Below are 72,089 nucleotides of genomic sequence, written 5' to 3' on the forward strand. Positions count from 1 at the left end.
TCTATCCAATATAGCTCTAGGCACTTTTGCTATATTGGTGAGCAAATAGACAAGACTCCTCACCTCTACCAAGTTTACATTCTCCCAGGAGAGGCAATCAATAAGTAAATAAATAAGTAAATACATATAATATGTCAGATGGTAAGTGGTAGAGAAAAATAAAACAGAAAAGAGAATAAGGGAGTGCTGGGGGAGGGCATTGAAATATTAAATAAGATGGTCAGAATGACCTCCCTGAGAATGTGCTATTTGTGTACGCATGAGGTCATCTGGAGAAGAACATTCTAGGCAGAGGGGACACCGGCTAAGCTACTGGCCACGGTTCAGGACTTAGTCGATGCATCCCACCCTTGAACTCTGCTTTTCCAAAAGCACAATATTAAAAATGCTGGTTAGACACAGTTGAAATCATATTTTTAAGGATTAGTTTCTATATTCAATTTCACTGTGGGCTAAGTACCCTATTGTGGGCTGTCCAGAATGCCAAACCACCATGAATAATGTTTCCATGGGAAAATGTTTTCTGGGTTTCAACCCACTGACTTACAAATGAACTTAGGAATGGAGCTGGTTAGTAAGTTGAGAGCTGGCTGTGTTAATTAAGGGGCAATTCTCCTGCCACATCTCCCTCTTTTGGCTAGGAGAGAATGCTATTGACTGAGACTCTGCCACTCTGACATTCCTTTTCTGTCCTTATCCTTTCTCTAGTCTTTTTGGTTCCAACCTGTATTTTCCATTTCCCCCGCAGGGCTTCTCTTTTTGCCCTTAGATCTTTGAATAATCCTTCGAGAAGCCATATTGAAAGCCCTTGATTCCCCTTATTCTTTGCCTTCAGAAGAGCTGCCGTCTATCTCACCTTAATTGTAGTGTCTCGGAGATTTCCCAGGGCTTTTTTCCATGCACATAGATTTATTTGTATTATTTCACTGTCTGCTTCTGGCAATCTCAGTGCATTTAATGCTAGTAATGAGCATTGCACCTGGAAAATTCCAAGCACCTCACAAATAGATTAATGAATATACGTTGTATGTTTTTATGAAATTAATGACTACCTGCTTTCCAGTAAATGGTGAATTCTTCAAATTTCTTTTCTCTGTAAGGAACCCTCAAATGTCTGTCTGAAATTGACTGTGCGTGTTCATAAAAATAATCGGCTAGGCTTTCTTTTTTTCTTTCAACTGTGCCTCCCATTTCTTGAAGGTGGGATGGATGGATACGCAGTTTCGCATCTACAGAGAGGCACGACGGGGCATCAGAAATCTGTAGAATCAGAGTAACAAGTGAAAGGGATGTGGGGTTTGGGATACTTGTATACTGGGGAGACTATTTTGGATTATACTGTGAATTTGCCTTTGGGGTTTGCCTGGGTCTGCATGGAAATATGAAATATACATATATATATATTTATATATATCTCCCCAAATTAGTGGGCAGTATTTTCTGTATTCTCATTTTATTTATACAGGGAACCAGTGGGGTCAGATACACTAGTGGGCTGGCCAGAAAACAAAACCTAGAAAATAATCATGGTGAGCAGGTTGTGAGCACCTGCTATATTCTAGGTGCTGTGGTTCATATGAATTTTCTTTTATTTCACTACACCCTAGGAGAGCCCCAGAGACATAGAGGTTAGGTAGCTTGCCCAAAACCATTGAACTAGTAAAGCTAAGATTTGACCCAAGGCAGTCTGATTGTAAAACACAAACTTTTCACCATCACACACCACTAGTGCCTGTAGAAGGTAAAGGAGAGCAGAGATTTTCCTTTCTTTCTTTCTTTTCTTTTTTTTTTTTCCTTTTCTTTTCTCCCTTTATGACTCTTAGTGGAGACTCAAACCCAGAATTACTTTGATAGCTCACAGATCCTGGTTCTGATACTGGCCCTGACTTTCTCTCTCTCTCTTTTTTTTTTTTTTTTAAGATTTTATTTATTTATTTGACATAGAGATAGAGAGCACAAGTAGGCAGAGCGGCAGACAGAGGGAGAAGGAGAAGTGGGCTCTCTGCTGAGCAGGGAGTCCGATGTGGGACTCCATCCCAGGACCCTGGGATCATGACCTGAGCCAAAGGCAGAAACCCAACCAACTGAGCCACCCAGGAGCCTTGGCCCTGACTTTCTAACTGGTATGCCTCAGAATTACATGGCGGACCTGGAAACTCAGAGTACAGAGCCACTCTACCAATTTCCAAGCTGATGCTGATGCTCCTGCACTGGGACATACACTTTGAGAACTGCTCCCCTCCACCCCCATTAGATCCTCCCTATAGACCCTCCTAGATGAGTAGCATTCGTTATGATAACTTAGCCTTTTACAGCATCTTGATGCTTTCAGAGCCTTGTGTCCACATCATCTTGGTCCTTAAAACAGTACAGGGCTTTATCTTGGCTAAAGGTCAGTTCCATTGCATAGGTGAGAAAATCAAGCCTCTGTGACAGTAACTGGGTAGTAAGTGCCCCATTGCTTAGCAAGTCAGTGGCAGAGCAAGAACTTAGATATTCCATTTTTCATTGTACCCTATTGATGCTCTAATGAGCCCAACAATTGTCCATCCCCAGCATACATCTCACACACTGGTTCGGTTTACTTTTCTTTTCAACTGAAGCTTGTTATAGGAATGAGTGAGCTCCAGGGAAATCATCTCTTGCTCAAAAGGAGAAACTGTGTCCCTAGAGGCGGTATCTGAGCACAAAGGAGGGTGGGCCTGTTTGTTTCTGAAAACACGATCTCCACACTTGCATCCAAATTAAAGGTCTCTGAACTTGAGTTGGGCTGGCTAATATTTCTTTTCCCTTCCAGGTTTGCTGAGCTTATAAATATCAATTATAAGGCTGAGTAAATTACAGGGATGTTGAACTTTGAATTATTGTAGCACTTTAAAGTATCTATATAGGGATAATAAGGAGATTGTGAAAATCTGCTGAAGGAAATCTCACACATATTTATAGATAATTAATACACTGAGCGGAAACTGGAAATCAGCACTGAATTTTTTAAAGCAGTAATTTAAAAATGCATTATGGCAACACATTAGGTTAGCAGTTATTCAACAAGGAAATGTGAAGATTATTAAGCTAATTAAAGGTAATAAAAACAAGTTAAGGTATTTGGCATATAACTTCGAAATTAAAAAGAAAAAAAAAGTCCTTGCTCCTTCTAGGCAAGTCACAGATGGCAATTAATATATTGATAAGTTACTGGGCTTGTATGTAATAAGAAAAGATTGCTGTATAAAGACATATTCCCTGGAGAAGCACAAAAAAGGTACAAGGAGATGGTTCTGTGTAACTCGAGACCCTTTAGCAGGTCCCGGTGGGGGCACGTGGGCTTTCTCTTTCTCACCACGAGATGAATGATGGCCATTTCGGGAACTCAATCTTGGAAAACTTTCTCCAATATATCTGATCCCACTTGGCTTTCAGATCCTGTGGCCTCTTTCCTGATCTTGGGGCTCTCTTCCACTTCGAGTTATGTGACAGCGATCAGGGTGGGGGATGGTACCCTATTCTTCTCTGCATTTTTAGATTGTGTCCTCTGCGTGCAATGTCTATGGATGCAAAAGGGAGCGGTGCCCACTGGCCATGTCGGAAATAGACTCCTCTTTGTGGCAGAGGCTTTCGCTAAGTGTGTTCAGCTCCGCAGTATTTAGATGTTTCTTTGGGGAAGGATAAAAAGAAGGGGAAGAAAAGGCAGAAAGCAATAATTAGAGAATGAAAAAAATAAATGTGCCCACGAAACAGAATGATACATTTGTGTCCACATATTTTTGTGTGTTTGTTAGTTTGTATACCAGTTATCGAGGAGGAAGGGGTTGGTAACAGGAGGCAATGGCCAGACCCCGAATAAACCGTAGTTGTGTCTGCCGGCACTGCGAAACAGATTATTAAATGCCTCTGGAAGAAATCTTGGGGGTGTTTATGGCAGCTTGGGACTTTGCAATTTCAAATTAAGGCTGGCTCGTGATTTTTAATTCTGGTAGAGGACCCTTGTAAAATTTACCACTGAGCAAATTGGGGTGTGCACAGTTAACTGGGGTCAAAGGGCAAAAGTTATCACAGGGAGAATTATTCAGCTTATCAGAAAAATGGGGCTCCAGTAGGATAAAAACTAATAAATAGTCTCAAAAAGGAAGTTCCAATTTGTCTGCAATCTTACACAATTATAGAGAATAGATCAGAGGTGTATAGGCAAGCATTCGGTTCTACAGCCTGAAATTGTTTGACTATTTTAGTTCATGAGGTTTTATAAAACTCTTTACAAACTCAGCCTTTCCTAAAGACATGGGGAAAAATCATCTTAAAGAGAACTTTGATCCAACACTTAAATTAAAAGAAGGTTTTAATGTTGCAAGTTATTTGGTCCATGATTATGCAAATTGTAACCAAGATTTCTGTAACCTTTGTTCTAAGATGCTAAATAAGGGAGACTTTCTTTGGAAAGCTAGCACACTTTTATCAGCAAGGTCACACTAGAAATTTCAGGAGGACAAGTAAAAAATGACTTCCCCAAGCAAAAGGGATCCTTTTAGGTCATCAGAATGAATTGTTTGAAAGCTTCAAAGCAGCCTTGGTTCTCATTACTGGAGCCTGCCTTTACAAGAAATGCCTTTTTTCAATTATTTTCACTTTTCATTAGAAGTCTTTGCAGTTGTTGCTCACCTCATTAAATCCACTAAGATGCTACGTGTTTAATTTCCATGTTATAATTTGTAGCAAATTGTTTGACATGAAACCTAGCTTTTTGAGCCTGTGATTTCTAAGGTTTTCCCTTCCCTCCACCCGACTCAGCAGTTACCTTTTGGAGGATGGAACAAATTAATGCAATTAACGTAATTTGTAATGTAACTGGTCTACATTATTGGAATTTTGTTCGGATAGGTTGTCTGGGACACGGTGCCTTCCGAGCTCCGAGGCCGTCATTACCCGATGCCTTGTGGAAACCTGTCCCTTCCGCTTGTAAAATGTCCCTCCTGCTCCAGCCTCCACTTCCCTTCCTCAGTGACCAGCGGGCTAATTGAACACTTTCTCTCAGAAGAGTTTTCAAGTTCTCAGCCACAGCTTCCCTCCGCTAATTGATATCAAGGAATGTTTGCCTTATTTGGCAGACGCCCATTTCGGGTATTTGTAGCTTTTATCATTTTGCCCCTCAGCTATCGCGCCGTCAGATTTCTTGATTTGACTCCTTTCATCTTTTCTCATCAGTCAATCACTTCCAATCCCCCCCCCCCCCCGCTCCTTTAATCATCTCCTTTGAACTCAGTCCAAGGCGGTGGGCACTCAGGTACCCAAGATGCTGGGCCGCGCTGAGCTCAGGGCGTGGTCTCGCTGCAATCGCCGGGGACTGATGGGGGAGGGGCGAGAGCCAAAGAACCGTGGCCCGCATCGCAAACGCGTTCTGATGACCATTTCAAAAATAGTTCTACTTTCCACTCTCTAGTCGTGCGCCCCTCTCCTTTCCTTCTTCCCAGGCTTTCCTGATGGGCTGAGATGGACCGGGTTTCCAGTCACCTCCTGTCACGTCCTAGACAGATCATTTGCCCCTTACGGGATGGGTAGCATCTTGGAACCTCACGAGAGGCAGACATTCTGGAAAGTTGCTACCCACACGTATATACCACGAGCATATTCGGATTCTGAGTTTTCCAGATAAATTGTGCTTTATTTTTTCCATCTGCCCATCAGCCTACAGAGCCTGGAAAGACACATGGGCTGGGCGGATCCCCAGCTTTCTGGCAAACACCAAAATGCTGTTGAACATTGTTGTCAGGTCATGGGTTTTTTTTTTTTTTTTTTTCTTTTTTCTTTTTTCTGAAATGCATTAGCAAACATGCCAAATACAATTTCAGTCTCGGATTGAAGTAAATAAGCCCTGGGGTTTTCGGCAGAGCGAAGCAGCCCAGATGTGGAAGGAGCTACAGGCATTGCTGTGGGGGCGGGAATGGGGTGGGGGTGGTTAGACTCTCTCATATCACCTTTGGTCCTCACATTGCGGTGGCCCTGAGTTATACATAAGGTTAGGGGAAATTAAAAAAAAAAAAAAAGTCATTTCAGCAAAAGACAAGGCTTCATATGATTGTCATTTCGGTTCGAGCATGAGAACCTCGCTGCTCACCAGAACTGAAAATTGGACTTGTACTATTCTGTAAGGATAGGAGAAGATCCCTCTGTTGTATACTGTGGGATTCTATTAAATCCACGGCACCTTCCCAGCAAAAGAATACTGTAGCTCTAGACCTTTCATTCACTGAGCGGCTGAGTTTTTCATTTTCCCAGTTCAGCCTCTTTCTCAGTAATAAATTGCCCTGAATTGGAGTCCTGTCCTAACAGTGTCTGTACTTTCCTTTCGTATCCCCTCATCTCTCCTGCTACGAATGTGTAGAGCCATGACAGGAGATTAATATTGAAAGAGAACTTTTCCCCCGGTTACATTTTACCTGTCCACTTCTGCCTTTTATTTCCTTCTCCAAGACTTCTTTTTCACGGGGCAGAATCCTCCAGGTTAATTTAACAAAGGATTCCTCTCGGAGCTTACCAGAGTTTCCTGTCCATGGGTGACCTGTTATTCAACCAACTGATATTTGTCACTGAGTGATTCTGAATGTTGATCTTGCTTCTTTGAGTTAAGAGGGAACAGTGTGCCTTCAGGTCAGTATCCCTCTTAACCACAACAGAATGTAAGCCTCATTCTCAGACAGAAAGCAATGCATTTGTTCAAAGATGAAGAAAACATAAAAGGGATGAGGCTAAGGATGGAGACAGTTTCTGGGCGTTCACAGGTAAGCTGATACTTGGAGATTCTCGGAGATTAGTGTTCTATCAAACGGCAGAACATCTTTGGCAAGAAGAAACCTAAGGGATTAATGGTGGGGCGGTGGGGAGGGGGGAGCTCACTGTGAGAGTATGGGGGACAGATGTGTACAGAGAGTGTAAAAGTCATTCTCAGAGCTGGGAAAAGTTTAGACATTCTGGGGATTGAGCCAGCTAACTTTTATTTTAAGCCTTCCAAATCACAAGATTACAACAAGCACGGGCAAGTTTAATTATAGTAGAGGGAAGGTTAAAAAGCACACATGTTTTTACACTGAGTGTGCACACACATACACACAGGCACAGAAACTCTGTTTTTTGTTTTGTTTTTCTGTAGCAGAATTCACCGGCACATGCTGTAAATAATTTGAACATAATCAAAAGGGAAGGTAACCTTGACACTAACCTGACACCTGGAAGAGAGCAAATGAGAGAGGAAAAGCAGCACTGGAGCCTACAGATGGCTCCTGGCCAATTCTAAACATCACACGTGCGTGTGAGTGTGTGTTAAGAAATCAGTCATGAGGCACACAAATAAAAGAAGCTCCAACAAAATGCACTGGAGATAATACAACAGATTGGTCTTAAGCACAAGGCAAAAACAGCCACCAAAATGTAAATGGCAAAGTTGAAATAGAGCGGTGTTTTGTTGTTGTTGTTGTTGTTGTTTGTTTTTGTTTTGTTTTCTGTTCTCTCTTATAGGGTAACAGACCATGCCACAACTTTCTGATTTATTCCCCACAATTCTCTGTGTTGACTGGATTCCAGCGGGCAACTCTGCTGCAACTCATGTCATTAGCTGAGGTCACTGGCTTGGCTGTGTTTAGCTGGGAGCACATGTGGGGCTGGGAAGTTCAAGTGGCCTCCCTGGAAGGCCTGGGGCTCTGGTGGAGACAACTGGAAGGAAACAGTGGAACTCTCCTCTTGGTGGTCTCTTTGGGAGGTCACCGTGCCCCTGTACATGGTGGCCCCCAGGTGACAGTAAAAGCAGAAGCTACCAGGCCTCCTACAGGCCAGGCTGGGTCTGGCACTATGTTACTTCTTCCTTATTTTATTGATGAAGGCAAGTCACAAAGCTGGCCCAGGTTGGAGGGTGAGGGGAATAGAGACCGTTGCTAGAGGGGAGGAGGGGCTAGCAGGGACAGACTCTGTCGGAGTTGGTGTCGGCCATTTTGTAGACAGTTTACTTCAGTCTGTTAAACATACTGGGTCAAAAGGGAGGGTAAAAATTTGAACTCTGCTCCAGTTTCTAAATAGTGTCTTCATGTGTGAGATAGAGTTGCACTTTCAGTTTAACTCATGGACAGTCATAAAGTTCTTCATTTCAGGTTTGAGCTGATAAGTGAAATTAGGTGTCTTTACAGTTAGCACTTAAATGCAACTGGAATGTTTCCTCAAATTTCAGAAAGTCAGTGGACTGGGTTCACGGATGAAACCATGTTGACATTTGATTTATTCACTTCTTTAGTCTTTATCGTATTTCTTATATTCTTGTATCTTAAGTTGAATATATGAACTCAATAATACTGCATGATTTTATGAGAAAATTATTAGGTCTTTGCTTTGGCTGTGTGTTCTGCTCAAGTTTAATTTATAATGCTTTGGGGAAATGTGTCATCCATTCAATCAATGCCTATTTATTGAGTGTCTACCATGTGCTCCATAGTGTATTTTTTTCAGTAAGTGTCTATCAAGAAGGTGTATCATCTAGGCAGGTCGTTTTGAGACCAATCCATGTAGGATCATGAGTTCTGAAGAGACAGAAACATAAATATATAATAAATATAAATTCATAAAATAGACTGAAAATAAATATGTTGAAAACTTAAAGTAGTTGCTAAAACATGGATCAACAAAAGTAATATACTCTATGGCAAATACACATGTTGTCTTTGTGTCTTCTCAGAAGTTAAACCAGAATTTCCTTCCGTGGGAGGCTGTAGGTATTTTCTTTTTCCTTTTCTTTTTTTTCATAGGTTTTCTTAAAGACTAAAGAAATACAGAAAATAAGGTAACATCAAGGGACAGGTTAAACATAACCAAATTATTTATAAAGTATAATGCCAGAGAAGCAAATACTTGCAGACTTGGATCTTTGGATACATTATTTTAATGTGAAATATTTAATGGCAAGTTATTATTGAAAGGGGAAACAAACACAAATTTTAAAAATATATATAGAGGCTCCTGGGTGGCTCAGTCAGTTAAGCATCTGCTTTTGGATTGGGTCATGATCCCAGGGTCCTGGGATCAAGCCCCACATCAGGCTCCCTGCTCAGTAGGGAGACTGCTATTCCCCTGCTTGTGTTCTCTCTCTGTCAGGTAAATAAGTAAAAATCTTTAAAAAAAAGTATATATATATACACATATATATGCATATATATCTTAAAAAAGTATATATAAATATATATATATATATATATATATATATAAAACAATCAACATTATTATACTCCAATCCAGATCATAAAAAAATGAGTTTTAAGGGAAATGAAAGAATGAACATAGAGGATAAAAATAGTTGTTTTTATTTACTTATTAGCTTTTAAGAAAAGAATAAAATAATTATAATAAAACAATCTTATCTATAGTCATTTTTTTAAAAAATTCTAAAATCTTTATTACAGTTCTAAGTAGCTTTCTCTAATAAGAAAACATACCTTGACAGGTGGATTCTTTCCTCTACATCAGAGTCAGCAAACTGGATCAAGTCCTTCCCGCCATGCCCATCCATTTGGATGTTGTCTACACCACTTTCATGCAAAAACTGGTGTGAAAAAATTGAGGTTGTATACCTGAAGAGCTGAAAATGTGTATTATCTGACCCTTTACAAAAAATGGTTCCTGGGACACCTGTGTTGCTCAGTGGATTAAGCCTCTGCCTTCAGCTCAGGTCATGATCTCAGGGTCCTGGGATTGAGTCCCACATCGGGCTCTCTGCTCCACAAGGAGCCTGCTTCCCCCCCTCTCTCTCTGCCTGCCACTCTGCCTACATGTGATCTCTGTCAAACACATAGATAAATCTTAAAAAAAAAAAAAGTTTCCTAACTTCTGATCTAGAATGTACAACAGTTTTAAACGAGTTATAGTAAGGAAGACCTTGAGTCTAAACGATGATGATCTGACTGATTCCTCTGCTATATTAAAATAGACTTCTATTTGACACCATTCTATCCTATTCCATAGCACAAGGTTTTCAAGAAGAATTGCTAACATTAGATCTCTCCCCATTCCCCTTCAAATAAATCTTACCTGGAAACTCTGTACATAAGATAAAGATAGAGGTAGGGATATTAGGGAAAATGTGGTGTTTTAGATGAAGATGGGGACCTTGTACTCTTGACAGTGAAATTGTTTTATCAACCCTCCTTTTTTCAGTGAAGTCCATAAAGTTTCCTGAAGAAGCTTCTGGACTCCCAATAATTCTGGGCTAAATGGATAAAATTAATGGGATGTCAGGGCCAAAAGGGATTGTAGAAATTGTCTTTTCTTTACAGATGAAGAAATCAGAGCCCAGAGCATTTAAATGCTTTATACCAGGGCCTACAACAGTGACTGGCAGAACCAACAGCCAAGACCAGAGCCAAGTGACCTGATTTGCAACCCATACTGCCTCTAATCCTTTCCTGCAGAGAATGATGCAGGAACTCGGCTCCCTTGGTGGCATGGGAACCCCAAGACCAGCAATATCTTCTTAGGACACACTCCAGCAGGTTCCTAAATAGATTTCTAAGTGATAGGAGGAGAGAGACAAGAACAAAGAGAGAGGAGAATAAATAGCTACATCTCAAAACAGAACAAAGATAAAAGATGGGTCTCTGGAAGTGATTTTTATTTTTTATTTTTAAATTATTATTATTTTTAAAGATCTTATTTATTTATTTGACAGAGATCACAAGTAGGCAGAGAGCAAGGCACAGAGGGCAGGGGGAAGCAGGCTCTCTGCTGAGCAGAGAGCCCAATGTGGGACTCCATCCCAGGACCCTGAGATCATGATCTATTTGAGCTGAAGGCAGAAGCTTAACCCACTGAGCCTCCCAGGCACCCCTGGAAGTGATTTTTAAAAGAAAGCTTTATCTTTTTTTTTTTCAAAGATAATAAATTTATTTATTTATTTGAGAGATAGAAAGTACATGAGAGAGGTCAGTGGGAGAAGCAGACTCCCTGCCGAACAGGGAGCCTGGTGTGGGACTTGATCTCAGGACTCTAGGATCACGACCTGAGCCGAAGGCAGTCGCTTAACCAACTGAGCCACCCAGGCACCCTAAAAGGAAGTTGTTTTTTTTTTTTAAAGATTTTATTTATTTATTTGACAGACAGAGATCACAAGTAGGCAGAGAAGCAGGCAGAGAGAGAGAGAGAGAGAGAGAGAGAGAAGCAGGCTCCCCGCGGAGCAGAGAGCCCGATGCGGGGCTCGATCCCGGGGCCCTGAGATCATGACCTGAGCTGAAGGCAGCGACTTAACCCACTGAGCCACCCAGGCGCCCCAAGAAAGTTTTAAAATAAACTGATGATATTAACTATTAAGTGTTTCTCTCCCACAAATGATATTGAAGGATTTCATATAGCCAGGGCTGTATTTGACTGTATGCATTTCTGTTTATAAATTATTTTTTTCTAATTTCAAAATAAGGGAGCTGGTACAGAGCAGCAATCATTAACTCTGAGAGACAGAAAGAGAAAGAGAGAGAGAGAGGAAAAGAAAGAGCTAATGGAATGAAATACAAGGCTATAAAATTAATTTAGAAGAGGAAGTGGAGAATCATTCACTTACTTTAAATTATACGGAGGTTTAGGTAGGGAGAATTGAATTACTAAAGCAGGAATTTGGCAGGGCACTGAGGTTAACAGCTTGAGCCTTATGACAAAGGTTATAGGATCTCAAATGAGGACAAGTGACCATGAGCATCTAATTAATATCCTTTTCAATTTATGGAAGAGGTTAGAAAATCTATTTTGGCCTGAGATTTCCCCAGCCTTGCAAAATAGATTTCTGTTTATTACACTTCTAATAATATTATCACTGTTCATTGATAAAAGTTAGAAGCAAATGAGAGCATTAGCCTTTACTACCTGTTATATCTTTCAAGAGGAAGATGTTTTTCAAGTACCATCAAAGATCTAATAGTAATTACTGAACACTTGATGCCTGTGTCTTCTTACCTTAATGGCACTATCAATTTTATAGATGAAAATTTGAATGAAAACTTTAGGAAACTTTAGTTGTGGGCATCCAGCCAAAGTGAAATTACCATGCTTAGGAAAGTCAAAGAAAATAATTGATAGGAACTCATACAGATCTCTTTTTCTTGAGATACTCATTTGTATTTGTGTTCTATATTGATCTGTCCTTTATTATTTTTTAATTTAAATTCATTTTAGTTAATGTAGAGTATATTATTAGTTTCAGAGGTAGAATTTAGTGATGCATCAGTTGCGCATAACACCCGGTGCTCATCACATCATATACCCTCCTTAATGCTCATCACCCAGTTACCCCATCCCTCACCTATATCCCCTCCAGCAACCCTCAATTAAGAGTCTCTTAGGGTTTGCCTCCCTCCTTGTTTTTATCTTACTTTCCCTTTCCTTCCCCTATGCTCCTCTATTTTGTTTCTTAAATTCCGCATATGAGTGAAATCCTATGGTATCTGTCTTTCTCTGACTGACTTATTTCTGGGTTAGCATAATACCCTCTAGTTCCAGCCACATTGTTGCAAAGGGCAGAATTTGCATCTAAGGGGACACACATGGGCGAAATTTTGCAACCATATCCAAATATATTGGAATGGGGGTAGTAACAGCCTGTTGAGAGAAAAGCACATTAGACTGGAAAACTAAATTCCTGGATATGAGTTCTGATTTGGCCATTCATTTGCTTTGTGACCTTGGGACAAAATGCTGTATCTCTCTAGAAGTGTCTCTACTTACCTATATAAGATAGGGGTTTAAGAAGTGAGAATCTGCACAGATCTTGTCTAATGATTATAAAATAGGACATTCTGTGATAGCTTCTATTTTATTCAGGCAGCCCCAAAAGAACTTTCTTTTTCTTTTTTTTAGTGCAGAACTTTGCCATTTCTATTATTTTTTTGCTATCCCTTAGAAGTTTCTGAATCGTATAGATTTTCGGTTGGAGAAGACCTGAGATTATCTTGCTCAGTGGTTATCAGATTTAAGCATATATTAGAATGAACTGGGATCATTGTTAAAATAGTGAGTTCTGCATCCCCCTCCCCCACAGTTTCTGATCCAATAGGTCTCGAAGAGGATCCCAAATTTGCATCTGTAATCAGTTCCTAGATAAAGTTAACTCACTGGTCCTGGGACCAAACTTTGAGAACCACTGGTCTCAATCTCTGTTTTCACCAGATTTTGGAGGCCTTGCAAAGTTAATTGAATTATCCGTGCTTACTCATCAAGTTAGTGACTGAACCAAGACCAGCAAAACCCTGGTCTCCCAGATGCTGAGGTCAGAGACTTTTCTAGGACACCACAATTCCTCACTTTGAATTTGGGTTACATGATACAGACCAAACAATCCAAATGAATTTATTCCAATCCACATTGCTGTTCAGATTAGAATAAAAGAAAAGCAAGAAGTCTTTACTCTTCTGTAGACAGAAATTTTAACAACAGAGGTATGTAGTCAGCAGAAATTATTCCAAATACCCAGTATTTTTTTCCCCCCTAATTTGTGGCCTACACCTGGGCCAGGATTGCACGACAGAGAATTAAGGCTGAAATGGGGGAAAGAAGCAAGACTCATTGTGAGTGAAAGGTATATGTCATAATGAAGACAGACGAAGAAAACAACCCTGCTGGTTTCTACTAATGCATTTTTAATATTTTGGTGCTTGAATTTTAGTTTTTTTTAAAATTTTTAACAAAAACTGAGAAGATTTTTGTTTCACAAAATATTTTGGTAGCCTTGGACAGTTATGTATTAAAAACAATTTCCTCTAGCTCTTCATCTTGCAGAAATGAGATTTTATTCTTGAGTCCCTAGAAATAGACACACACACACACACTCTGCTTGTGAACACAATGGAGAACTCTAAAAGACAAATAGGTTTCCCTGAATTTACTGAACTCTGGGATTTCCTAGTATTTTCTTCCTTCTCTGGAGTCTTCCTTCATCTCTCCTCTCCTCCCTGTTTGTCCAGCTATGCATGGTTAGGGTCTGAGCTTAGATGCTATTCCCTGACCTTCCGAATCTGAGTAGGGGACTTGTGGTGGGCATCTTCCAAGAAGGTTCTCCATCATTGGCATCATTGGCTGCCTGGGTAGCTCAGTCAGTTAAGCATCTGCCTTAGGCTCAAGTCATGGTACCGGGGTCCTGGGATCGAGCTCCCTATCGGGCTTCCTGCTCAGCGGGGAATCTGCTTCTTTCTCTCCCTCTGCCCTTCCCCTGCTTGTGCTCTCTCTATCAAATACAAAAATAAAATCTCTAAGAAAGAAAGAAACTTCTCCATCTTGCCACATTATGGTATTCTTGCCCTTGTGGAGTCTTGCTGCTTGAGTGTGACCTAGTGATTTGCTTCCAGTGACTCCAATGTGGCAAAGTGGTGAGATGACATTTCTTTCTTTCTTTCTTTCTTTCTTTCTTTCTTTCTTTCTTTCTTTCTTTAAGATTTTATTTATTTATTTGGCAGACAGAGATCACAAGCAGGCAGAGAGGCAGACAGAGAAAGGAGGAAGCAGGCTCCCTGCTGAGCAGAGATCCCAGGACCCTGAGATCATGACCTGAGCCGAAGGCAGAGGCTTTAACCCACTGAGGCACTAAGACGCCCCTAGGATGACATTTCTAACGTTAGGTTACACAAAGACTCTGGTTTATAGCTTGCTCCCTGTCTCTTATTTGCTCATAGTGCCATGCTGTGAACTACCTTATAGAGTGGATTTTATGGCCAAAAAAAAAAAAAATTAAGGGCTCTGACCAACAGCCAAGAAGGAACCGAGGTGCTCAGTCCCACAACTCATATTGAATCCTCCAAAAACCATGTGAATGCGCTTAGAAGCTGGTCCTCTTTCTGCTAAGCACATGGGTGAGACAGCAAATCAACAGTTTTCTGAATGACCCAGAGGCGGGAACACCTAGGTGAGCTGAGCCCAGATTCTTGCCCCAGAGAAAGTATTTACTGTTTTGAGCTGAAAATTTGGGAGGAATTCGGCACACAGCAGTAGAAAGAGCCCATTACAGAACCCACGACACTTACTGACACTCCCTGTAGGACAGTGGATCACAAGCTTTAGATAGCAAGCTTTTAAAAATAGAGATACCCAAGGTCTGCCTTCGGGTAGTCGGATTCAATAGGTCTAGAATAAGGCTCAGAAATCCGTGTTTTTAAACAAGCATTGTAGGTAATTTCTAAGCTTATAGTGTCAGGACTATACTTCTGAAAACACTCTAGTTAGGAAGCCACAAACAACCATATATGTCTTATTCATGGCTAAATGCCCTTGTCTGAAATATAGATTCAGAAGAAATGTAATTGAATTAGTGAATGCATACCGTTTTACAATATAGAGAAATATTGGATGGCTTTACAAAATTTAGTTGTAAGTATAGTATGAATAAGGAAATTAACTTCTATGTCCTCAGAACTCTTATGTGGTTATCATAACTTTCCTTAACTGTTTATGAATTTGCATATGCAAATTCCCCTTCTCTGTAAGAACAAAACTGTGTATTACCCTTTTTATCCACCCACTGTGACCTCCAGGACACCTAACAGTGTCTTGGCATACATTCAATTCTCAACTGTATTTGTTTATTTCTCTCTTTTGCTCATTGTAAAATAACTCTTTAATGATGTAGATGTTTAAAGATCAGATAACTCTATCTTATCACAAGCCCATCAACGTGACAATCTAGCGTCATGGAAAGAATAGAATTTTCAAATTATACATGCATGGCTTCAAATCCCAGTTCCCACTTTTAATAACTGAAGGTCCTTCGGCAAATCATTTAAGTTCTTTGAGTCTTTGTTTTCTTCTTTTTGAGTGGTGGCTGGTGTTCTTAAGAAATTTTAAGAAGCTAATATGCAAGAAGCTTTATATCTGGCAGATGCTTAAGCCCATGTCATTTCCACCTGTTTTTAATAAACTTTTTATTTTTTATTTTTTGCTCATGCTATGAATTGAATTGTGTCCCCTCAAAATTTTTATGATGAAACCCTAACCCCTGGTACCTCAGAATGTGATTATATTTAGATAAACCATTTAAAGAGGTAATTACTTTAAAATGAGGCTACTAGGGCGGTTTTAATCCAATCTGGCTGGTATCATCATGAGATGAGGGAATTTGTACATACAAAGACACACCAGGGATGCATGTGCACAGAAAGAAGACTGTGTGATGACACAGCAAGAGGGTAGCCAGCCGCAATCAGAGAGAAGCCTTAAGAGACACCGTACTTGCTGACAACTTGATCTTGGACATCTAGTTTCCAGAACTGTGAGAAAATACATTTCTACTGTTCGAACCCCGCCTCCGCCCCCGCCATCTATGCTATTTTGTTCCGGAAGCCCTAGCAAATAAATACACTTTATATCGTAGTATGTTTTTATGCTGCTCTACACTCACAGTCATGGTTTTGAGTGACGACATTGTGTTGTTGTAGTTTGCACAGCAATCCCATTGGATATTTAATGTTTTGTTACTTTGTAAATAGAGCCAGTTCTTTCAGGTCTGGCTTGTTTTCCAAACTGGCTCTCCCCTCCCTTTTCCTATGGTAGTGAAGACATTCATACTAACAAGCTTACCCTTTCCTTCAGTTTAAGCACCAACGCTGGCCTGAAGCAAGAGACAATATTTAAGAGACGGTATTTAGGCACAGAGCTAAATTTACCTTGGCTATGGCCTGCTTCTTTCTGCTCTCAGGACACCTTGAGAGACCTGTCTCAGTGTTCTTGGTCCTCTGTCCCTATTGTTGGGATCCTGACTCGGCCCTGGAAACCGACACTTTGCTAGCTGATCATCATTTAGATAGGTGGTCAGAGACAAAATTGTCAACAATTTTCTTCCACTTTCACTCATCTTTGTTTCCTAAACCAAGAATTGGGGAGTTTTTCATTCTACTATGTTTGGGGAAGAAAACATAGGCATGACTACAAAAAGACCGAGGAAGAAAGTGAGCATGCTTCTCTGTGTGTTGCAGGGAAAGAGGATGACAGGGGTAGGGAGGGAGGCTGGAGGTACCAGGGTTGTGCCTTCTGCCCCTCTAATGGTTTCTCTGTTTTAGAGACTGGGGTTCCAAGCCATGAAAAACAAGGCCGGAAAATATTCCATTTCCTCAAAAAGTTAAAAAAATCACTCGCTCTACTAGACCTAGCTCAAGTTTCAACTGCAACCAGAGGGCTTTTGATTACAAATAAGGAAAAATATTCTGAAAAGAAGGGTGGTCAAACATCATAATATGTTCCTAGAGGGGGTTGTTGAATTACTGTAATAGTTGGTCTTTAAAATACAGAATGTCTCCTTTATTTAGGGTCATTTAAGTATAGTTGATTCAAGCCTGAAGTGGAGAAAAAAACAGGAGGACTTCTTACAAGCACATTTGCCCCTGTAATTCCACGGTCTTCATGCATCAGCAGCCCTTTCTCAGTGGGTTTACCAATTTTTAATAGTTGATATTATTTTAGGCTTACCAGTAGCTGATTCTTAAACATGCTCCAGGCTCCAAGGCTGTGCATACCAAGATTTCTGGTAACAGCTGGAAATCCATAATTATAGTTCACGGGTACAGTGCTCATCTGGCACAATCTGTAAATAAGGCTTAAAAAAGCAAATAGACCATTTATATAAACAGTTTCTGAATACTCGTAGATCTATTGCCAAGGGAATGGAAAATCAGCCTTTTCTCAATTATTTCTTTTCTTATATCAGAGGGTAACAGTTTAATACTTGATGTTAAAAGAAATGCTTTTAAAAAATAGTTAAAGATGTGAATGTAAAAAGTGAAATGTACCTAAAATGTTGTTCTTTCTTGCCTTCATATAGCTTGAAAAACTGGTCAATTTTACCCTATTGAATCATCATCAGAAAGAAAATTATTGCTTGAAAGCAATTTCCTACTGGAATCTATCCCTTACAGATTCATTTTAAGGAAACTTCTGGATTAGCTTCCAAAGAGGTCTTTCGTTTTAACTTCTTTTTAAAAAATTATTTGAAGTGCTGTAAACCAGCATGAATAAAATGGTATGCGATCAAGAAACAATTTTGTGTTCATAAATGAAAAACAATGCAATGTATGAGCTGCATTCGAAATAAGCATGATTTATAATTAAGGGTATAAGACAATGAAAGTTTGCCTTTTTAAATGACACACTTAAAAAACCCCTCGCTACTTTTCGTTTTTCTTCCAAGTATGTTTTTGAAACTAAATTTTTTTTTTTTTAAGATTTTATTTATTCATTTGACAGAGAGAGAGATCACAAGTAGGCAGAGAGGCAGGCAGAGAGGGAGGGAAGCAGGCTCCCTGCTGAGCAGACAGCCAGATGCGAGGCCCGATCCCAGGACCCTGAGATCATGACCTGAGCCGGAGGCAGAGGCTTTAACACACTGAGCCACCCAGGCGCCCCGAAACTAAATTTTGATGGAAAGTATTTTAAACTGAATGAGCTCTTAAGCAATTAGTGATTACAATTCTAGTAGAAGTGACATGATATAACCCCACAAATACACCACAAGAGACCTGCCAACGACTGCTTAGTATTTGTGGTGGCGGAGGAATGGGAGTGTGGTTCTTGTTCCTTCCAGAACAAGCAATTATAATGGTCAATCATGCTAAATTGCACGCAGTACACCACTGGTTTAAGAATAAAAGCAAACACGTTTTCTCTTTTCTTTTGCGATATTTTTACTTTTGTTTGGCTTTGAGCAGGTTTATACTAATTATTTAAGCACTTAACACAATTTAAACAAAATAAATGAACCAGAAAAACTGCCATTTGCCTAGATTGGTCACACATGAAGTTGACTGGCATCAGTCACTGTCTGAATGTCCCTGGGCACAAGCAGATGTAAAATCTGATTTTAAAAATCTCCCAAACTAGATGATTGCATATTTTAACATATATAAGATCTGATAATTGTGAATTGCTTCTTTTGCAGATTAATTGACATTAGTATGCAAGCGATCCTGAGTGTATCTTTATGCTCTTTTCTCTCTTTCTGTGTCTTTGGAGTCTCTGAACTGTTAATACTTCACTTACTTGTCGCCACTATGACATGTAAAGCTCTATGTGCATCTTAGTTGAAAATCAAGACAAAAAGAATCTAAGGGGCGCCTGAATGGCTCAGCCCATAAGTGTCCAACTCTTGATTTGGGCTCAGGTCATGATCTCAGGGTCATGAGTTTGAGTCCTGCGTTGGGATCTACACTGGGTATGGAGCCTTCCTAAGGTTCTCTCTCTCCTTTCTCCCCCCTTCCCTTCTAAAACAAACAAACAAACAAACAAATAAATAAATAAATAAAACAAACCTAAGAATCAATAAAAGAAGCAAGTTTTTTCTTCCTTTTTTAAACATTGAAGTACAATAAAATGGAAAACTGAACTCATCTCAGGTGGTAAATGTTTGCACGTATGTAATGTATGCACGTATGTAATCACCATTCACATCAACTGTCATAACCAGCAATCCACAAGGTTCCTTATGCCCTTTCCCAATTAATATACCTCTCCTTCCCCAGGAAGTGGCCACTATCCTTTTATTGCCATCAGGTGGTCTGGTGTGTTCTTGAAATCTCTGTCAATGGAATTATATATGTTCTCTTTTGTGTCTGGATTCATACATAAAATTAATATTTTAAACTCCAATCTAGTACCAGCTATGAAAAGTAGTTTGTCCTTGTTTCAATTTAGTTAAACTGTTTAAGTGGGCACTTGGGTGGCTCAGTGGTTAAGCATTTGCCTTTGGGCTCAGGTCATGACCCCAGGGTCCTGGGATCCAGCCCTGCATCTGGCTCCCTGCTCAGCAGGAGGTCTGCTTCTCCCTTTCCCACTCCCCCAGCTTGTGCTCCCTCTCTCTCTGTGACTTTCTCTGTCAATTAAATAAATAAAATCTTTTAAAAAATCTGGTAAGTATTTAATTTTTTAAAAAGGTTTTATTTTAAATAAATCATCTTTGTTTATTACAAAGAGCCACAGAGGTGTTAGAAGTTCAAAAATAATACATGTCTTTTATTGCTCTAAAATTGCATTGTTTTATCAGAGGAAGATAAAATTAGCCGAACTGAAGGTCTATAAGTAAGTATGTGAGTTGCTTTTAGAGGAAATATTTGGGGCAGTTGTTCTGTATGCCCAGGGAGGAATAAAAGGGAAATAAATTAATTATAGTGGAAAAGATTTAAATTTGGACCAAAAAAAAAAAAAAAAGTCTGATATCCCAAGATATCAGACTATTCTGATATCCTAACATGTACTCAAGTTTTAGTCCGAGGTCTGTTACTATCTGTACCTTGAATGGCAAACGACTGTACTCAGTGTACTCAGATGTGGTCTCAGTTTCCACATCTGTAAGAAAAAGGGTTTGACCTAGATCAGGATTGCAGGTGCAAATCATTAGGGAGGCCAGGCAGATAATACCAACATGTAGAAGTCCTGTAAGTGAGTGTGGCCAACAAGACAGGAGCTGTCAGATTAATCATGGAATGCCCAATGGAAATATAGGCAAGTATTGCCCAAACCTCCCAGTTTTCAAGAACATGGAAAATTTAGAAATCTGGAATTGTTCATATGAAGTATCTTAGTCTAAAGTTTTTATCTACAAAACTAAGCAAAATTAATTCTCCCAAATAAACAAATAACACGTTGCAGTGCATTAAGCCATAAGGTCAAGATCTTTGATTTAGATATTTTCTATCCAATATGCTAACCATTAGCTACATGCAGCTATTGGGTATATGGAATATGGCTAGTCCAAATTAAGAAATGCTATAAGTGTAGAATATATTTCATACAAAAAACAATTTATTATCTTGTTAATAATTTTCACATAGGTTTCATGTTGAGATTATAGTGTTTTTAATATGTTCAGTTTAATACCTGCAAGGTATAAAATCCCATATATCCTTCTTTTCTTTCTCTTCCACAAGAAAAGAGAAAAAGAAAGGATAACGTGTACTTTGGTCAGATAACTTTTGAATATATTAAATTAAATGACAGTAGGCAGCCCTTTATAGACGCACATTAATTCTCTGCAAAGGGGAATGTGGAATTCGTATCTCCTATACTTACCTGACCATAAACAGAATTGTTTTGGTTGTAGACATTCTCACAGCACGTTATTCTGAAAAACACATGAAACAGTGAGACTGTATTCTTTTCCTGCCACTCAGTTTCAAGAAACCAGACACATGTCTCTGAAGAAACTACAATAGCTCTAGAGGACAAAAATAAATGGATACTAACACTTGGTGACCTTGTAAGGAAACAACCAGGACCCCTTATACTTGAAAACCCTCATGTTCTCAGAGTTTGTACTTAGCTTTTCAGTGCCCTAACTGATACTTGAGAGAAGCCTCCAACACAAAAGGCAGAGATCAAAACAGACAAAAGGATCACAGAGGTATCAGAGTCAATGCAAGAATCAAAAGGAAACTTCCAATGACAAGCACCCCAACTATATTTACCATTGTTAGAAAGTTAATAGAAGGTACTGTGTGAATAAAATAAGGAAAAGATGCTATTGTAAGGGAATATCTAAAGAGGAAGAGCTCTTAGAAACTAGAAAGTGACAGCAGGCAATTAAAAACATTGTAAGAGACTTGGAAGACAAACTTAAATCTCTCAAAGAAAGTAGAAGAAAACACTTTAAGAAAAAAAAATAGAAAAAAGAAGAAAATTAGAATTTTTATTGAGGGCTCCAATACCCAAATAAGGGCAATTTTAGAGAAAATAAGTAAAATGGGAGTGGAGTGGGAGAAATTATTTTAAAAATAATACAAGACAATTCACAAAAATCAAAAGTTACAAGTTTCTGTGTTAAGAGTCCACTGAGAGCCCAGGACAATAAAAGACCTGTAACAAAGTACATCATTGTATGCTTTTAGAACAGCAATCATAAGAATCACTAGACTTCTAGGTTGAGGGATGGATAGGGAAGATTACATAAAAAAGCTTTGACTCTCAATAATAGCTGTGCTAGAAGCTAGAAGTAGAATATTGCTTATATGTCCTGAATGATATTTGACTTAGAAATCTATCTATGTTCAACAAAAATATCAATATAATGAATCATTATAATAAAGTTATATAAGATACTCAAGGCCTTAAAAAAATACACATTGATTTTGGAAAGTGACCAAAGAATATTCATTCATTCATTTATATACACACACACATACACACACACATATGTGTTTGTGTATATATATATATATATATATATATATATGAGAATGAGAATGAGGAACATAGCAATAGGACTGAAGACAGAAGAGACAGTAAGTGAAATACAGATTAATAGTTTTGCATAAACCTTAACAGGAATCATTCCAAATCAGGGAAGGACATCAGAGAATTAATTTCAGAAAGAAAATCTCCAGAAATAAAACAAAACCAGACAAAACTTATGTAATCCTGGATGTGTTTGGCTGTGTGGAAAATAATATTAAGGGAGGTTTTTAATTCAATTACAAAGTTTAGGAAAACTTAGTAATAGATACATTAAAATGAAAGAAATTAAGTACTTAAAAAACATTTATTTATTTATTTGAGAGAGACGGTGCAAGCGGGGGGGCAGCAGAGGGAGAGGGAGAGAAAGAATCTCAAGCAGATTCCCCACTGAGCACAGAACCCAACATGGGGCTTCATCTCACAACCCTGAGATCATGATCTGAGCCGAAATCAAGACTCAGACACTTAACTGACTGAGCCACCCAGGCACCCCTTAAATAATTTTTTTAAAGGGAGATAATTTTGCTGCTGCTCTTGCTTTTAAGTGTACAATTAAGTGGTTTTTAGTATATTCAGAGAGTTGCACCACCATCCTCAGTATCTAATCGCAGAACATTTTTATCACTCCAAGAGGAAACCTTATCCATTAGCAGCCACTCCTCATCCTCCTTTCCCTCTGTTTCTGACAACTGCTAATCTAGTTTCTGTCACCATGGATTTGCCTGTTCTGGACATTTCACAGAAATGGAATCATATAATGTGGGGCATAAAAGCCTTTTATGTCAGACTTCTTTCATTTAGCATAATGTTTTCAAAGTTCATCCATATTATAGCAGGTGTCAGCGCTTCTTTCCTTTTCATTGACAAATAGTACTCCTTTGTATAGCTATACCACATATATTCATCTATTCATCAGTGAGGGACATTTGTTTCTTTTACACATCTGGTTGTTATTAACAATGTTACTATGAATATTCAGATGCAACTTTTTATGCAAGCATATGTTTTAATTCTTTGAGCTATATACCTAGGAGTAGAATTGTTGGGGCATATGGTAACCCCATGTTTAACTCTTTGAGAAACTGCCAAATTGTTTTCCAAAGTAGCTGAACCATTTTATATTTCCATCAGCAGCATGTGAGAAGTCCAACTTCTTCATATCCTTGCCAATACTGGATGATTGTAACAATCTCAACAGCGTTCTTTTGCATGTAGGTATGCAGCTGTTATTGTACATTTAAAAAAATTATAATCTGGCTGCAACAACTTCTTGCTAAATGTGTGTCCAAAGGCAAAGGAAATAAAAACAAAAATGAGCTATTGGGACTTCATCAAGATAAAAAGCTTTTGCACAGCAAAGGAAACCATCGACAAAACCAAAAGACAACCTATAGAATGGGAGAAGATTTTTACAAATGTCTTATTAGATAAAAAGGCTAGTATCCAAGATCTATAAAGAATTTATTCAACTCAACACCCCAAAAACAAATAATCCAGTCAAGAAATGGACAGAAGACACGAACAGACATTTTTCCAAAGAAGACATACTAATAGCTAGCAGACACATGAAAAAACACTGAACATCACTCAGTATCAGGGAAATACAAATCAAAACCACAATGATCTACTATCTCACACCAGTCAGAATGATTAAAATCAACAAGTCAGGAAACAATAGATGTTGGTGAGGGTACAGAAAAAGGGGAACCCTCTTACATTGCTGGTGGGAATGCAAGCTGATGCAGCCACTCTGGAAAATAGTATGGAGGTTCCTTAACAAAACAAAAAATAGAGCTACCCGACAACCAGCAAATGCACTACTAGGTATTTACCTAAAGAATACAAACATAGTGATCTGAAGGGAAACCTGTACCCCAGTGTTTATAGCAGTAGTGTCCACAATAGCCAAACTATGGAAAGAGCCCAGATGTCCTTCATCAGATGAATGGATAAAGAAGATGTGGTATATATACATACTACTCAGTCATCAAAAAGAATGAAATCTTAGGATTTGAAATGAAGTGAATAGATCTAGAGGATATTATGTTAAGCAAAATAAGTCACTCAGAGAAAGATAATTATCAGATGATCTCACTCATATGTGTAATTTAAGAAACAAAACAGAGGAGCATAGGGGAAGGGAAGGAAAAACAAAAGAAGACAAAATCAGAGAGGGAGACAAACCATAAGAGACTCTTAACTGTAGGAAACAAACTGAGGGCTGCTGGAGAGGAGGGGGGTGGGGGGATGGGTAACTGGGTGATGGGCATTAAGTAGGGCACGGGGGGCACGTGATCTAATGAGCACTGGGTGTTATATGCAACTGATGAATCACTCAATGCTACCTCTGAAACTAATAATACACTACATATTAATTAACTGAATTTAAATAAAATAAAATACAAATAAATAAAAATTATAACCATTTCAGTAGGTGTGAAGTGCTATTTCAGTGTGGTTTTGATTTGCATTTCCCCAAAGATTAATGATGTTGAGCTGTTGAGCACATTCGTGCACTTTTTGGCCACTTGTACATATTCTTTGGAGAAATGTCTTACTTTCTTTCAAATCTTTCAATCTTTCAAATCACTTACCCAGTTTTTTTTTTTAATTGGGTTATTTGTCTTCTTATTGTTGAGTTATAAGGCTTTTTAAATATATCTTGAACAATTCATTTATCAGAAATATGATTTGCAAATTTACTCTCCCATTTCTTTGTCTTCACTTTCTTGGTGATGCCCTTTGAAGCACAAAAGTTTCTAATTCTTATGTTCACTTGATCAATTTTTCCTCTTGTTGCTCATGCTTTTGCTGTAATAGCTAAGAAAGCATTACCTAATGCAAAGTCATGAAGATTGAAGTCTATGTTTGCCTCTTACAGTTTTTGAGTTAAGAAACTTTTTTTTTCCTCCAAATTTTTATTTATAGACGAACATTTATTTAGGAAAATTATATAAGTAAAATGGCTTGACTGTGATCTTAGGAAGTCATGATCTGCACGAAGAATCAAATATCTTAAAGAAAATCTCTAACATATATTATGTTGAGAGTGAAAGGAAAGTTCATACACAACACGGATCAGTAGGATACAAATAAATTGATGGGCTGAATGAATAATTAAATATTGTGAGAAAAACTGGGGATATTTTTGAGAAGGACTAGCTCTATAAATTTAATTTCGATTGAATAAAAGTATAAAAATGGTGCAAAGTAGGGAGATGGAAGGTGAAAATTGGGGTAAATAGTAGGACTGAGAACTTAATGGCTCGAAAGTTTATTTAGCCATAAAATATAGGATGCATAAAAAATGAGGATTTTTCCTATTTAGAAACATTCATTTGAAAACATTTCAATGTGAATAGTTTCTAATAGGTTTTCTGTAAATGTTTTCCATGATGAAATACCTATAGATCTATATAACATTGTAGTATGGACGTTCTCTCAAATAATTTACTTAAAAAGAAAAAACACACAGGTTCTGCTACCTGTAGCATAGCTCAGACAAGATGGGAAGAAATCAGTAATTTTGTCCTATACATAACTGTAAAAGATAAAAGGTTATTTATAATTTTTTTCTGGATTATGAAATCTATATATAGATTCCTTAGAAAATGAGAAAAAGACAAAAAAATCATTTGTAACCTCATTACCCGGAGATGACAGCCTAATTAGCATACTAGGTACCATGTGGTAGGAACAAAGTCTGCCTTTTCACTTTATATTTTCAGTACCTAGCCCAATGTTTGTAACAAAACAGGCATTTGGTATCTATTTGTTCATTGATTAATTTTTACCTCTTTTTGGTGCATTTTCCCAGTGTTCTTTTATGCATAATATTTGCATTAGTGGATAGAGTTTATGTTTTGTCTCTAATACCAGAGCATATCACAAAGTATTCTAAGAAAACATGATCGGTAGTGGATATATAATGATCTACCGCTATGTATATATCATAGTTTAGAAAAGTGTGCTTTACAAATATTCTGTAATCTTTTTAATTTAGCTTGAAATCGAAAGCATTTCATTTGATGGTAAGAGATCAACAAAATGTCTATGACTCTTATTTTTGTAGCACAAATTTAAATTATGAGGTTTCCTGTAACTTCACTTCTGAGACAGAATGGTGGTGTGGCAAGAACTGGACAGATGGGTTTCATAATCTGTTCTAACACTAGCCGCATGGCCTTGTGCAAGTTATGAACTTCCAGTAGTCGTTTCCTCTCCTGTGATAATGGATGATTAGTATTAGTTTCCCTATAGAGTTGTTGTAATGATTAACAATGTTTAATAATTAGTTTGTAATTACAGTATGTCATACTAAAGGCCATATATGGCAAATTGTGCCTGGCACATAGTAAGATCTCACCAACGTGAGCTCACGTTCACTCTTTTTCATCTTTAAACCCAAGGACTGTTTTCTGTCAATGGAAATACTACTCTTAATTGCAAGCTAAAAGTTTTACCACATATTTTTAAAGTGTGGAAGAGGAGGAAGGGACAGGACAAAGATAAGATCTTATTACCAAGTCTGGCAGGGAGAGACCAGGCATCATGTTCTAGAAATGTATCTTACGGATCTCCTGACCATGACCCATGGTCTGAATATAACTACAAAAGTCAATTTCTTTGGAAGTAGACACTGACTCTTCTGGGATTCTACATAACTGGATAGTTTATGAAGATTCTCAGCTGAAAATTACAGAGAAGGTTTCTCTGTGAGTATGGTTTTATGATCTGCACATTCATGTTTATAAGCAATGTGGCTGAATGAGACCCTGAAACTCATTTAATCCAAGATTTCTATTTTAGAGATGAGGAAATGAAGACTTCAAGAGGTCAAGTCATTTGGCCAAGGTCAAAGAGATTAAGTGGCAAAGTTAGCATCAGCCTAATGTATTGCCATTGTGTCATACAACAGCTTGTTATACAAGATGATATTTAAATATCAATGCTCACCGTTAAGCTCATGCATATTTTTTGTTTGTTCTTTATATTTCATGTGCATATTCATGGTTACTGCAAACCCAAACATGACAATTTTGTTGAAGATTTTGATAATTAGATAATCAGTTCTGGGTATGAATATGGGTGGCCTTGAGCCATCTGGTCTTGATTTTAAATTAATCTTAAAAGGGTGAAGATAAATAGGATTCCAGATGAACCGAGATTAGAAGAAGGTCACCATCTTCCAGTGTAAAAAAATAAAATAAAATATTCATTCAGTTGGTTATACAGCAATTTTGTGCATATTTATATTCTTTGCATTTGGAGAATTTTATCTCCCATTAACATCATAGAATATTAGACATCACAGAGTCTAGTTGCTTTATTTTCCTGATAAGAAAATTGAGACTTATTGAAGTTAAGTGACTTTTTCATCGTTATTTTACCAGTTAGTGGAAGGACGGGGCAATTATCAAGTAGTGGATACTTTTAAAAATATTTTGCTCAGTATTTTCATATATATCTTTTATTTTCATTATCTTTAATATGAGTATTATTTTCCACATTTAACCTTTGAACATAAAGTTCTTCAGAAAAATTCTAGTTGTTGAGTTTCAAAAATATATCTGCTGATTCTAAGATGAAATTCTTTCACCACCACATACACTTGAGAAGAGGTAGAGGTTAGGTTCAAATTCATGTCTTTCGATACTCAATTTTTTGATGTTATTTTAAAGGTGGACATTGCCTTAACACCACTTACTTTTCAGATAAAGCCACCGATGTGATATACCTCTAAAGAGGCAATGAGGCAAATTGCATATAGATATGTGGCATATTATTACCTCTGTGTTATTGGTAGAGTTAAGCACCAAGTTTGATCTAATGCCTTCAAAAGTTCTGGTCAAACAAGAGATAACTTTTTCTATATCAGCAGATTATATTTAAAATTAAAGATCTGAGATCCACTTTTTAAAATTAGTAATTAAAGTATCATGTCTTTATAAATAGCCTTTAAATCTGGGGCAAAATTGTCACTTATATTCTGGTAATATTTACTACAGGAACTTTTTCTTTTTGAGTACATAATATATCCTACTATATATCTAGATCCATGTAATAACTATGTGACATGGGCTGCTATATTATCAATTACTTTAGAATAGACCACACGTATATTTTGTCTGCTTTGCCAACTTATGTTCAGTCAACATAAAATAAGTTGAACTCCATGACCTTGCAATGAACCATATCATTTAGTTACACATATTAGTTTCAAAAGGATTTACTTTTCCAAAGTCATTCTCTGTGTGTAATACTAGATAGGTAGGGGAATTTTAATGGACATTAAACACTTGGAGAAAGGCATTATACGTCATATTTAAAATAAAATATGTTGATTATATATATTTTTCAATCACGTGCACAGCTCTTTCACAGAGGAAAATGATTTTTTCAGCAGCAATGAATGGAACTCAGTGGCTATGTACAACTCAGTGGGTATTAGCTAAATCTCATCTATTTCTGTATACAGAAGAATGCTCTAGACATGAAAAATTTGTGTTAAAAATGTGTTTCCTATGTGATCTGAAAAATCTCTAATTAAATAACAAAAATATTTTATTTTTAGAAAAACACAAACATGTATATCAAGGATTGGATTGATTGGAAAAAATATTGTATAAGAAGAAGGTCTTGAGGCGCCTGGGTGGCTCAGTGGTTTATAGCCTCTGCCTTTGGCTCACGTCATGATCCCAGGGTCCTGGGATGGAGCCCCGTATAGGGCTCTCTGCTCAGCAGGGAGCCTGCTTCCTCCTCTCTCTCTGTCTACTTCTCTCCCTACTTGTGATCTCTATCAAATAAATAAATAAAATCTTAAAAAAAAAAAAAAAAGAAGGTCTTACAGTCCTTACAGTGTGGGGAAATATCCTAACCTGCCAGATTTTTTTGTGTAGTGACCTCAAGTCAAAATGAATTGCAATTATAAGCTCTCAATAAACAAATGTCATTAATTTGTTCCAAGACATGGATACATCAGAATAAAAATCAAAATTTCAAGCACTCTCCCATCATAATTAGATAGAGCGTTGCCATATATATTCAGCCAAGGAATAAAGGGAGCTTTAAAATATCTTCATAGAGGGGTTCCTGGGTGGCTCAGTCAGGTAAGTGTTGGACTTTTGATTCTGGCTCAGGTCATTATCTCAGAGTCGTGGGACTGAGCCCCCAGCTGGGTGCTGGACATGGAACCTCCTTTGATTCTCTCTCCTTCTCCCTCTGACCCTCTCTCTTTCCTGCACTTGTGTGTTCTCTCTCTCTCAATAAATAAAATAAAATAAAATAAAATAAAATAAAGTCTTCATGGATGGGAGTATGAGAGTTTCCTCTCAGGTATGGTTTACCTGCCACTGGCTTTTTTTTTTTTTTTTTTTTAAATCACTAAAAGGTAAGGTTGGGTTTGAATCTGTTTCACCAGATAGTGAAATGGTTCCTACTCCCTGTGCCTTTAGTGATATCCTGAGAAGTCAGGGAGTGGGGCCAAGAAGGAGAAAATTATATTAAAGTTAATAATAAAATATTCTAACTAATATTTCCTGGCAACTTCCTATGTACTGGGTACGCTGCTTCTAGTGTGTCTTCAGGAGCTTAGACATGCCATCTATAGGAAGGAGAGGAAACTTCACAGAGCATGATTTCCAATGTTTTCAGGTATGAAGAGCCTTTTTCTAAAAGAAAAAAAAAAGTTAAAGATTTCTTTAATGTGATAGTATTCATATTGTATTATCAGTGGAATCATAAAATAGCACAGGAAAAACCTATGAATTTATGTTGTATAATTATAATAGCATCTGCCCAAATTTTAAAAATATATATGTATATTTATATATGACAGAAAGAGCTGTATATATGATATAGACACATATGGTACATATACATACATTTATGGTACATATAGATATTTATGTAACAATATACATATATTTATATGAGGTAATATGTATAACATACACAAATAGTGCATAATCATAGATTTATATGAAATATTACTTATCTAGCCATTCTACATGTAATCTTAAGATGTATATCAATGTCCCTTGAAATAAACTTGAGGCTATCTAAGGCTTTGAAGCAGAGCCCCAAACCACTCAATTTCAAAACCCTGAGATCAGGACCTGAGCTGAAACCAAGAGTTGAACTCTTAACCAACCGAGCCAGCCAGGGGTCCCTGAAGATGACTTTTGACTGTCACTTGGTGCCATGTAACTTAGCCATTCATGTACAACCATATCTGAGGTGTAAAATATGCTAATTTTCATATCCATTTAATTGAATTTTGTGTTATTAGTCTTTGGAAGTGTAGGTGCCACTCATTAAAGATTTCCATTCTCACATAAGAAACAGACTTTCTTTTATATTAATTCCATTTCCACTACATTTTAAGATCTTTATTTCTTGTTTTTAAAAATTTTATTTTTGGGGTGCCTGGGTGGCTTAGTGGTTAAATGTTTGCCTTTGGCTTGGGTCGTGATCTCACTGTGTCTCTGTCAAATAAATAAATAGAATCTTTAAAAAAAATTAAAAATTATAGTTTCTTATTAATCAATACACTGCCAAAATCATGATTTCTCAAGCTTTTTCAGGATTTCTATTTGTTTTTTAGCCTCTGCTGTTTACCCAATGAAGGTTTTCTCTGCCTCTGACTCTATGTGTGACTATATGTGTACAAAAGCATTGCATTTGTACAGTCAATATAGTTTTTGCAAAGGGTATCTTTCTTGACTTTCTTCTCCTTTTCTCTTTGGGCAGTCTGGTTTCTTAAAGCTATTGAAATGGGCTTTCTTAAAATTATTTGTCCTATGTTTTTCCCACATTTTCTAAAAAATCCTTAGCCCTATCTATTTATGGGTACTTTTGTGTGTGTGTGTGTGTGTGTGTGTGTATGTGTGTGTGTGTGTGTGTGTGTGTGTGTGTATGTCTCCTACCTAAAGTTTAAATACTGAATGTCAGTGTATTCTGATTTTCCCTGAAGGGAAGGCCATACTTTTTCCCCCCCCCCCCCCCCCCATCTCAGCAAAGGACATAGACTTTTAAATAAATAAGTAATCAATATATATAGGTAAATGTTGTTCTATGGAGACCTTTTAAAGTAAAGAGGATTCTCATATGCCTAGAGAGACTTAATTATCACCTGGTTTGAAAGCAAAGGACTTCATCAGTTAAAGTCCCAGAATCCCAGAAATAGTCTCAGGATCACAGAAATGGAAATAACATTGAAAGTTAACTTAGTAACAGAATTTAGTTTATCACTCTAAGAATCACAAGGAACAAATCTGTTTTCTTTCTTCCATGGCAGTGCTACAAGAATTTAAACCCCATAAACATTTCTCTCCTTCAGTCTTAACATCTATTATTACATGACATGGCTGCTAATTGCTCCCATGATGTTTAGTTAATTGCTGTGGATTGAATGAAACAAACCTATTAGGAGTGGTTGGAGAGTAATAGCGTAGATAAGAACCATCACCTCCCTTATCTAGAAACTAGACCACCATTAATGCAACCCAAGAAAGCATTAAGTTCTGAGGCAGACATATCACATAATTCCTAATTATGATCTTGTTAACTTCCTACCTTTTTACTCTGTACTTGTGGGATCCCCCTCTCCCCAAGCCCTTGCCCCATAAAGCCTTTGGATTTTTTGTTACTAAGAAAAGAGCTACGTGCTTTATTGTCATCTGGGAGTTCTGAGAACGGGAAAGGTAATTGTCTAGACCACAAGAGGAAGGATTTCAATTCAATTCTTTGAACTTGAAACCCAGATGACAGGATAAGAATGAGAATTACAGACACTTTGTCTGGTCATTCCTTCAGCCCACTACCTATCTGAATCAATATGTCTTGGACTCTGTCTGAATTAGAACTCTGGAAAAGATAATACATTCAGACCTGTGTTTAGATTTTATTTCATGCATCCATGAGAAATGATGGTTGTATATTATCCCGAGAATCTAAGCCGTTCTCCTGGTCAGTCCTGATGATTTAGCACATTCACCCTGCAAAACTCAAATAAATAAAATCCCTATGCCTGAATGATTTGATTTGACATCATGAGTAAGCAAAATGTCTTCATAATTAATTGTACTCTTCCCAGGCCACTCTATTTCTGCACCATATTGGCACAAACACAGATATTTATTCGTGCAAAAAACTTCTCTAGTGTAAATGTGTACATGAACTTATAAATAAATTTGTATAATGGAAAAACTGTGCTTTAGCTGTTTCCCCTAATTGTATATTCAATATTTTCCTTGGCCACTTACAGTTGAATACCTTCTATATTCATGAAAATTCTATGAAGCATATTTGAAAAAGCATTTACTTGCAAGCACATTGAAATGTATCTCGCTATTCTCATATTTGTGTCATCCATTGCACGATGCTTTTATTGCCACCTGGAGTTACTTAATAATCAAAAAAAGGAATGAAGGAAACATGATATCTAATTATTCCACTACTAAAGAATGTTTGAATCAAGCAAGTATAAATGATTCTCATCACAAGAAGATGTATTTAACGTGAAGAGAGAGAGGGACCTAAATTGAGAGAGAGAGAGTGAGAGAGAGGGAAGCAGGGGGAGTACATACACTGGGCTGAGACTGAAATTTATTAACACTTGTGAAAACCCCATTAAAATCCTTCAATTTATAGCAGTTAAGCAAGTTTACATGCCAGAATCACTTGAGATTTCACATCTAAGGCAGATCATTTGATGTTTTATGAATTATCAGAGGTCTAAGAGACAGATACTTACAGCATAGTATCACATTTTATGGAGGACTCGATTTTCATATTCATTTGAGATCTTATTTTACTTACTGCTTTTAACAAGAGTGAGTCCAGGGAAATACTCACTTATTTATAGCATTACAAGGAAGAAATAATGGAACAGGAAACTAGAAAGAAATTCACCTGTCCTTCCTGGCAGTAATGTGAAGAAGTTGACATTTATAAGATTAAGTAATCCAAACAAGACATATGGAACTTAACATTAAATAAAAAGAAAAAAAAAAAAAAAAAAGCAAGGGTGGGTGATTTGGGAATAGAGATACCATTTTCTTATATTTTTTTCCCTTTTTGTTCAGCAGCAAATTAGAATATATGATAATCCACGACTTGCATTAGGAAATTTCCAAACCACAAGCCAGGCAGTTAGATTTCCCAGAAAATAGGTAAAGTAAAAGTCCATCCAGAAAACCGATCATGTATCTTTGCTTTAATAAACCTGCTTCTTTAGAATCTGCTTCTATTTACAACATGTAAATACTTGGATGGAAATTGATATTGTTTATGTCTTCCATAGCCAGAGATTTTTTTTTTTTTGTAACCTGTAGGTAATAATATAAACTGCTGGAACATATTATATCATTGCCTAGCCATCTTGGAGATTGAGGCAGAAGAGAGACGTTAATAATACTGGTCTTTCTTTCTTTAAAATGTTGATATTCCATTTATTATAGATTTCTGGCATTGATCTCGATTTTTTAAGATACTGCATTAAAATTATTAAATAATTAAATCAGGATAATTAAAATTATCCTGATTGATGAGATTTTGATGCGCCCTTCCCTTTATCCCCTAAGGCGAGTGTCTTATTTGCCGAACCCCAGAATGTTCACATATCCACACGTCGGAAATGGTTATTTATCCTTCACTCTTTCCCTTTACAGTTGAGGCCCCTTCCCCTCCCACCTCTACATTTTCCGTGTGTTTAAAGAACATATAATTACATTACATTTTCCTCCTATTTTAAGGTTAAATCTTCCTCTAGGCTCCGTTGTAGGTTGATTAACCTCAGAAGCTTTCACTTTTTCATTTTTTAACTCTCATTTTTATGGTTTCAAGATCAATTTTCTGCAGATATCCCCAACAGGTTGGTACTGGAGGAAAGATCTGCTCTCAGAGCTTCTATTTTTTTCATCTTGATATCGTTCTTGACCTAAAAAAAAAAAAAAAAAGAAAAACAGAAAAGAAAAAATGGACTAGTTTTTCTTTGTTCCATCCTCTCGTTGTCGTTCAGGGGAGAGACATTCCCCAAGACTTCCTCGAGGAGCAGCTACTGTGGGCGGATTTTGAGGGCTGAGCGACGGCGGCGTGAGTGTGCGCATGCGTGCTCATGCGTGCACATGCGTGCCCGTGTGCGCCTGGAGCCCAGCAAGTAAACCATCTGGGGATATTGCACATGCGCACATCGGGCTTTCCGAGGAAGACTAATCGACCTTCCGCGAGATCAGGCTCCTTGTTTTTAGATACGTAACAGCATTAGAGTTTACAACATAAAAAGCCACCCCATATTAGGCCCATCATACTCCTCTGCCTCCTCTTTCCAGAGAGTCAAGAGACACAAACTCACTGCTTTTAAAAATTTTGAGGAAGGATGAAACAAGAGCTTTGTGACCAAAGACTGAGACTCTGTGACGAAAATTACTAATAATTGACCGCCAGACTCAGATGTCCTTAACTTTTCCTTGTCTTTATTGGACAAATGTGTTCTACACTACCCCACAGTTATCCCCATTGAACTTTATTTATTTCAGTGGTTGTTTTGACAATTTACTCCGTTGTTTTGGATTTCATTGCCCCTTTTCCAGGAATCTGGCCTAACCCCCTTCCCCCTTCAGAATTTAACAAGAACCTTTTCTCTGTTAAATCCTTCAGGTCACTGATAGAAATGTTAAATGACCACAGGTTCTGAGCTGACCCTGGAGGAACCGTGGCACCATTTGTTGTGTGTCCCTAGGTTGACACTGATCCATTGATAACCTCTCTCTGGGTCTGACTTTCCAGCTGCTTTTCCACTCACTTCATAACTGAGTAGTTCAGACCTTGTTTTTCCACTTAATTGATGTGTGTGTTGTGTGAGGCAAAATCAAAGCCCCTGCTAAAACTTAAGATTGATTGTATCTCTGGCTTCCTTTGGTTGACCAGAACTCCCACAAGGATATTAGCCTGGGCAGACTAGATATGTTCTTGTCAGTGCCATGCTGGGATTCTTATCAAAGTGTTTACTTTTTCATATTATTTAATGGCTTCTCCAATATATATATTTTTTCTTAGTGTCAAAATCCTGCTGAAATTACAATACAGAGCTTCAGTTGTAACCTCAGTTCAAAACCCAGGATAGCTTTTAACTTTTAAGGAAGAAAAGAACCATTAGCCATTTTTTAGTGCGTTAAACCAAAATCCATAGAGTTTAGGGAAGAGGGTTTCTGGGAATGAAATACATTTTTTTTAAAAAAATTAAAGCTTTCAAAAGAGCTTTCTGGACTATGTATATGCCACTGCTTTCTTTGTTTCCTTCTTTTCTTCTCCTGGACTTGGCATACAATCTGACAGTTATTCAGGTAAGAAATCACCCCATTTTGAGAGCTATAACTTCATCTTGTTCATTAATGTCTCTGCTTTAAGGTAAAAAGAACAGGTACATCAATGTCTACCTGCAGGTATAATAAAAATAGATGTATCACACGGAGATGGATCATTTGTCTAGTTTATAGGGAATTCCTTTCCGTGCCCAGGGAATTTAAGTATTCACTTGAAAGGAGAGGCCGTGGCAGTGAGGCTTCTGCTGTTCTTCATTCACCACAAAGCAGTAATTCAATTAATTTATTACTTTGAAAGACTTTGACGCAACAGTGGTGTACATGACCTACTCATGTTGGGAACAGATGAAAATGCTGTGCTGGCAAAAGGCTTCCATCTTCTTAATGAGATGTGATACTGTTTAGGGCATTCTAAGGCAGAAGAATATGTTGAAAATTCAGGCTGTAAGGAAGGGAACATAAAAAAAATGGGATAGATGAGAAGCATAACAATTTCCATGTATTTGTCAAGATTTCCAACTGTGAAATAATGAAACTTTCCTTTTAGAGGGGAAAATTTTATGCTTTCCTATTTTAAGGGGGAAACTCCGGGCTAACTTTCTGGATTTTTTCCATGGATGTATGTTCTTTCAAATAAAACTTGTCACAGGAATATAAGTGAGAACACAGAATGCAAGATAGACACAAACTTTCTAGGAATATTTTGGTTGTGGGGGCAAGACTACCAAGCTGATGACTCCTCCACACCTATTGTATGCTGAGGGCTCTGCTAGCCAAGTGAGGGCAGAAGAAGAAGCCTTTGCATCTGACACTAAGGGATTCCAGTCTAATCCTGGAATTGGACAGACATTCAAGATAATCATCAATCACGCTGCTGGTCACAAATTGAAAGTGAAGCTTGGGTCATCTCTGCACATGTAGCTCCACTCATTCTTGTCCTAACAGACCCTTACTTTCACCTAGAATAAACTTGCTTTCCTCATTGGGTGGGAAATCCCTCAAGGTATAGTGTTGTGATATGATCTCAATCAAGTATTACAACTAAAAGAAATGAAAGCACATAGAATTACACATACGCAGTTCAAAAGCAACCATATAACAGTTAAAGCACAATCCAGTGTGCAGGGCTGGCATGCATGGTTGAGCAGTTTGTGTACTGCACAAGGACTCTAGATCAAGTGAGGCCAGCCAGGGTTTTGCTCACCAAATCTTGTGCCTGCCTGGCTAATAGCTTTTGCCTATCCTGCCAGAATGTGTACGGTGGGATATTGCCCTTAAGATGTGAAGTTTATATTCTTGATTAGCAGAAAGTCAAATAATTATATGCAATTTGTTTTAAAATCTCAAATTCTAGAATCCCAAAGCTGGTGGTTTAGGACACAAAAAACATCAAGGGCCACACAAAAGAAGAGAATGTAAGTAGGACTAACAACACATCATTTGCTTTAACTGTTACCACTAAAGGCCCAAGTAATTCTGTAGGGAAGAGAAATGAGAAGTAGGTATCTGAAAGATATTCCTTCCTTTCATTGGTAATTTCTTTGATAGACACTGATGACTGTGCTTCCAGTAATTACTTAGTAAACTGGTTGCAGTTCTCATCCGCGGTGTGGATTCTTATTCTCTATGATGCCCATTGTTGTCTTTATGACCAAAACGAAGAATATCTGCAAGAATTATTATAGAACATACTTGAAACAAAAGGACTCCCCATGGTAATTGCAATCATGATTCAGGTGTCAGGGTGGGGACACCAGGGAAGCAAATTTATATGGAATGCCTCATGTGGATTCTCCTATTAAGTAAGCCAATACTCCTGCCACTTATTCTTTACACTGCCATGGACAGGAGACTGTCCTGAGTGTTGTGCTAGGTGCTGGTGGAAATGATCAGGGAGGTATTCCTGGAAGTTGGAGATTTGGGGGAAAAAGAAGAAAAAAATTAGAAGACAAGGAAGTCACGTTGAGAAAAAAAGGAAGAAGGCATTTCAGGTAGAGGCTCCTGCTGGAGTCCTACTGGTAAATTTGGTGACTCTGTGTATTTGATTTTGCCTGCAGAAAGTTTATGTAACTAGGAAGATATTAACTAGCTTAGCACCTAATACCTTACCCAGGAGATTTATTCATTTGTGCATCCTGCCAGACCTCTAAGAACAGATAAACCTTTAAATCTCATGAGCATCTTTCTTTGGAAGTCAAAATGAAGAAAAGCACAATTACATCGAGAGAGTATGGATAGGAATGATCTTGAAGCATATATTGCCACATTTAATCATGACATAATCAGCAACTGGGAAGTTTTTGCAAAATATTTGAGGTTAGTTACCCTTCCTGGGTACCACATCATTAAACTGACCCCATACTCTTTCCAGGATGCATAATTCGTGTTTTATGAGTACAGAGCAAATATTATAACCTGCCTCTGTACCTCATATGAACACAACAGATGGAATCATGTCCTTGGTCATGCCTCAGAAGAGTTCAAACTCTTCTAAGATACTGAATTTAATAAGGAAAAAAATCTTTAATATTTTTAACCCAGTAACACACAAAAGAGAAAAAAAAACCTGAAAACAAACAAATAAACAAAAAAATGCTAATTCTGTAACCATATATTTCAAAATGTTTGAAGTTAGTGGATCTTACCAGTCATAGCATCATAAAACTGTTTCTGGGATGTATAATTTGTGTTCTATTATGTGGGTATTGAGTAAATATTATAACCTGCAGACATATCTCATTGAATTCGAACCCATAATAGTTTGAAACTGTTTCACAAGATCACTTTTTTTTTTTTTTTTTTTTTTTGAGCTGGAGGTTTAGGGAAGAAATTTAAGAACTAAGAAGTTTTAGAGGTTACAGATAAAAGAACGTAATACGCATTTCAACTATGCAGCATCTTGGTGATGCTGATCATACTCCTGTTAGTACCTGGGAGACTGAAAATACAACAGCAGATGCTGTTCTGAAAGAGGATTCAGAACAGTCAGCAATACTTCATGAATCTTTCTGTTGCAGCAGAACAAGAAGTCCATATGTGCTCCAAAGGCAGAGTCCATCCAAGGTGACTACAGCCACAGAGATTTCCTTCAAACTCCTGTGATTGAAAATTAGGAAATTTTATATTTCATCCTATGGTATTATTTTTATGCAAGTTTTTGCATGAAATGTACCCTAAATTTCTTACTGTTGAGCAAAACAGATGCTCCAGGAAGGATCGCTGCGTTGGTCCCGTTGACCTCAGCACCCGTTCACTCTGTGTGTGGATGGGAGAGAGGAAGGCATGTGAATAACCAGTTCGAGAAGCATGGTGAGTAGGGCGGACCCATGCTGATCAGAGATTGAAACTTTTGCACTGGGACAACTCACTCCTAATGAGGGATAGGCCAAGGAGCGTGCCCAGAGGAGGGCTCCGTTTACATGGCTACTCCATGCCTGGCTTCCATCCCAGGCACAAAACACAAGAGACACTGGAGGCAGGCATGGGAACATTCGACACCTGTGCAGGAGAAGGGGATCCGACATTCACTGAGTGGATGAGAACAATGTCCTATGAAGTTTCAGGTACCCACAGGTTGTCCCTAAAATTTTGCTCAGTATGGAATGATCATACAGCAGCCCCATAAGCATTCAGCTTTCACTTTAAGCTGACATTTTTTGCAAAGCTGTTTTCACTTTCTGCCTAAATCTTCTTGCAAAGTGCTATGGTTAACTATCCACACATCACAGATGATGGGCTTTGACAGACATGAAGAAGAATTAAAGTGAAATGCATGCACTGTTTAAAATAAAATCATGTATGTCATGAATAAGAAAAACAAAACAGATGGAATTGTGTCTTTAGTCATGCCTCAGAAGAGTTTCAAACTCTTCTAAACCACTTAATTTAATAAAGAAAAAAAAAAACTTTCAATATCCCAAATGCAATAAAGAAAAAAAAAAGACAACCTAATTCTATAATCACATTGGAATTTGGTATCAATAGTTTTAATGTCAGGAATTCACTGATGAAATCACATTCAGGTTTATGAGGAGTACATTGAGGGTAAATCACTGAGACAAAATAACTATTGATTTGAATGTCACTGAACTGACAAAATGGCTTTGCATTAGCAGATCTCATGCTAGAAGAAGGATCTGGTAAGGAAAAGGGTGGCCAAAAAAAGGAAACCTCATGTCACATGGGGGAGGCATGTCTGCAGTTTCTTTGACATAAGTGTTCAGTTTTTCAAAAAATATTCCAAGGCAACAATTCTTCCCAGACAATTTCTCTTTCCTAGAATGAAAGAGGGGTATGCTTGGTATAATCATTTGGTTAACTCACAGCCGCCAGAAAAGTCAACAATCTTGAGGTTGCTTTCTCAATGGAATGCTTCAACTTGACATCAACAGGAAAGCCCAATCAGTCCTAGATTGGAAGTACTGGAAACTTTCTCTCCAGCTGATTGGTTGGGGAGGGGGGTTTGCGGGTGGAGGGAGGAGGGAAGAAAAGGGAAGGATTTACTCAAGACCAGAGGAACCGAATAAACAAGTGCCATTGCAGTTTCCTGCAGGAAAGTGGAAAGATTAGTCTGGTTTATATTGAGATGAGGAGAGAGCTTAACACAGGTTGTAGTTGATTAAACAAGAGTGAATCATTGCACCGTCCCATCTAGATAATCTTTGGCCATTACCTTTCACAATAACAGAAATCCAAAGCATTCAGTTAGCCCTGGCTGATGTAGTCTATGAGGATGTAGAGCTCAAAGACATGCCATCATGGCCGTCATCCCACCTCTTCAGTATTTTCACTTGCTTCGGACTTAAAAATATAATAATACATAAGATAATATTACAAACCCTAGTCGTGAGTTTTAAATCATGCATTGGGAAGCTCAGGATCATTTTCAGCATCTTGGGAGAAAAGTCTCTCTTGCAAGTGTCCTTGGGGACCTCTGTTACTGGAAGTGGGCATTTTGCCAGATGCTGCAGCGAAGCTTTATAAAAATAGACAAGATAAATGGACTTTTAGTGCAGTGTCGTGCCAGACTTTTAATTTTCAGGAAATTATTTTTTTAACCTAGCTGAGAGTCAAGTCAATTTGTGAATTAGTTGAAAGGATGGCTGGATGTGGGGGTAGGGGCAGGGGGTGAGGTATCTGACATTTTAAGTCAGAAAAGCCTGCCACACAAAACAGATTTCTCTTGGCAATCAAGATAACTTAACAACCATAAACACATTGTCAGAGGGAAAAATTACATTTTGCTCTAACACAGATCATGTACAGATGACTGATTTTTCTTTCAAGTTCAAGAACAGAGAGACTGTTTATATATATATCAACTTCTGACCCAGGCAGGCAGAACAATCTCAGAGGTCTGAATAGAGATGGTGAATGAGCTCTGGGATATTTCTTTGCTAAGGATAGAGCATAGCCATGATGAGCTGTATCAACAGCCCAGGTTGCTAAGACTCAGGATGAAGTTGTTACCAAGATCATTTGTGCTATTTGTTCACTTTGTTACTATAACCTGCGGGGGGGGGGGGAAGCATAACTACAGTTTTAAAAATGTATTTCCTATTGCTCAGTTTATTTGGAACAAGACGAGTTAAGTTTCCCTCTTATTGGGGGGTACTTGTATCATTCTAAGAATCTTCTAAATTGATAGCCTCCCAATTTTATTATTATGATTTCATCAAATTCTTGGGTTACTAGTCCTTCAGATGATGAACGTAATATATATTTTGTGAAAGACTTTTGAAAACTGTTAAGATCTATATGAAAGACAAAGTATTGCTAATTATTATTATTATTAAATGTTCCCCAAAATAAAAAACAGTAACATTTTTTTAAATTCATGTGAGACTACCGTTCAATTATGGCAGGATTATTTGATCCATTTGTTTTTATTTAGTCCAAGTTGGGGAGAGGCATCCAATTTAGCAATTTAAACTATTTATTGCAACATATGTTTTAATAAATATATATTTATTGAGCATCTTTGAGGGACACACACTGTATTTGGTGTTTCTGACAAAGCAGCAAATAGTCCTTGCTTCCTTAAAGACTGTAAGCTAGTGGAACAGAAAAGAACCACTTGTGTTCACAGGCGCATGGACACACATGTTAACCATTAAACAACAATAGAAGATATTAGTGCAACGAGTGAATGTAAGCAGTAGTGTATTATGAATATCAAATTTCATTGTGACTTGACAAAATCACAGAAAGGTGATTTGTGTGTTTGTGTGTGTGTGTGTGTGTGTGTGTGTGTGTGTGTGTCTTCTTGCATCTCTGCAGATGGCTTAAAGATGTTTTCCTATAGACTCCTTGAAAGGGAACACATGTTTATTGAACTCGTGCTATGTGCTAGGCAAGTGGCATGTATTAATTACCTCATATAATTGTCAGAACAATAACGGGAGTAGCTGTCATTATTAATGCTGTTTTATAGATCTGGAAATTGAAGCTCAGAGAGTAAACAAATGATCCAAGTTACACTCGCCAGCTAATGGCAGACCTGAGCTTTGAATGCACACTTTTCATATTTGAAACACTGTTGCTATCTTTTCCCTTCTACCAGTGATTCTCAAAATGAGATTTGCAGACCTGAACTAGAATGGCCAGGGAAGGAGGGAAGTTTGGTCACTGGGTCCCCAGGCCTTCTGAACCTGTTTGGTACATTGCTCTGTACTCTTCATCATCTGTTTCAGTGACTTAGAGATTTTGTGCTTCAAGTAAACACACTTGTCTGAGATGAAAGGAATAGAAAAAATAAACCCCAATTCATTGCTCCCTGAGCTGAGGTCACCTGAGCTGCATTCTCTTCAGTTTTCGCTACAGTTTTTCAGGAGTCTACAAATCACTGTGCAAGTAAAAATTCTCTCCCTTCCCGGAGGAAAAAAAAGGAGGGATTCCCTCATGAGTGGCTGGCGTCTGAAGGATGCTTCATATCTGAAAGATAAATTTCCAGGTAGCTAATTGGAACCTAATGTGGATCTCATCCCCCATCTGGAGGCTTCCTTCTCATATCCCTTTTATTCATAGCTATAAAACTCAAAATACATTTGGCCAGAATATAGAAGGAAAGAAGTTTCCTTATTAGATTTTGGGATGAAATGAAAGTTAATTGTAGCAAAAAGATTTCCATCTAGTTTATAAGATTGTAGTGGGAGATAAGAGAAAATTGGAAACTAATCCATAGAGTCCAAAAATCCTCGCAGATTGAATGGGAGTATGATTATGTCTACTTGGGAAAAGTGAAATATGTATGAAATATTTGTGTTCATTACCCTTCCTCTGAGCAGAGTGATACTGAAATCAAGCTCTAATTCTGAGAAAAAGGTCCCTGGGACTGAAATATAGGACTGTACTTTAACTCTGTTAAAAGGTAAATTTGATAAAGTAATTTAGTAATAGTAGTTGTAGGTAGTATTTATTAAGCAAAGGCCAAGGGGTTAAGGCATTGGGCTAATCCCTTGATTGTCATCTTTCATTGAGAATTAGATTATTTCATGCTGTCAGTCAATGTTGATTCCCTACCTGCCTCTCTTATGCAGAAAGGATATTCCATTTTACATATACACACACACACACACACATATGTATACACACATGCATACACACATACATGTTCAGTATATATATATATATATATATATATATATATATATATATATACATATATATAGTGGTATAAAATGAAATATCCTTATACGTATACATATATACATATATATACACATACATTCAACACACACATATATATGGTGGTATAAAATGAAATATCCTTTTTGTATAAAAATATATACATATATATATGAACACATATACATATATGAAATTTCATGCACAATCTTGTTATTATTAATATTAATAATAACATGAATAATTGTGGTCAAATTTAGTCCCCATGAAAGCCCTGCTAGGAAAGCGCGATGCTTTCCCAGAGGATGAAATGAGGCTTAGGGAAATTAAAAGATAAACCCGGTAATTCTGTAAGCTTAGCTTGCAGCACCTGGAGCGCTTGTGAAAACACGGGGCTTGGCTCTGCCTCCAGAGTTTCTGCTTTGGTATATTTTTTAAGAGTCACAGTGGGGAAGCTACTGCTGTCTGAACCTGGAGTAAGACATTGCATCCCCACACATACACACCACACTTGAGTATCCTATGATTGAAGAGTGCCCTGTTATGTAACAGTATATTTTCCTTAAAGTTCGATTTGCATTATTTTATCATGTAAAGACACTGTGCATCAGGGTGGGCCGTGATCCATACTTGGTGCTCACATAATACAGGAACCAGGCAGCCCATTCCCGGGAAGGAGGCCACATGAAAGATTGCGTTATAGAAAATAAGCCCGATTGAGGCCAGCTGGTTGTGGTAGGGATAGGGGGGAGGCAGCCTCTGGGGCATTTACACATTTCACTTCAGTGATCCAAACAAGGTACTCACTTGCCTCATTTTGTGTCAACAGCCTTTGCGCTTAAAAACCAGGGAAATTAGGGATGGGCGAGATCCCAAGCTATCCATTCATTTCATCACCTCTGTCAGTCTAGAGACATTCTCTGGTGTTTCGTCCTTTTCCACCAAAATCACTTCATTGTGAAAAATGAGAAAGTGGAACATCTAAAGAAAAAAAAATGCGTGGAAGAGAATATTTTTCAGCTAAAAATGTCAAGAGTTAAGAAAGCTGCTGTTTGTTGATTTCTCCGCCACTGAGAAATCAGGAGAGTATCAGTTTTCTGTCTGCCAGCAATACTCATGCTTTCATCGTGCTAATTGACTCACTTCGGATATGTCTGTTCTCGCTTCTCAGGCTCCAGGAAGCTGGAAGACATGGTAGCACTCCTCATGTTGGCCTCGTCTCTGTGCACAGGTGCAGCGGTGTGAATGGCAGATGTCGCTTCTGACAGCTCCCTAGTAGGGGCCCCACTGGGCATCCATTCTGTTGTCCTATCCACCAATTCTTGTGCAGTCTTTAATAACAGCACCCTGATTTTCCTCTGTGGCAGGGGTGAAGTTGACCCTAAACGCAGCTCCAAGAGCGACTCAGGTGGCCTGTGCCAGACCAGGCAGGATCTTCGGGAGCCTTTCATTTCTTTCTGTTGGGTCTTTTTACATGGTAGAATGTCAGCTGTATGCTCCTGGGTTTATCATCACAGGGGGGAGAGCCAGCTTCAGAAGGATGGGACAGAGGGAAGAAAACAGATGCTGAGGATGGAGAGAAAGATTCCCTAGGATGTTCCTTGATAACCTGAATTCCAGATGTGAACCCATAAATTTGTGCTTTCTCTTTTGCTTGAAGTTTTTTGGTATGGTTGTAGTCACCATCTGGACCCAGTTCTAGAAAGTCAAAGCAAAATAAATTACAAAGACTTCAGAATCAAAATAAGCAAGGCTGTCTGTGGGGGAAAGTTCTAGGTCCAGGGATCTGGGTTCCAGTCCTGATGGCATCACTGGTTCAGGTTCTGTTTTCTTCCCTCTGTCCCATCCTTCTGAAGCTGGCTCTCCCCCCTGTGATGATAAACCCAGGAGCATGCAGCTGACATTCTACCATGTAAAAAGACCCAACAGAAAGAAATGAAAGAACCTGGTTCAGGTTCTCTGGGAACATTATCTCTTGGTGTCAGGGCACCTCGAATTCTTTCTCATCCACCAGGGGCCTCACAAAATGCCTCCTATTAGTAATGAAATTGCAGTGAAGAGGCTAGCAGGGGAAATCGGAAAATGGCCAGGAAACAAGAGAGACAACTGATGTTGGAATGGTGGAAAGGAGAGGTGACAAGGCAAAGACTGCAGACTGAGCATCATAAGCAAGTTATAGACAATGGAATCATGTTCCCTGATACAAGACGGTAGCTTGGTTAACCTGAACCACTGGCTGTTATAGAAAGCCCAGAATGAAAAAGCAAACCAAGAAATAAACTCGAGAAAGGAAAAAAGAAGACATCCCATGTTGATCACTAGTAGTTTTATTTTTGGTGGGAATGCTTGTTGTTGCTAAAATATAAGAAGCAAAAGAGACCAGATATTGAAGGAAGGCCAAGAAAAACTCTTTCCAAAGAAGGGGGACGTGGGCTTCAAGGTTTTGGACATAAGATTCAAAGAATTCTCATAAAAATGAATTGTCACATTTCATACCATTTTTTTTTCCACTAAAGTTTTTTTTTTTTTTTTTTTTTCATCAGAGCTTAGCTCGTTGCATACTGTTTAACAAATGGATCTCCAGGGTGGGGGCCAGGAGAGCCCTGATCAGAGGTGTTTGCAGGTTTCGGTGATGTCAATACTCCCTCCATGACCCATTTCAGGCTACCAATGTGAGTCAACTGACTCCTAAAATTCCTGAAAATTTACCAATTGGTTCTGGTATAAACCGACTCCAGCCTACGTTGAAATTAGGGAGTGGAAATGCTATCTTCGCTCTGTGTATGCATTTAAGAGTTAGCTATGTGGCCCTCCTCCCTGGAGGTTCAGATGGGAATCAGAGATTGCAGAGCTCCAGAAAGAAAGGATATAGATTCCTCTGGTGTCCTGTTCCGGGGCAAAACTCTCCTGATATACTGCGTGTTATGCTTCAGAGCAGAGCCTTGACTGTGGAGGTCGTGAGGCCCTGCTGTGAGGTCATTCTAATACTGTAATCCACACAGGCAAAATTAGTGTGGTATGCAGTCTGCTCTGATGCTTCTGTGCTGGGATTGTGAACACAAAGGCAGCCATTGTGGGAAAAGGGGATGGTGCAACCTTTGCAAAGAAGAGAAGCATTTGCCCTGGGGCAGGAGACAACAACAAAGGGATAAGGGGGTGGAGGCACCCTCACCTGCCCCAGACCCAAAGCAAGTTTAAACAGAGCAGGTAGGGAATCTATCAGTACCAGATGATGAAGCAGCCCATGAAAGGACATGGGAAAGGAAGGGCAGGGTGGAGAGGATTTCAAAGTAGCAGCTGCAGGAGGAACGAGGAAGAAAAGAAAGGAACAAAGACAGGAAGTAGAGAAGTAGCCACAGGAAGTTGGCAGGACAGCCCTTCACCTGTCAGACCTGTGGGTAGGCACAGGTGAGATTGGGTTAATGCAGGCTGATTGCATAAAGGGGAAGGATGATGGGTGTTTTTAAGGGAAATCAATTGAGACACACTGTGAACTTCCTATGAGCAGATATGAATGTGTGTACATATCATTTATTTAGGTACAACAATAAATCTACATATAACATATATATATTTTAACATTAATCATTTGACTCAGGCAAGAGCCAAAGCCCACACTGTATCTACAGACAAAAGAACAATAGGTACCACAGAGAGTATGTACAGACATCCCGATGTCGGGGATGGAAGTTAAAGGAAAAAATTAGAAATCTCTGCTCCTCTTGAAATTCTTTCACTTAGAACTTATTCGGTCATGGTAATGCCCGGATACCTCCAACTAAAGGGGCAGTGGATATCTTAAAGGAAAAAGAGCCCAAGAAAGATGTCATTGGCTTCCCACAGAAGATAAGACATATGGGGGGATTAAACAAGATGCTTGAGTAAATATTAAAATGAGAAAGAATAGATGCTTTTGGGGGGTAGTGGTGTGAAAAACAAGACAGTGCTGTTTGCTCTTGGGGGCAGCGAGCGATTCCTGTTATGCTCTGTTTGGTCTCGGAGGGCCACAAACTATAAACTCCTTGTTTTGCTTTACACAGGGACAGGTATTTATTTACTTGAAAAGAGAAAATTATGAAAAATATTCAAAGAATAATCCAACTAGTATCTCTAACCAACCTCTCCCCCAAAAGGAGAAAATAAAATTCTGTTTAATGAGGTTGATCTCAACAAAGATGTGAGGGAGTTGGTTTCTCTCACCCTCAAACTTATCTGAAGAATATTTATGGGTTTCCTGATAGAAAGAAATCAGAGATTAAAATGGAAATGTACAGTCATCCCCTCCCCCCCACAAAGTTTTAAAAGACAAGTAGAAATGTTGCAGACTTGGCTGAGGCAGAATTGGGTTTTTGCCCAAACCTTGCCTCCAACTTGGTTGCTACTGTGGACAAGTCGCATATTCTATCCAGCCCATCTTTAATAAATTGCAGAAACTAGGGCAGATACATTCTGTTTGGCATGAAACTGACAAAGTATTCTACAATCAAGGAAGACTCAGTCTTTCTAAATACAAAGTAAATAATTCATTTTAAAATTTAATTAATTCATTTTAAGTACATAAATAATGCATGAATAAGTGTTCTATATAAAAATTTCAAAGAACACAAAAGTATATAGAGAAAAAAATTATTGAATACATCCCTCCCTCCCCCATTTCATTTCCCTGAACAAAAATAACCATCACTCATGGTTTGCTGTGTATCCTTTCTAGTTTTTTTCCTACTTACTTATCTATATGATCATTTTTATATTTTATACTATTGAACCAATGCAGAAAAATATAACAAAAAGTGCCTATAATCTCATGACCAAACACAAATTCTTCAGCCCATTTGTTATTTTGTCTTGTCTTGTTTTGTTTTGTTTTCAAATTTCTGCCCAGGCATAGGTTTCAAAAAAGGCAATAATGCATAAAAAGGGAGAGGTATTCAATGCCTGGATTAAACATTAGTATGATTGTGTAGTTCTGTTTTGAAGTGGTATTTTAGTATCAGCACTATGTAGTAGTTTTAATAGTACATGTAACTAGGAACCAGATATCTAAGAAATAGGGGAGTGAATTCCATGTTTAAGAAATAGAAAATATGAATGACTGACCCTGTTTTAGGATACTCAAAGTGGATAGCAAAGATGCTAGAAATAACAAAAGCACTGGCTAGCAACAGCTTTAGAGAATTCCAGAAGCTTGGATCTCAGAGGACATCTAGGTGACAGACAGCTAACCCATGGTTTCTATTTCATAGAAGGGACAATGGAAGCCTGGGAAGGTTTCCCCAAGGTCACACTGCTATTACACAATAAAGCCAAGATTAGACCTCTCCCATCCTCCCTCACTCTTTCTATTTCTTTTCCCAATGAAATGGATAGTTCAACAGGAGCCACTTTCAGGGCTAGAAGGACTTGATCCAGCTACCAAATCTGACCCACCTTGTATTTTCCAAAAAAATAAACAAAAGACCTGAAATTCCCTGCATTTGAAAATGCAATTTCTGACTTCTCCTGAAACATCCAAAGATCTCCCCACATGAGGACCAACAGTCACGTGGCAGCCACAGACAAGAACTGCTTTAGGTCTGTCCTGTCCTTTCCCAAACATCTTGGCCCTCACCGGCTGGCCTTACCCAGGACACCTGCCTTGACGCCCTCCTCGGAGACACCATGTCATATCCACACCTGGACACTTTTGGGAATGTAAGTCTTTGTGAATAATTATTACGTTGAGATGAGAGACAAAACCCAGGACTGTTCCAGACAAATTGGAACATATTGTTACCCTACAGACATCTGTGTATGGGGAGGCCATTTCAGACGGAGGGCCCCCGTGTACTCATGTTCTGTCTCTGCTCACATACAACTCACCTCTAGCAATTACTCTCTTCCTCTGCCCCTCCCCAGCTCAGGAGAGCCACCTGCCTTCTCTGAAGCTGCCAGGTGCTCCTAAGAGTTAAGGATATCAGCCACATTGCTAGATGCATTTGGAAAAAGGCATTAGGAATCAGTTGATAGGGAAGGGCTTGACGGGGCGAATGTGAGAAGGGCAATTCTTTCATCAGCAAATAATTCTCAAGTGCCACCACTTGGTAGACATATTTAAAAGTACAAGGGAATGGGAGGGACGTTCCTTGGTTTAAAACACCTTAGAATTGAGCTAAGATGCTCTGAAAGGAGAGAGAGAGAGAGCGGAGTTAAAGGAACCAGAGTTCAAAGTCACGTGATTTTTCAGTGGCTCCGGTTTCCCAAGAAGGGCTTTGTGGTGAGCAGGTCTTGAACAGAATCACAAACAGTATGTAGGAATCTAGCCAACATGGAAGACAGTCACAGCATCCTAGGCAGAGAGAAAGCAGGAAGATCGGTGCTGGAGAGAACAGTGGCCTGGGAACGCCAGTCTCTTTTCTCAGGTTGAGCTGTTGCTTTTGTTTCCCCATCAGAGACAGAGACACACAGAGAGAGACAGAGAGACAGAGAGAGTACATTTTTATTATCTTTTTTTTTTTTTTTCTGGCAATGGATTTATGATTCTAGGGAAATAAATGGTTTGCTTTCCAAAGGATGAACACATGTTAACTTAATTTACTATTTGAAGAGCCAGGGTGGAGGTTGAAGTACACTCTTGCCTTCTCATTAGTCTGGGGAGCCATAGCCAGGTGGCTGGGGATCATCCTCTAGAGAAGCAGTTCTCAACCTTCTCACACTCAAGGTGTTCTGTGAGAACATACTTTGTAATGCCCCTTTTGCTATCCTGAAATAAAATAGATTGTATAAACTGCCCTCCACATACATAATTTAAAAAATCATTATAAAAGTCAAACAGCAATATAATGAAGAAATGAGAGATAAGTATTTTATAACAAAATTTCCCACATATTTAAGTATGTACCTTGTAGGGCATAACCAAAATAGAAGACATCAAAGAGCTGATGGATGTATATCTGTACATAGATCTATGGATTCTTTTGGCAGGAATATGAATGCTGGGGCTTTCTAAAATGGTGAACAAATTACAAATACTCTGAATAAAATGAAGTCCAATCTTCCTTCTATAGAAAAAACTTCATTATTGGAAAGTTCATTGTGTATTTGGTACATGCAAATAATCCCATGTCTGTATATAAAGGTGAGTGAGAATTTGGGCCTAATTAATTACCAACAGATTATTACTTATTTGAGACTGTCCTGTTCATTGTTGCCCATCTGGTAGCATTGTACTTACCTCAATAAATGTCAGAGGTCTCCCCCAGTCATTATGACAACTCCAAGCTGTCCTTCCAAATGTCTAAATTGCTCTCTGGGAGTAATAAAAAACCATTAAAAACCACCATCTTATATTAATCAAAAGCCACATTAGAACAGTTTTTAAAAATGCAAGAAAGATAGAAAGCATGATCTAATAAAGGTTTAATTCTATGTTAATTTCTTATCAATAATAAGTACTAAATATTGACAGTGCAGTTCCTTAGGCACTCTTTCGTGAAGACCTCTATCTCACATCAATCTGTAGATTTTCCCAGTATTGGGGCACACATTCCTGAGTTGAAACAAGCCTCATTTAGGAGAGACATACTGTATACAAAAGAGGCCAGAGATAAGAAAAACCAAAGGGAAAGAGAATACAGTATTATTTACAAAGGGAGGAAATGAATTAAACTATAGAGGCACCATAGTTTTAGCTATTCCTAGGGTAAAAGAGATCATTTGGATCCATGGTTTGGAGGATCTTATCCCTAACACAGAGCAGTGACTCAGGAAGGCAGTGGGAGGAAGAAGGAGGAGAGGGTACTGGCCACCTGTTTCAAAGCTTCCCTGAACTTCACAGGGTGACAGGACTCCAGGCAACCTAAGGCGCCAGGGACCTGGAGGGAGAATGTTCCTCCCGGCATTTACAAGTTCCCCAAAGGCTGAACAGCCGTGGCCTTGAAGCTCCCCTTGATGGCCAATATAACCTGATTTCAGATAGGTGATAAGGATAATGTAGGAGTGTGCAGGGGAATTGGTTCTGAACCAGAGAAATCTAGAGTAATTGGTGTGAGCTTCTACATAATGATGGTACACACTTAACCCCAATCATTCAGTAAAAAAGATAACTTTTACTGTTAACAAATTGAAAAAGATTTAGAACATTCTCAGTTATCCACAGCCTCATGAAATGGGCACTTTCATATACTACTTATGAGAGGTTGGTAATAGGAACAAGAAAATGATGGATAGATAGATAGATAGCTAGATAATAGATAGATACAGAAAGCATCCTATCTTTTGACCTAGTGATTTTCCTTAAATGATCTAAACTAATGATATAAATAATACACACAAAACCAAGCAAAAAGATTTGTGTACAACGGTGTCGATCTGGAAATACCTAAATAGTAAACACTTGACAACCCTTTGAACCAAAGATTTTTGGCCCGATATTTAAGTTCCTGGAGATTATAGGTGCAAGAATATGCACATGCATGTAGATATAACAAATGACTCCTCACTTTGGTATACACTTGCAGATCTATGATAATTCTTTATCTTTGTATGGTTTGATGCTAGTTTTGTAGTTTATATGCAAGTAGCTAAGTAAGATTGTTATATACATGGTATATAAATTCTGACTCTTTAGGTAGCAGTTTGTCACAATATTCTTAAACAATAATACTAGTGGTACTTTTTTTTTTAAAGATTTTATTTATTTTATTTGACAGATAGAGATCGCAAGTAGGCAGAGAGGCAGGCAGAGAGAGAGAGAAGAGGAAGCAGGCTCCCTGCTGAGCAGAGAGCCCGATGCGGGGCTTGATCCCAGGACCCTGGAATCATGACCTGAGCCAAAGGCAAAGGCTTTAACCCACTGAGCCACTCAGGCGCCCCACTAGTGGTACTTTTAGAATATTTTCTCTTTTAAGTAATAAATATTTACATGATTTCAAAAACTAGAAAACCCATATGAACGTTATTTGCAAAAAAAAGAAAATAATCCCAATATACAGAAATACCTTTTTAATATTTTGGTATCTGTTCTTCTGGATTTTCCTCAGATGTTTATGGCCTTTTCGAATAATGAAAGACACATTTTCCCTAATATTTGTCAGATTATGTGGCCTCTCCATCTCCATCTTTATAAAAGTCAAGAAAATAATGAAGCTTTAATGGAGGTGTGTATTTAGTTTTATTTATCCATCAATCAGTGCTAAGCCTAGATCCATAATTTAATTTCTCAGCTGCTTAGATTTAATGCATTTCCATCACATTTGATTGTATGTTAAAAATAAATATAGAACACCACAAAGGACCAAATATAACACCCAGCTATTTACCACTCAAAATGCAAAACATTTACCCTTTGTAAAATGCTTCAGGTTAAGAATTATTATCATAAAAATGGGGGGAAAAAAACTATTATTATGAAGGTCAAGTCCCTCATGGCACTTTTCCCAGTCCCATCTGTCTCTTTTCCTCCCTCTGTACCCAGAAGCAGAGACAGAGACTTTGACCATTAGTATATCCCTTTGGCAACCATAAGAGAGTAGGTGTTCAAATATTTATTGAATGAATATTCATCAACCACAGTTAACACATCTACAGTTATGTATCACATATAATATGTATTATTATACATTATATCTATACAAGTCATATATATTGCAGGGGTTTTCATATATTTTAACAGTGGTATCATACTGTTGCTATGTAGCAACCTCTTTAGATTGTTTTTTCTTCATTTAATATTAAGCACCATATTAAGTATTCACTATTTCAATTCATATATGTCTCATTCATTAATCTTACTTTTTTTCTCATATTATGTCTATGTTACAATTATGTACAATAAGCTGTATCTGTTTAAAGTGTACAATTCAATGAGTTGCCCCCATGCATGATGCCACCAACACAATCAAGATATATAACCTTCCAAAACAGCAAAAAAATTCCCTGTGCCCCTTTTCCTTTTCCTTGCCTGGACCAAGGCAACCACTGATTTGCTTCCTGTCATAGATTAGTTTACGTTTTATGAAAAGTAAATCATACTGTATGTATTTCCCTGTGCCTGGTTTCTTTCCCTCAGCCAACTGATTGAAACTCCTTCATGTTGTCTTACTTTTTAATGATAAATAGTATCACATTGCATGGACGTACAATGTTTTACTGATCCATTCACCTGTTAATGGACATCAGGGTTGTTTCCAGTTTTTTGATTACCATAAACAAATCTTCTATGAATATTCATGTACAGGTTGTCTAGGTGAACATTTTTTAAAAATTTCTTTTGAGGAAATTCCAATGGTCATATAGTAGATACATGTTTAAATTTTAAAAATTTGCCAAAATGATTTATTTTTTCTGCTCCATTCTCTGCTTGCCTCCTGTGACTCTATTTACTTGTATATTAAACTTTTTGCAATTGTCTCATAGGTCCCTAAGACTGTTCATTCTTTTTTTTTTAAATATTTTATTTATTTGACAGAGAGAGAGAGAGAGAGATCACAAGTAGGCAGAGAGGCAGGCAGAGAGAGAGGGGGGAAGCAGGCTCCCTGATGAGCAGAGAGCCCCATGCGGGGCTTGATCCCAGGACCCTGAGATCATGACCTGAGCTGAAGGCAGAGGCTTAACCCACTGAGCCACCCAGGTGCCCCAAGACTGTTCATTCTTAACAATTTTTTCTTTATCTTCCTTAAACTGTATGCTTTCTATTGATCTATTGCAAGATGATACATTCTCCTGTTATCTCCATTTTCCTCTTAGGCCCATTCAATGTTCTTTTAACTTTAGATACTGTATTTTTTTATACTTTCCAAATGTTTTATTCCTTTGTTGAGAATTCCTATATGTTTACTCATTTTAGGTTTATTTTTCTTTCCCTCCCTGATGATCATTACAGTCCCTGCACTAAAGTCTTTGATAATTTCAGTATCTGGATCATCTGGGTATTGCATCTGGTGATTGTCTTTTCCCTTGAGACTAATTAACATTTTCTTGGTTTTTGGTGTGAGCGTATTTTGGAATATCATCCAAGACACTGAACATATTACATTGTTTGCAATTATTACAAATGTTAATTCGGAGTTCTGTTATATTGCTCCCAAAGAAAAATTGATGCTTCTGTTTTAGGAGCAATGAACTTGATTAGACATAAATTTCAGGATTCTGTGCCTGAGTTCAGTGAATTTTTTATACCTTAGTTTCTAGAGCTTTTGGTTTGCCTGTGCTTGTTTTGTCCAGGGATTAGCAGAGATAGGCTGAGCTCATACTCAGTAAAGGGGTCCCCTTCCCTAGCACTTTCATTTCTGGGGGCTCTTATTTCTCTCTGGAAACCCTAGTTTTAACTGGCTCCTTTAATTCTTGCTCCATACAAAATTTTAGCTTCCCATGCCACTGTGGCAGTCACCAAGATCAGCTGATTTCAGGACAGAGCTCCCGAAAGACAAGGCACTTGTTCTATGTTAGTCAGTTTCTCCAAGTCTTGATTCCCCTCCAAAGTCTCCAGTCTTTAGTTAAATCCCTAGAGACCTCAGGTAGTTCTTCTTGTGTGTTGTCCAGAGTTTATAGCTGTCATCTATGGGAGAACCAGTTTGTTAGGAGCTCAACCCATTCATAGGCTTATTCATTCATTTTACTTGCTCTATAGTAGTCTATCGACTGACCGTGTCTTTCTGTCTTTCCCTTCTTTCCTTCTTCCTTTCTTTCCCTACTTCCTCCCTCCTACCCTCTCTCCCTCCCTTCCTTCTTTATTTACCTATTGAGGCATCTTTATTGTTTTTTTTTTCAATTTTTTACTATAGTTATCACATGCAGTAATTTTAAATTGCATGTATATCTTTAAGCATTTGTACTGGAAGGTATAGAATAGAAGTGGAAATTGGGGGCTATATGCATGCCCATCTTTAACTTCACTAAATATTAATCAGTTATTCATCAACATGTTTGTAGAAGTTATATTTCCATCAACTGTTTGCAACTTCTCATTCTCCCACATCCTAATCAATATCTGATATCCTCAGTCATTTTAATATCTAGTATTCTAATGTAGGCAGTGTTGTCTGATGGCTGTTTTTATTCAAAATTCCCTAATTACTAGTGAGTTTGAGCAACTTTTCATGTTTATTGACTATTTGTTTTATCTCTTCTACAAATTGTTCTTTTTTTTTTGTTTTTCTTTTTAAGTTAGGTGTTTGCCTTCTTCTCATTGATTTATAGGAATGCTTCATACATTTCCTGATTTCTAATCATTTATATTGCGTATCTTCTCTCATTCTATTGGTGTTTAACATACTGTTTAACTTTATTCATGGTATATTTTCCATACAGAAGTTTTGTATTTTGATAACATCAGATTTGTCACACTTTATAAGTTCTAGCTTTGAGGACTTTGTGAGAATTTTTTTTTTACATTAATCATTAAAAAAAATTTTTGAGGGGCACTTGGGTGTCTCAGCCAGTTAAGCATCTGCTTCAGTTCAGGGTATGGTCTCAGAGTCCTGGGATCAAGCCCCATTTTGGGATCCCTGCTCAGTACGGGGTCTGCTTGTCCCTTTTCCTCTACTCCTCATCCCCCACTCATTCACAATCTCTCTCTCTCTCTCAAATAAAGAAAATCTTTAAAAAAAAAAACTTAGTCAATTATCATATGGTTTCACTTACTTGTGGAGCATAAGGAATAATATGGAGGTCATTAGGAGATGGAGAGGAGAAGTGAGTTGGGGGGAAATTGGAGTGGGGGACAAACCATGAGAGACTGTGGACTCTGGGAAACAAAGAGGGTTTTGGAGGGGTGGGGATGGGGTTGGGGTGAGGCTGGTGGTGGGTATTAAGGAGGGCACATATTGTATGGAGCACTGGGTGCAGAGAATAAACAATGAATTTTGGAACACTGAAAAAAATTAAATTAAATTGCATTTTTAAAATAAACTTAAATAAATAAATAAATAAATAAATAAATAAATAAATAAATAAAATATTCTTGCGTGGCTCAGTTGGTTAAGCATCTGCTTTGGGCTCAGGTCATGATCCCAGTGTCCTGGGACTGAGCCCCACAGCAGGCTCTCCATTCAGCGAGGAGTTTGCTTCTCCTTCTCCCTTTCCCCCTTCTCATGCTCTCTCTTAAGTAAATAAATTAAATAAAATCTTTCAAAAAATATTTTTTGAACACCTATTATATTCCAGGCACTCTTTTAAACACTAAAGAATATGGTAGTTACAAAAGCAATAAGAAAGATAAGCAATAAACATGTAACCTGATTAATACAGAATATAATGTCAGGTAATGATAACTTCTATGAAGAAAAAAAATTAAAAGGCAGCATAACAACATAGTTAAGGGCACAGTCTTTGGAGCTAGACTGTCTGGTTTTGCATCTTATTTTTGCCACTTACTGATCTCTGTGTGCCTCAGTTTCCCCACTTACATAGTAACCCCTCTTTGATAGGGTTGTTTCAAAGAATTAAACAAGCATATCTATATGGTATATAAAGTGCCTAGCATTTATTAAAAGCTATGTAAGTGCTTGATAATAAAACAAAATACAGTGAGGTAAGGCCAGATAATAGAGAAGGCATAGGAGCATGTAACAAACTCTTGATAACAAACTTGACCATGGAGGTAGCCTTTGCACAGAGATCTAAATTAAATGAGCTGTGAAGATCCTTTATGTTCCAGTTGTGAAAAACTTAAGATATTAGTTTCTTTAAACAATTTAAATTTTACTTTTTCATTGTTTGCTTCTAAATCCATCTGGAGTTTAATTTCATGCATGGTGTGAAGTAGGAATATAATTATATTTCCTTCCATATGGAAAGCCAGTTGTCCCAACAACATTTATTGACTAGTCCATTCTTTTCTCCTGATTTAGTAATTTCTTCCCAATTATATATGATAGTATGTATTTATTTGAGGACCTTCTGTTCTGCCCTACTGATCTATTTGACTATCTCTGTGCCAATACCATGCAATCTTAACTACTAAAGCATACTAAGCTCTGGTATTTTATAGGGCAAATTCCACCCACCTGCTTTCCAATTATCTTGGATGTTCTTGTTCAGCTAAGTCTTCATGTAAACTTTAGAATCCCCTCATTAATCTCATGAAGAATCATACACAAATTTTTTTGAAATCACAGAGTTTAGTGGAAATTAACACTTAAAAATTTTCCTCCCTTGGAAATGATATACACAAGCAGTTATTAAGTTTTCATTTTATAACAACTTCTAAAATTTTCTATATGCAATTCTTTTCTAATTTTGTTAACTTATTCCTAAGTATTTCATAAATTCTCATGGCTAGTATGAATATCTCCTTATATGGTTTCATTTATGAATTATTGATTATGTATAAAAATGCTATTGCATTTTGATATTTATCTTGTATTTCACAATTTTTTTAAAAAAGATTTTATTTTTTTATTTAACAGAGAGAGAGCATAAGCAGGGGGAGTAGCAGGCAGAGGGAGAAGCAAGCTTCCCCCTTGCATGGAGTCCATGCAAGGCTCCATCTCAGGACCCTGAGATCATGACCTGAGCCGAAGGCAGACGCTTAACCTACTAAGCCACCCAGGTGTCCCTGTATTTTGCAAATGTTCTAACCTTTTTGCTAGTTGTAATAGTTTATCTGTAGAATCTCTAGGTTTTTCTGCAGAAATAATGAAGACACCTGCATTTGTAGATAACACCTTTTCTCTTCCTTTTCTAATCATATACTTCTTTATTTTTTAAAAAAAGTGAGTAGAATCTCCATTATAATCCTGTTAATGGGAGGTAGAGGACATCTTTATTGTGTTCCTGGTTTAATGGAAATTCTTTGAAAATTACATCATTAATTATTTATTATGCTTGTTGTAGGTGTTTAATTGGTGCTCTTTTTCAGATTAAGAACATTCCTTCTTATTCATTAAGAATTTTATCAACTGATTTTTCTCCTTTATGATTTTTCACTCTTATTTTTTAAATTGGTTTTGTGGTGTTGAATGGTTATGGCACTTCTTAATCAAGTCACTTGATTATGTTTTCAAATATACTGCTATATTAACTACATTTTATTATTTTGAGGAATTTTGTGTCCGTGTTCACAAGCAAATTTCAGTTTTGTGCCTGTTTGCTGTCTGATCTATTCCTTCCGTTTCTGCTCTGTGTAATGCACAAAACATTTCCCATTCTTCATTGACCTCTAGCTACCGGGCATATTTGGCAGATGAGAAGTGCTGGTTGTTAATTGATGGGTGGGTAAGAGGAAAAAGCAAAGAGTCTTATGACACCAGCCTCTGGCCAGAATATCTGGTGGTAGCTGCATCTCCTGTCTGGTTCCACCTCTAACCAGTCATCCCTTTCTCTGTGGTGCCCAGCTCAGACCAGATAACTCACCATAGTTCCTGACTCTGCTGGGTGGCCCCTAATTCTGGATTCCGGTAAAATCCCCGCTGTCTTTGTACTTTTTGTCTTAGAGTTGGCATTGGCTTCTCACTATGGCCAATCTCTCAATGCCTTCACAGTCCCTTCTTTGGTCTTTTGAAAATGTGTTTGTTGGTTTTAATCACCTATGCTACTATTAAATCTGTATTGAATTCTCTGTGCTGAAAGCATCTGGAGTGGTTTGGATCTTCCTAATGAGATCCTGCCTGGTACATCCTAGGAAGTTATTTTTATGTACTCTTCTCCTTCCGCTTTACATTGCAGCATATCCTCATAAAATGAAACCAGGAATTCTCACTTTGTTTCCTTGGGCATACTTTGTATGAGATAGACGCTGGCCTCAAAAACCTTTTACGATGGTATGTAAAGAAGGTACATTAAAGATAAATAAAAATTCTATTATTTTGATTTCTCAGATTATGTTTTAAAAGACAGCTAAGGTTGGATTTACTCCCATGTGTCTTTAAAAAGTGCTAGAACCATTTCCCTTAGAGTGGGGGTTTCTTTATGTGACATAAGTAGTATAATCAGCAAGTTCTTTATTTGAATTTTACTGGCAATCTTGTTTGATTTCAATCCTTTTTCTGAACTACTGTGGAAGTCAAGGGGAATACTTTAGTGCTACGTGTACCTCGACTCTGACACAAAAGATGCTCACTTACCTGTAAGGAGTCATTAATTTTGTTGTCATTATTATATAAGAATAATTTTCTTTAGTCAGTGGATGATGATTCTATGTAACTCCACCCAGCATTCTAAAACCTGTCTGATGGAATAATTGGGATGCTGATAGTTCAATGTGTAAGTAGGTAAAGAATTATTGTAATACTGGCAATGCAGTTTTATTCTTGCTTTCTGCCATCTCAACCTTCAAACATTTCTATTGATGCTATACGTATTTTTTCAATCCTTGGGGAGGTTAAGGATAACATCTTTCCTTAATATTTATTAGGAAGCACTACTTTAGTTCTCTACGTACATTCTCATCTAATACTCGTGAAATCCTCTGATATGTATTATTGAAACCTTTTCACAGATGAGAAAACTGAGGTTCACGATGATTAAGTTACCCCAAAGTCATAGAGTCCGTAAGGGTCCAGTTTATATTCTAAAGCCAACCTGTCTGGCTTACAGAAACACACAATTGGTACCATACCAACTATTGAACATGCTTTGTTGTTTCTATACAGAACCCTCTGTTCTAAGATTCTCTTGAAGGTTAAGGAGCACATCAGTATCACATTAGGGAATTTTTCACAGTGGACAGGTGGACAGGTGACCAGTAGGGATACTAAAACAGCCAATTACCTCTTTGTCTCACTATCCCACACCTGCAATTAAGCAGTGCTGAACATAATCTTGAGTATTTTCAAACCCATCCCCTTCTGCTGTGGTGTATGTACTAAGAGTCTAGATTATTTAATTTAATAGTCCATGAGATTTTTTCAGATCATGGTACATTGGAGATTTTTCTAACATATACTGGAAGGAAGGAAGAAAGGAACATTCAAGGGGAGACACAGCCCTCTGACCATCAAACACCTGTCATTCCCCAGATGTGTGCTTGTTTATATAAGTAAGCATGCACATATCTACAGTCCATACACATAAAAGTCACCCTTTTCCTCCTTTCTACTGGAGTACTCATTTCTAACTTTCTTGCAAGATGTCCAAAGCAAGGGGAAACGACCTGAGTTCTCACTATTTACTGAGATCATAATTTTGGTTTAGGATCATTTTGTCCACAATGTCTGGGAAAACTTCAACATATGCTCTGCTTTGGAGTGCTCACTTCTGTCCCTGGGTCTGGGCATCCAGCTCTACTCTTCAACTCAACATGAATAGCAACTCCACAGGACGGATGAAGCTGAAACCGAATGCCAATTCCTCAATCAACAGCAAGGCTTCTCCCTAGGAAACTAGTCTTTTAAGTGCCTAAGGCACTAGAGCTCTGGCGGGATCCAGAAAGGTTGCACAAGAAGAGGAGCTGTCATGGCCACAGAGACCACCCTCAGAGAGTTTCCTAGTGAAAACCTATCAGTGAAACCAAATTAATGGCTGAATTGCAGAGTGAATGTGGAATCATAAACAAGGGGTCAGAATCATGAGCTATTTAGAAACCTTTTCTCACTTTTTGGAGTACACTGTTCTCCAGTAAAAGGAATATCTGTACTCTTATTGAACCAACTTCCCCTTCAGTGACATATTGGACTAATACTAATACTGATCTTCCACTCAACCTTCCAAGATGCCGTATTCCTTTTCGCAGACTTTCTGATTTCTCTCATGTTTCCTGATTTTCCGATTATGTCACATTCCTGATCTTTCAAGTTCTCTATTAGCATTCCTACTTAATTCCCTGAAATTAAATAAGAACTGTAACTTTACACATTCTGGGTCATGCTCATAAGCATGCATGGTTAATTCTTGCTGCCAATTCACTCTCTATTTTGGCTAGAGACTGCTTTTATTTTGCATTTAATTATATCAGAGGTGGAATGCTAATATATGTTGGTTCTTTACCAAGGTCACTGGTCTGGGAATCAAGAATCTTTACAAAGTTCTCTTAACCTCCGTGAGCCTCAATTTCTCATCAGTAAAGTAGGGAGTTCAGAATAAATGTATTTCTTTCCTTTATAACAAGGTCTGCAGTAGTGCTTGGTATATAATAAGCACTCAACGAATTAATGTTAAATTAAATTGCATTATTTATTTTCTCTCTCAGTTCCATCTACTGAAATGAAAAATGTTCATATCATTGCTGTTACTTTAATTATATAGGAATACTAGCAGGGCTTCCTTTAAAATCCAGGGAATATGACAGAATCAAATTGTGAGTAATATAACTCCAAAATGAATGTCAAAGGAATTTCAATTTTAATATAATGACATCAAAGCTGGCTTATGAATTACATGAAAAAAAAATCAGCCTCATTATTTCAATGTTACACCCTTCTTGGACCCAAACATGAATTACTTGGTTTGATTACCCACCTTGTTTAGTGCACTTGGCTCTAAGTGACTTTTGATTATTTCCAAAAATCAAATCCATCTTCAAAGGATAGAGATTTCTTAACATTGAAGGGATTCAAAAGATTATGCACGGGCTCTGATCTGTAGGCAACAGAAAGAGGACCCGACAGTCTCTTTGTTATGAATTAATAAGCAAAAAAACCAGATCAGGATACCTGGATCCTAGCCCTAGCTTTGCAAATAATTAGCCGGTTGTAGGCAAGTCACTTTACTATGAATCTTAACTTCTCCATTCATATAATGAGGGATTTTGGCTAGCTGATTCCTTCCAGCTTTACTACTTTGATTTGAATCTAGCAGAAAAATGCGAGAAATGCATTGTTCATATGCAGAATCATCCAAATTTGTAAGACTCTGTAACATTACTTGTTATTGTTGAGTAGTTTAGAAATCTATTTGGAATCTTTTAAATGGGAAAAAGTAAAAATGAGTCGAAGGATGATTGTTATTTTTTTTATAAGACAAAAAAAATCACTTTAAAAAGTCATGCAGTGCCATATTGTAAGCCACATAGAATCTAATTAAAGCTAGTTCAAACAACAAAGAAATGTACTGGTCTATGCAATAGAAATGTTTGGTGGAAGGTCTGTCTTCCAGCTGTGCTGGACTTGTGATGTAGACAGTGTCACCGTGGTTCCAGTTGCTCCATCTCCGTTCTGTTGTCCTTAGATTGGCCCTTTCCTCGGACTCTCGAAATTGGCTCCCTGCCAACCCCAGCTCTCTTTTCATAGAAACTAAAATTTCCAGATCCCAGAGATCCATTTTTATGCCATTTTTAAAGAAGAAGGCAGATTTCTTCTAGTAGCTTTTGTAAAGAAGAAGAGATATTCTCATTCTCAGAAAATGAAAACATTTCCTATTACCATGTGAGCTCTGATTGGGTAAAATGCTCTTCTCTGAGCCAATCACTGAGGCCTATAGAATCAGACACGAGCTTTGACTGAAGCCAGGCAGCTGTTCCTGGAGCTAAGGGTGAGGCCATTTCCATCTAAACTATGTGATGGGAAATGGGTAGGTAGGATGAGTTTCCTCCAGGGAGAAACTGTCACCTGAAGGAGGGGATATGAAAGCTAGGGGACAAACATAGTAAGTGCTTGACTCCATATTATATCAATAATGGCAACCAGCATGTTGAAAAGTATTTATGCATTACTAGCAACTTACATAGTAACAGCATCTTGCAGTTTATGGAGTCCTTTAGCATCTTTGACTTCCAAAATAGCCATGTAGGAAATATAGGGCAAGAGTTCCATTCCCATTTTACTGACAAAGGAACTAAGACCCAGAAGATGAAATTCTGTGTTAGTGACAGACCTGGTTCTGAAGTCTCTGGTATTCTAATTCTAGAATTCCAGGCCTCTTTAGATTGCCTGTGTTCGGGGGCACCTGGGTGGCTCAGTGGGTTAAAGCCTCTGTCTTCAGCTCAGATCATGATCCCAGGGTCCTGGGATCGAGCCCTGCATCAGGCTCTCTACTCAGCAGGGAACCTGCTTCCTCCTCTCTCTCTGCCTCTCTCTCTGCCTGTTTCTCTGCCTACTTGTGATCTCTGTCTGTCAAATAAATAAATAAAATCTTAAAAAAAAATACATTGCTTGTTTTCAGATTCCGGCCTCCCCCAACCTCTTGGTAAATGCTTTGTCTTCTCTAAACCCTGGTTTCCTCATCTGTAAAATGGGAAAATTGTAATCCCAACCTCATGTGTTTGTTGTATGCAATAAATGAGCTTTTGATTTATTTAAACCATTTAGCATTGGGCCCAAGAGACAAAAAAACATTCAGTCAACGTGAGTTGTAATCACCATGATTATTGTTCCATGGCAACTCTTTGGAAAAACATTCACTGTGGAATCCATATTGTATCTTGTGACATGCTCTTGCCTGTGGCATCTCACTATCATTATCAGGTTTCACCTAAATATAGGCCTGAACTTTATGTTATGGAACTTGCTTTGTGATGCGGGTTATTTGCAACTCCTTAGGCATTGGTTGCCACTAATGAGGATTGCGCTAATTATATTTATTATGATGTTTGAATAGTGGACACCTGCATGTTTTCTGGATGCCCAGGACCTTTTATCTCTCTTTCCAAATCTGGAGACTTCCCTGTGTCATGAAGCCCACCTCCCTAGTGCTAGTGAGTTTCACTTCCCAGCCCCCTTCAGAGCTGGGATTCTAGCCATCCAATGATCCCACGGGCCTTCAATTCAGAAAGGAGCACAACAAAAGTCTAGTGACACTGAACTCTTCTTCGGATGAGCTGGGTGGTAGAGCTGTCCGATTCTCAGGTGGTAGCGGTGGCAGAGTTTTTGGTGTCTGGTCCTACACAGTATCCATGTAGGAGCTCTAAAGATGAAGTACCAGTGGTTTCTCCATAAAGGCTCCAGAATGTGATGAGGTTTTGTTAATCAAAATCTCTATTGGCTCATGTCACCAAAACTCCCAGCAGATGTTTTCCTGTGCAGTATTCACAGTACCCACATTCTCTGGCTTACAAAGTGGACTTTGTAAGCACTTAACACTTGCAATAACTCCTTTTTTTGTTTCAGCCAGGCAGAGTGGATAGTGTCTTCTGCAACTAGACTCCTGAATCACATACAGAGTTTCTACTACAACCTGTCATTCACCTTTCTTAGTCCAGTTCTGAGAAGGTTGTCACGTGGATAGGAATATTTTTCTTGCAAAATATTTTCGATTAGTGCAAAAGCATGGCCTTCCATGGGGAACAAAAGGAAGTTAGGTACATAACTCGGTGCTGATGGCATTTAGCACAATTTATATTTGAAATTTCTTGATTTTTTTGTTATTCATATTTCCCAATTGTCCTTGTTAAATATTGACTTCTTAAATTAAAACTACTAGAAAAAAGTGAATTGAGAGTGACTGCATATTGTATATTTGCTACATGTAGCTTCTCTTGAAACCCAGTTACATCAGAGAGCCCTATGGCACGAGCTTTTTGACTACTGCCCCTTACCCCAAAGTATTCATGAATTTGAATCAGAATCTTAAATTAAAGAGCCTTTCAAACAACCTCTTGCACTGATGGACCTTTTAAGACTAATTAGGCTGAATTAGTAGTATTTCTTTGATATTTTCCATTTATTTTCTGATCTTTAAATATAAGGCAGAGATGTTAATAATTTCTGAAGTGTGAGGGAGGTCAAATCATTCAGGTGCTGAAAATATGTTTCTTAAGCCAAAAAATAAAAAAAAAAAAAAGAAGTTGGTCGTTTGTGACTGTTTTAGATTGAATCATAAAGCTGAACTCAATAAGCTACATTTTGCCTTTATGTATCTGTTTCGGAATAGTGAGGCCCATGTTATTTCTTTCCATACTTGTTATCTCTTGGCAGAATTTCAAGAAAAATATTTTTCATTTAAGCTCACACCTCACCTCAAAAAATGTCCACAAAAGTAGTATTGGCAATTCCTGAGTTGTTACTCTAGTGGGAGAAGAGAAGAGAGAGAGAGAAAGAAAAAGAGAGATTTTTTTTTTTTTTTAATTTCAGAAGGAAAAGGTCTTGGAAAATATAAGTAAATATTAGTAAATTCTTCCCATATTGACTTGTATTAACTTGTTTTAAATTCTTTCTGAATGATAGGCCAAATTTTGGTTCACAGGGATCAGATAAATTCAGATAATATAAGAAATATATGTATGTTCTTCTTTTAATGTTAAATTTAATGCAAATGTCCAATTGTCCCATAAAGTTTATCAACAAAAACTATAGTTTTCTTCTTTTTAACTTTTAAAGTAATTGCCCCATTTCTTTGAGATTATCATTTTAAGCTCTTTCAGCTACTTATGGAAATTAAATCCCTTAAATAATATTATTGTAATGAATTTTATCAGCATTATATATAAACTTTTGAATACACATAAGCTATGTATGAAGATAAAAGCAAAGATTAAGTGATCTTATGCTGCACACACACACACACACACACACACACACACACACACATGTCTCCCCCACTTTTCAGGATCTCCTTTTATCTCATTATACATGTTTACATGAAGTGACCTCTGCTGAACCAAGAAGCATCCTATGATTATGTTTCTTCTTTCATACCATTCTTGATTTCTCCTGAAGCTAATAAACACCTCTTTTTCCTTTTGCTTGGTTTTCTATGTACCTACTACAATTTTTCCCCAAGAGCTTTGACCTATCTGTTCAAAACAAACCTATTAAATCTATTGTGCTTATCTCTAATATTTTCCGAGTATGTAATTCTTGTGATAATCCATCAGTCCCACTTTCTTCTGGGATCCCCCTTTGTGGAGACCTTCATTTCCTTCTCCAAAGTGAAATGCTTCTTTGGCCTCTTTCTTCTCCCCCTGGGGTGGAGTGTCCTTGGTCTTTTTTTATGCTGATCTGAAAGGGGGCCTTTTGTGACCTGGAACTGACTGTTATCTGGAGATTATCTTGCTGTCCTGGATAGGAGACAACATGGAAAACATGAAGCAGAAGTGCAGTTGCATGGTACTGACTGACTTAGTCATAGAGCTCATGTCAGGGTACATCCACAGAGCAGAGCGGTGGCTACAGGGGCCATGGAGAGTTTTAAAAGAAGTTTTGCTCTCCTTTCATATTTCATGTAAAATGTGAAATCCGTTTAGATTCTAAACAAAACTATTTTATGGCGCATGGATCTTGTTCTTCGAAAACAAGTTATTACTGAATGGGTTCCCATTGTCTTAGGTTAAAAACAAAGTTTCTAAGTGGACCCGCTAAGTTTCTAAGGCCCTGATTATCATCTGGTCAGCCTCTTTCTCAGTCCCATCCATATGTGACTATCAGCAGTATGGCTTTGTGTTAGGTGCCTCTCACGTGCCTGTACCCCCGCCTGCACGTGGGCTGTTCTGTCAGCCTGCTGTGCTCTCCAACTAACCCAGCACCTCTCCTCCTTTACCTGATGGACTCATTCACTTCTGCTTCAGATCTCACTTCCTTGCAGAAGTCTTGCTGACATGGCACACAAAGCCAGTGTCCTTTGTGATGTGTTCCCCTGGGTCCCTGTACTCTCTGTGCATTGTCTTGATGGCAGTGGGCATTTGCATATTTGTCCGTTATTTGATTGTCTCACTCCCCCAAGAGTTCATTGGCAACATAAGAATTGGGGGCTTACTATTTTGTTTGTTTGGGCTCACAATTCATTCCTCAAGCCCTAGCACAGTCTCTGGAAATAGAAGGCACTTAATAATTACTGACATGAATAAATAACAGCTAAATAATTAAAATTTGATGAGAAGTAAGCATGTCAGTGTGGCTTAATTTGCTGTACTTTGAACATGAGATAGTGCCTGCACATGGTTTTCATTTAGTAGATATTTCTTGAATTAATGCTTTAATTGATGAAAATTAACTTGGTTGTTTCAAAGTAACATATTAGGATAAGTTTGACTCCCAGAGAAATTTGTATATGGACATATATGTTTCAAAGCTCCCAGGATCCAAATTATTATTGAATTCAGATGCATGTCCATTATATTATTATTTTAAAATTTGTCCAAACCATTCTCTCTTATACTGTGTCTATACAGTTATGAACACGCATTAGGTCCAGACTGTACAAGTGCATTGCACTTGACTTTTGTTTTGTGTTGTTGAGATATCACAAAGCCCATGAGGGAAAGCTGTGTCCTAGATATCCATAGAAAAAGTCTTCAGATTTTCCCCTTCTACTATTTTTATACTTACTTTACTACAGTTTTATCAAGCTTGGTTATCAATATTCAACTTTGCAAATTGAAAGGGTAGAGAGAGTTTATTAAAAAATAAGAAGAGTTGATTGCAAAGAAGGTGACAGAAAATCTTCCAAAGACAAACACAATTAAACCACACACACACACACACACACACACACACACACACACACGCACACACGGAGTAGTGATTTAATTAATCGCTGAAGTGTTCTACATTCCTTGGTTGAATCTAAGGACATTTAAGTAGTATTAAAGTAAATGATTTGCGTTAAAATGCTTTTGACTAATTAAGAAATAACCAACTCAGTTTAACATGCAGGGAATGCTTAGCACATTTTCTGAATGTTTCAATTCAGAGTAATTAAATCACCTAGTTCCAGGACTTAAGGGAATTTGCCCTCAGGGATTTCCAAAGCTTTGCTTTCTGGAAGGATCCAATCCCCAAGGATTCTGAATGGCCAACGTTTTATTGTACTTCCTGAGCTAAATTTCCTGCTGATAATAAAAAAAAATAATAAAAAAATAAAAAAAAATAGAGGGTTTCCTGTTTGGTTTCCCTTGTTTGTGTGTTTCCATAGAATTCACGGTAGCCACAGTTTCAGAGTGACAAAGAAAAATTCAAAATATGAAGAAATAACTTCCCCATGTTCAGGACTGAATTTTGAAATGGTGTATGTAGTTGTGTATATTGTCTTTGTCGGTGCAGTGGTAATGTTAGTTGAATATTAAAGACAACTTGGAAGATAAGAATAGCCAGTAAAATACTAGGACCCACTCTCTTTTAGTCACTGCTGAGAAAGGTACACTAAATTTTTTACTGAAAATACCAAGTTAAATTTAGAAGATCTAATGGTTCAAGTATGAATTGTGCTATTATGCCCTTCTCTGAGTTGGTAGAACGATCTTGGGCAATAGTTTTTTATGGATTAAATAGAAATATTATTACTCAGCCTACCAGGTTGCTAAGGTGTGGACAAACAGAGTAAGATATTAAACATAAAGTGGTTTTTGAAAAGAAAACAAATATAGGTGTCAATCACCATGTTTTGATATGCTTATAGTAAAAACAATATGACCCTGTTGGCATGGGCTCATTTATAGTTATACTGGTTTGCAACAATGCTTCTTACTTGTATTAATACCCTAGCAAAAGCAACGAGGCACAATGGCTTCAAATGAGGATAGTGTCAATACTAATCGTCAGGATTCTTAGTAACTTGGGGTCTAATTTCCATTGGGTGTAGTCAAATTTCTTTCAAGTCTTAGGCCTATTTTAGTTGTCACCCACATTGCTGAAATTCAGAACAATACTAGCATGTCCTATTTGTCCAAGTTGGGGTGGAGACACCTTCCTGTACATGTCCGCTGACCCAAGTCATATTTCTGCCTTTGAGCTGATGGTGAAGAGACAGGCAGTTCTATTCCTTTGAACATTTCTATTTCTTTGTTATATACTAACAATGCCAGACAAATTTAACTCTTTTAGATAAAATCATCAATGAGCAAAATTGCCAAAGACTTTGAATACCACAAATATTTACAGTGCTCCTGAAATGGTATGATTTCTTATGTGTCACACTTACCGGATTTTCAATGCAATTGGATTATGCTGACCCTTGGGAGCTGGGAACTAATTAACTGGACTCCTCTTAGACCTTGGTATAGAGTCTGCTAAATACCATGTCCTGAATGTCCTCTGGGTTTGGGGAAGCAAGGCTATGTGTATACAGATACGATGAATGAATAGCTTTGCCAGAAATTGCTCCTGTCATAAATATTTAATTTTTTAGCCATTCTTTCTCTACAGCTGGTATTGTATTATTTAAAACTGGTATTTTCCCAGGGATGCTAAGGAATTCAAGTTGTCACAAATAAGGAGAAGCCACAGAGCATTTTTCAAATACATGTAAGGGCAGGAGTCTTGGGGATGCAGGAGAAAGTAGATGGTCTTTACGGCATAGTTAGGAAACAGTGTGGAGGAGCTAGCCCACATATTTGGAATCCTCTGCATCAGGGACATGACCTTGCAGCGATAGAAACATGGCTCTATTCTGCGCCCGAGTTTTGGGAGGGGAGATGTCAGCAATACGAGCTAGAGACCAAAATGGCAAAGCCTTTCCTCTCACGATACTTGCAATTCTCTTCAAGCCGACCAAGGGAAAAGAAGGGAAGGTTTTGCTTCTATCATTCCACCTTTCTATAGCTCTTCAGAATTTTTCTGACCTAGAAGTATTCTAGATTTCTAGAGCCACAGACAGTAACCACCAAAGATCACTGAATTGTCAGTCAGCAAGCTTGGAGGAGTAAAGCGTTTCTGGCATAAGAGCAGACAAGACTGAGACAATGAAACCAAATAGAAGGATTCTATTTTGCTGTGTTTTACAAAAGCATTGACAAAGTGCTGGCTATTTTCCTCCTCTTCCTCTTCCTTCTCCATCTTCCCTCCTTTTAGTGAACAGTTCCACCTTTTTCTAATTGATGTAAGTCTGGTTTGCACATGCCGAGTTAAATAACTTTGGAATCTAATGAATTTCAAATATAGTATTGGATGAGGGATTCCTTGTTATCTTTAGTGGAAACTCATTTTATCAAGGCCCCTAAAGAAAGAAAAATAATCTTGCATAAGGAATTTGACACATACTCAGACTGGTAGTTGCTATAAATCAGAGTTAAGCTAATAAATACACTATTTTTGTGCATCTTTTTTCTTTTACTATTGTCTAAGTCCCATTCCTTAAATCATCACTTTAAAGACAGTTATAATCTTGCCAACTGCCCTGAGAATCTTGCACAGATATTAGGGCCTGGACCTTGTAAGATCCAGGAGGCAGAGAAGGGTCCAGAGACTGCTATAACTTGTAAACAAGCTTGAATTTTTCCAAGGATAAGACGAATCCTGGACTGAACTCTGAGGTGCCTGACTGGAAAATCTCACACACCCATCATGTTGATTTATTAATTCCTAATAATCTTGGACATAAGAAAGGGGATGCCTGTTGAGATTCCTACACCCGGGTAAAGGCTTTTAAACTTACCTATTGTTTGCTATTTCCTTGTTCATTTCCAATAACATTGTAACTGGGGCCAAATTTGGCTGATTTTTAGGTAAGTTAAACCAAGAAGCTTTGAAAGGCAGTAAGAGAAAATTGTTAACACTAATGCAAAAGTGGAAATTATTCGGGATGTAAAAGTCTCACTTTGGAAAGCTAAATTTAATGGGTTATTAATATGTAGCTAAATAACACAAAAAAACCTGTTAGAACAGGGTTTGGCAAATTGTGGCCTGTGGGACAAGTCTGATTTGCTGCCTCTTTTGGTAAATGAGGTTTTTAATTGGGGGCACAGCCACACCCATGTGTTTACGAATCCTCTGTGGCTACTTTCTCAATGCAGTGGTGGAGCTGAGTCTTTGGGAAAGAGACCATAGTGCTGGCAAGGGCCCACATGTTTACTATCTTTTCCTTTACGGATAATAGTTCACCAACACTGGTTTTAGACATGAGCATTCTTTATTAACATGGTCTTTGAGAACAAGACTATGGAAAGAATGAGTCTTAGAGTAACTGGTTTTCTTGGTTCTCTCTCTTGGTTTCCCTTGAATGTTGCCATATTTCAGGGACTGTGTAAGCTCTTCAGATATCTTATCCCATTAAATTTTAAGATTCCCTTTCTGAGGGAGGTACTCTGGATATTCTCATTTAGTTAAAGGAAATCACGTTTTGAGAAGCTGACTAACTCGTATAAGTTACCCAACTAACACTTAAGGGATTAGGGAATCAAGAGTATCTGACCAGGGGCGCCTGGGTGGCTAGTGGGTTAAGTCGCTGCCTTCGGCTAGGTCATGATCTCAGGGTCCTGGGATCGATAACTGCATCGGGCTCTCGGCTCAGCAGGGAGCCTGCTTCCTCCTCTCTCTCTCTGCCTGCCTCTCTGCCTACTTGTAATCTCTCTCTGTCAAATAAATAAATAAAATCTTAAAATAAAATAAAATAAAATAAAATAAAATAAAATAAAATAAAATAAAATGAACATCATTCTATCTTCATCTTATTTAAAAAAAAAAAAAAAAGAGTATCTGACCAGTTATGAAACCCAGTTTTGGAGTTACAAGTACATATTTGCATATATACAAGCATCCAGAGGGGTTGATGTGATGATTAAATAATTAATCTTTTTTTTCTATTTTAAACGGGAAGTTAAAATTTATTGAAAATGTTTTCTTTGCTTATAAATACCAGTCATAAAATTAGCCTAACACATTCTAAGATATCTAAAAGTACCTGACGTAATCGATATTTAGTAAAAGTTCATCTTGGCCCTCTTCCTTTGGATTTCATTCTGCTGGTTGAATTGAATTGAAATGGATTTTGAAAAATCAATGTATACTCAGCATGGATATAGCATACCTAATTCCACGAAAAGGCAAAAGTCATAGGACTTTCTCCTGCCTAGGAGTGGCCCACCATCAGTGGCTCCTGTGTGCTTTTGTAACCCTATTGTAGTGAAAAGTGGCCTTGAGCTATGCACATGCTCCTCCCCAGTCTCAGTTAGGGATGAGAATGAGTCTCAGTAACAGAGATGACTGGGATGAAAGCTCCATGCTATGGTTATGAAAATGACTTTATCTTATTATTATTTTTTTTCATTCAAAGCTCACTGACTCCCACAGGACCAACTCCCTGACCTTAGCATCATTAGCACCATGCTCTAACCAGCTAAGCTAATTGTCCTATTAAGATTCATAAACTCATTCAAAAACTCTAGGGTAGGAAGAGAAGCTACCTAGATTCGTGTAGCCTTTTTAGTTA

This window comes from Mustela nivalis (assembly GCF_964662115.1).
Source record: "Mustela nivalis genome assembly, chromosome: 11".
In the NCBI taxonomy this organism is placed as follows: domain Eukaryota; kingdom Metazoa; phylum Chordata; class Mammalia; order Carnivora; family Mustelidae; genus Mustela; species Mustela nivalis.